The sequence below is a fragment of the Saimiri boliviensis genome, chromosome Y (genome assembly GCF_048565385.1).
Source record: "Saimiri boliviensis isolate mSaiBol1 chromosome Y, mSaiBol1.pri, whole genome shotgun sequence".
In the NCBI taxonomy this organism is placed as follows: Eukaryota; Metazoa; Chordata; class Mammalia; order Primates; family Cebidae; genus Saimiri; species Saimiri boliviensis.
In genome coordinates this window covers 11305944-11378032 of record NC_133471.1, presented here as the reverse complement: position 1 = coordinate 11378032, position 72089 = coordinate 11305944, and the positions used below count along the sequence as shown (strand labels likewise).

General features: G+C 44.3%; 1 non-coding gene and 1 pseudogene across 1 annotated transcript; both read right to left on the bottom strand.

The window, feature by feature from the left end:
- Window positions 1-30339: 30339 nt before the first annotated feature.
- LOC141583086 (U4 spliceosomal RNA) lies at window positions 30340-30480 on the bottom strand. Its single transcript, XR_012515839.1, has one exon. It is a non-coding gene; the product is annotated as a U4 spliceosomal RNA (small nuclear RNA).
- Window positions 30481-45461: 14981 nt separating this feature from the next.
- LOC141582907 (phospholipid phosphatase 2-like) lies at window positions 45462-56404 on the bottom strand (annotated as a pseudogene).
- Between the last annotated feature and the right edge of the window lie 15685 nt (window positions 56405-72089).

The following is a 72089-nucleotide window of genomic DNA, read 5'->3' as shown; positions in this document are numbered from 1 at the left end:
TGTTGCATAGGTACACACATGGTCATGTGATGTGCTGCTTTCCTCCCCTTCATCCGTATCTGGCATTTCTCCCCATGCTATCTCTTCCCAACTCCCCAGCCCCCACAGTCCCTCCGCTATTTCCCCCCAACAGACCCCAGTGTGTGATGCTCCCCTCCCTGTGTCCATGTGTTCTCTGTTCAACACCCATCTATGAGTGAGAAGAGTTTAAAGGGATATTCAAAGTCAATTTCCTCAATGATGCTTTAGAGAAATTGATGAAACTACATAAAAAAAGTGACAGGACATTCTATGGGTGATTTTAGATATTGCGATGTCTTGAGGAAAAATGTAATCTACCTTTTAGGGGATCACAAATAATTATTAGAAGCTCAAACTGTGACATAGTAAAAGCCCCATAAAACTGCATACCTAGACCATACCTCAGCTTTCTGTTAAAACTGCTCTCTGTAACCCTAATGTGGCAGGCAAGCAGTCCAAAACTAGGCCATCTTGGCACCTGTGACTTATAATAAGTAAAACTAACGCTTATCTTGACTTCTGTAAACCACTTAAGTAACAATCGGAATATCCAATGTCCCCTGGCCATCGGAATGTCTGAAGCCCCTCACCCCCACCTTGCCTCTCACCCTCACTCCCAAGGTGGTTTTAAGGGTATAAAGGGTCTTGACACCCTCCTTTCAGGGTCACAGGTTGGAGAGACATGAGTCCTCCATGGCTGCAGGCAATAAACACCCTGCAATTTGGCATACTTTTGTCTTGGTGTTGACCTTCTGTGCTCACTCCAGTACAACAAAACTTTGCAAGGTTTCAAAATTCAGTTGAAATGATGTCAATATATCTCGTAATGAAGGTAATGATAACATGGGATCTATGCCTTATTTGTGTAATAAAATCCCAAAAGAGTATTTAATGCTCCTAGGAAAACTTGTTAGTCTAGAAATACAGTTGATAATATTAAAAGCAAAATACACTTCTGTAAACCAAAAATAAAATTCTAAGCCCTCCCCCAACCTTCTAAATGGACTTCCTCCTCAGCCAGGGCTGTTTAAAATTTAATCTGTGAGACTGTTTCAGGCCATGACGGGAAGTGAGGGTCGGATATGCCTCATTATACCTCTCTGACATTAACATCAACACAGACTTTAGGTCTGATAAGAAACATTTTAAAACATATTCTCTGTGAAGCCTACTGCCTGAAGACTTCCTCTGCAAATAAGAATCTGGGTGTCCACAATCCTTTATCTTAATCCAGACATTGCTTTCTATTGATCCCAGGTCTCTAGATAAACTCAACTAATTGTTAGACAGAAAAATGTTAAACCTATCCATAAACTGGAAACCCCCACCCCACTTCAAGTTGTCCTGCCATTCTAGATCAAACCAACATATTTCTTAAATGTATGTGATTGAAGTGTCATGTCTCCCTAAAATGTGTAATACCAAGTTGCACCCTGACCACCTTGGGTAGATGTTCTCAGGACCTCCTGAGGGCTGTGTCTGAGCCATGGTCACTCATATTTGGCTCAGATTAAATCTCTTCAAAGATTTTACAGAGTCTGACTCTTCATTGACACTTCCTTACATTTGATTGTACAACAGAAGTAGCTCATCAGGAATAAATGTACCATGTTAAAGTATATTCATATTGTTAACCTAAAGGAAGAAGATGAGGCACAAAACAGAATTTCAGAGTTTACTTGAGCCAAGATAAAAACACCCACCCAGAAGACACAGAACTAAATGTCTGTAGATACAAGCTCCATTCAACTTCTGTTACAAGCAGGTTTTTAAAGCAAAAAGGACAAGGAATCGGCTGATACAAAGTTGTGTGCCAGGAATTCTCACTGGGTTCAGAAATATTATTGATTAGTGATTGACTACACACTGTTGAAGTATAGAGGATGCTTAAGAGACAAAATGGTGAAGTATGACCTTCTGGGGATACTCCATCAGAAAAGAGAAGAAAGTCTAAATGGGCATACTTACAACTTCCTAAACAGACTGTAAGTGCTCACTGCAAATGTGGGCAGCCCACACAAAGGGAAGAATTATGGGAAAGAGGTGAGCCTATAAAGTCCTAGGATCAAGGTTCAATGCTGTCTTTGACCTTCAGATGCCCTCTTAGGTCTCTTTCAAGAGAATTTTCCTTTCTTTCCTGTTCTAAAGCCTTTTAAAAATAAATTTGCACTCCTCCTCTAAAACTCGCTTGGCTTCTTCCACCTTATGTCCCTCAGTGCAATTCTTTCTCCTGAGGATACAAGAACCGAAGTTGCTGCAGATACATATGGATTCACCATTGGTAACTTAGGGTAACTCAGATAGCTGCCACTGGCAAGAATAATTGAAGAAAGTTTTAATGACTTTACTGAAATGACGTGTTGAGACCAGAAACCAAAATGATGGCAACTGAGAATACTACTAATGTGCAGCATTTGGGTCACACTCTCACCTAGGTGAGAACCTGACCAAAAGGGGAGAATTATCAAACAAATTATGGCAGGCCATTTTTCTGGACTGGGCTCCTGCAGTAGGCCACAACAGAGCAGGCCAAACCAGAATGGAGTCAGTGATACTAAATGCCAGGCAACCAAACTGAAGCTTTAAGGAAGCAGATAAATTTCTAAACAAGTCATTTTTTCTTGAAAAAGACTACATTCTAGTCTACATGAGTTAGCATAAGGAAGTCCCCTCTGCTTTAACCCTTATGAAAAAAGTAACCTGAAATAACCTGATATTAACTGTGAACCCAAAATATCTGAGACCGATCTCAGTCAAATTAGAAACTTTATTTTGGTAAGGTTAAGGACACATCCGTGACACAGCCTCGAGAGGTCCTGATAACACTTGCTCATGTTGGTCAGGGTACAGCTCGCTTTATACGTTTTAAGGAGACATAATACATCAATCAATACATGTAAGATTTATGCTGGTTTGATCTGGAAAGGTGGAAAAACTCAAGGGGTGTGAGCTTCCAGGTCACAGGTAGATTAAAACATTTTGGTATTGGCAATTAGTTTAAAGAGTTATCATCTGTAGAAAGGAATGTCTGGGTGTATAAAGGGTTGGGGGACACAGGTTTTACTATACAGATGAAGCCTTGAAGTAGCAGGCTTCAGAGAAAAAAAAGATTATAAACCTTTCTTAACAGACTTAGATCTGTGTTGATATTACTGATGGAGGAGTATAACGAGGCATGTCCAGCCCCCTCTTTCATAATGGCCTGAACTACATTTTCAGGTTAACTCTGGAATCCCCTTGGCTGAGGGAAGGTGGCTGGGGGCCTTAGAATTTTATTTTTGGTTTACATAACCAATCAGCTGTTATTTTCCATTGTTCTGTTTCCTTCTTCCCATCTTACAAAACTCACTGTTCTGCTATTGCACAGGGAGAACTGAGACCAAATAAGGACTTCTGAACTTTATACTGAGACCAAGTAAATCAATTTACAATGATGACAGAGAATAGTCTCATGGTATCAATGCCCAAAGTTTTGGTCAGTTTCTCAAAATTGAAAGCTGACCAAAAGTGGGGATTTGTTAAATTAAATTTGGGCTTATGAAGCCTTCCAAAGAGTTTTGTAGAGGACTACAACCTAACTTAGCATATAAACACACTGATAATCTGACTTAGAAATCTTGTCTTTTTAACAAATAGCTGAGGCCAACCAATCATAGCTGCCAAGCGTCAGCCAATGTTAGGCTGCCAACTGTTCAAATTAGGTTCCCTAAAGACAAATCCAGGCTGTAACCAATGGAGCTATCTGTGTATTCCACTTCTGTTTTCTCTATGTCACTTTCTTTTCTGTGGTTATAAACATAACCTACACATGTCATGTGACAGAGTTTTAACAGTTGGGTCCTGAAAAAGATAGCCTATTAAGCTGAGGTTAATTAACAATTATTTAAGATCATCATTGGGTCATGAGAAATTACCAACCAGGACAATTCTTCCATTAAGAAAAGCTAAAAAATATATTTTAAAAAATTGTTGCTCATAAAAAGAGAGTGCAAAAGTATATAGAATCAAGAATTCTGTATAAAACTAGTAAGAGAGGAGAAATCAAAAGTCAAATAAGAAATCAACTGTATCAAACTGGAAACCTAGAAGAAACAGGTGATTTCCTAGTAAAAATACACATTAACAAAATGGATTCTAAATTAAGGAAACAAAAATATTAGCATAGAACAGCTTGGAACAGTGCTTAAAGATCTCCCAGTGGAAAAGACCCAAGGACCATCTGAGTTCATAGCTTAATGTAAGCTGATCTTTTTAATTCATTCTGATGTTATGGTCACACACCACATACATAGGTGGTGGTCCTATGAGATTATATGGAGCTTAAAAATTTCTGCCTAGACATCATGTCATAACCTCATGGCTCAAAGCATTATTTTATATGTTTAAATAGATACACAAATACTTCCCATTGTAGTAAAAACTGCATATATTATTTGGTAAAGTACCATGTTACACAGGTTTGTACCCTAGGAGCAACAGGCTATATCATATAAGCTAGGTGTTGCTAGGTGTAGGCTATACCATCTGGGTTTGTGCAAGTACACTCCATAATGTTTGCACAATGATAAAAGCACTTAATGACACATTTCTCAGAAAGCAGCCTCTCCTCAAGTGACAGTTGAGTGTATTTTAAATGGTCAAAGCATAGGAGAAAAGTGAGAACTCAATTCGTGTTACAGTTTAATAACAAGCTTAATAGAGTTAAGATATTTCATCTAATCTAAGATAACAGTGATTGTAAGACACACATTCTTTTATGTAACATTACAAATATGCTGCCAATTAAACTGGCTTTGTGAATGACAACAAAAATGTTGTCAGTTTACTTCTATTAATGCCAGGAAAGTAAAATGAAAATGAATTATGGTTTTGGCATGTTAAAGCAAATAAGGAGGAGGTCATTACACTAAGGTCTTCCCTAAGCAAACACAAACTTAACCTGGATGCATTTCTAGTATCTCACTTTAAAAAAATTAACGAACCACCTGAAGTCAATCACAAAGAGCCAAGCAGTCAGTTGGCTATAGGGCTAGGGATACCCACAGAACCATTCGCCAAATCAGGCAGTCATCTAGCTGGAGCCAATCAGGCTATTTCTTCACTTAGCTTCTACCTCTAAAAGCTCTGCTCACTCTGCGAATGTGGAGCTCAAAACATGTTTTCTGTTTCGGAGCTTCTCAATTCACAAATCATTCTTTTGTACAAATAAAATGTGTTTAAATTTATTTTGCCTAAAATTCTTTTCACAGACATAAGTATACTATTTATACTTAAAATAATGTTGTGAGTTTTAAGACACATACTCTTCAATATTTTCAAGCAGTTTAATACTGTAAGAATAAGCCAATGAGACACAAATAAAAGCAAGTCTGCAGAGTGTGTGTCCTGGGGGCTGTGAGGTGACTGGCTGTGATGCTCTCAGGGTTTCCCTTTTCTCTGTACCAAGATTTCCCCCAGAAGCAAACTCAAATTTGGAAAAACACACTCGGGCGTGCTGTGATGATGAGTATCAAACCCTCAACGAAGGGACACTTTTGTAAAATAAAATAAACATAACATTGATGGCAGCATCAGGCTGTGCCCTGTGTCCTCTGTGCCCTGAGTCCCAGAGGCAGCCAAACGTGCTGCCCCCAACCTCTTGTGGCTGGGTGGGACCTTATTTCAGGTCCAGAGACTGCTGCTCCAGACCCTAGCCCTGTGTTGGGGCTCTCACCCAACACCACCGTGGAGAGCGTGTAGGGAGGAGGCGGAGCTGGCCTGGGGCAGTGCTGCACTCCATGGAGCCAGCAGGAGCCAGGGACAAGCTAGAGCCCCTTGGAGCCCACTGTCCTGGGAGCTGCCACAATGGGGCTGGGCTGAGTTGCCTGCTGTCAGGGGAGCAGGCCTGTTGGGCATGAAGGGCAGGCAAAGAGGGGCCCAGAGAGGACCTGTAGCCCCCACCCTAAGCTGCAAAGAGGTGCACCTGGGACTGCCTGTACGCTCCATGGAGTGAGTGGGAGCCAGACCCTACAAACACAGGACTTGGTCATCTCTGCATTCTGCACTCTCAGGGTCCTGGGAGGGGGGACTTACCTGCCCCCAGAGGCTTGGGGGTGTCTGCTCCCACTACTTGGCCTCTGGCTCTCAGCATCTGCTGTAATCTAATGGGGGTTTGGGGCTGAGTCCAGGTGCTATCAAAGCCTGCCTCGGTGTGCAAATGCTAGGGGCAGAGCTTACATGCCAGCCCTCTGCCACCTTGGCTCCCTCTGCACTTTGGGCACAGACAAGTGCTGGGGTGGGCTGAGGGTGGCTTGGTGCTGGCCTGTAGGTGACCCTTACCATAAGCAGGTTTCCACGGATGGCAGCAGGAGTCAGAAAGACTCCTGGGCAGAAGGGGTTAGGTCCCTGATGAGGCCCCACCTTCAGGCCACAGAGGGCCTGAAGGCTGTAGGCTGGGCTGCCAGTTATGCTGGGAACTTGTGGTGCCTTTTCCAGGCTTGCCCATGGCCACACGCAGACCAACTGGCATCCACTTCCACCCCTCAGAGGCCCATAAAAGCCCCAGGTTCAGCTAGAGCAGAGCAGACAACGGGATGACCAGCTGCAGAGAGGAGTTACCCTCTCAACTAGGAGCTTAACACTCTGCAAGATCCCCTAGCTATGGAAAGGAGTTACCTGCTGTGGGTCTCCTCTGAGCTGTTCTATCACTCATGAAAGCTTTTCTTTGTCTTGCTCACCCTCTTGTCTGTGTACTTCATTCTTCCTGATGGCAGAACAAGAACTTGGAATCCACCAGTGGTAAGGATAAAAGACCTATAACACAAACAGGGCTGAGACGTGCCCCTTGCTTGCCACATTGTGAGTGAAGAGAAGGAGAGAAGAGCTGCAATCCTTTGGGCAGCACCAACCTGGGAGCTACCCCAGCCAAGGCTGTGACTTCTTCTTTGGGGCCTTGCAGTTCCTGTCACCTCCAAGCTTCCGAGTGCCACCGTATTCCCCAGTGCCAGCTGTGGAAGCTGCCTGTAGTTTGGCTGGTCCAGCCACAGCCTTGCAGGGAGCCAGCACCCATGCTGGCACCTGGAACTGCCCACCCCACTGCAGCAGCCGGTGTGTCTGACTGTGCAGTAGCCAGACCCTACACTTGCTCACCCACCCCTCACCATTTCATGCCTGACTTGCCCTTGGCAGGCATGAACTCCCAGCACATAGAATGAGCCAAGTGCAGCCTACCAGGCTAAGTGAGCAGAACAAATTCAGCAGGTCAGAACAAACTCAGGCAAAGGTGCCAATAGCCAGAAAGATTTCCTGCCAGAAAAGTGACACCCCAAAAATCCTTAACAACATGAGAAAGTAAAACATGGCAGTGCTCCCTCCTCTGCACTCAGGGCATATACAGGAAGCTTTTACTTACCTTCTGGTGTCCTGAAGCTGCACCAGCATAGCCCCCAGGTGTTCCTTAGCCACAGAGGGTTCTCCCAGGTGTGTTCCGAAGAGAAGGAGATTTGTGTCCTACCTAGGCATGGTTCCCAGGTGTCCTGTAGCCATAGTGGCAACTTCTGGATGAAAACTGAGGAGAACAAAGCTTAATCCTCACTGTGGAGGTGCCAGATATCTGTGTGGGGAACATGGGGGGAAGGTCCAAAAAGGTGGGATTATTTTATTGCATTTTACATTTTGGGGTACATGTGAAGAACATGCAAGATTGTTTCATAGGTACATACATGGCAGTGTGATTTGCTGCCTTCCTCCCCATTACCTATATCTGGCATTTCTTCCCATGCCATCTCTCCCCAACTCTTCACCCCCCACTGTCCTTTCCCTGTTTCCCCCAAACAGGCCTTAGTGTGTAATGTTCCTCTCCCTGTGTCCATGTGTTCTCATTGTTCAACACCCCCCTATGAGTGAGAACATGCATTGTTTGATTTTCTCCTCTTGTGTCTGTTTGCTGAGAATGATGGCTTCCAGGTTCATCCATATCACTACAAAGGACGCAAACTCATCATTTATGATGGCTGCATAATATTCCATGGTGTATGTGTGCCACAATTTCCCTGTCCAGTCTATCATCAATGGTCATTTGGGTTGGTTCCAGGTCTTTACTATTGTAAACTGTGCTGCAATAAACATTTGTGTGCATATGTTCTTATAGTAGAATGATTTATAATCCTTTGGGAATTTGTGTGACCCCTACAGGCTGCCAGTTGGGGCAGCACAGGATGCTGAAGTGCTCTCTCTATAGTGGTGCCCATGGACCTCTCCTGTGGTCCCCGTGGATCTCTGAAGTCAATTGTTCTGATAATCTCATGCCATGATTTTGGAAGTTAAAACTGAAAGAGAACCTATCATCCCACGCCTTGAACAGAATAGACAGAGATAAAAGCAAAGTTGATTGCCGATGGACAAAAGTCAACTGATGTCCTACGTATCAGCAATTATATATGGATACAAGTGGAATTTTAAAACTGGTATATGGTATTTAAAAATATCTATATCATTTTTAAAGTGTCTGTTCATATCGTTTGCCCGCTTTTGAATGGGATTATTTGTTTTTTTTTCTTGTAAATCTGTTTTAGTTTTTGTAAATTCTGGATATCAGCCCTTCGTCAGATGGGTAAACTACAAAAACAAAACAAAACAGAACAAAACAAAATGAAACAAAGAAACAAAAAAACGATGAGTTCATGTTCTTTGTAGGGACATGGATGAACCTGGAAACCATCATTCTCAGCAAACTGACACAGAGCAGACAATCAAACACTGCATGTTCTCACTTATAGGTGAGGGTTGAACAATGAGAACACAGGGACGTAGGGAGGGGAGCACTACACACTGGGGTCTTCTGGGGGGAAATAGGGGAGGGACAGTGTGGGTGGGTAGTTGGGGTGGATAGCATGGGGAGAAATGCCAGATATAGGTGATGGGGAGGAAGGGAGCAAATCGCACTGCCATGTATGACCTATGCAACAATCTTGCATGTTCTTCACATGCACCCCCAAACCTAAAATGCGTTAAAAAATAATAATAAAGAAAAAAATCTATATCATTTACAACAAAAGGCCTAAAAATTAAAGTTCTTAAGTATACATTTTTTAAAAAGCTACACATATACATTCATACCACCTGGAAACACAGTTGAAAGAAACAATATATAAATAAATTGAGAGATACTCCTTATTCACCATTAGTAACTAGACATAGTTAAGATAACACTTCTTTCAAAGGTGATTTATACGTTGAGTTTAATCTCAATCAAATTCCCAGCAAACTGTTTCTAAACCTATAATAGACAACATTGAATAAACCAAAACTTAAAGACCTCACACATCTGTACCCCAACACTTATTACAAAGCTAAAGTAATGAGAAAAATGTGATAATGATCCTTATCCCAACACTTAACCAGAACCTAATCCTAACTACTAAACTTAACCCTATGTTGACACTGACCCTGATCAAACCCTGACCTCGATCCCAATCCAAACCCCAACCCAGACCCAGATGCCAACCCCAACCCACATTTCTAACCCCAACCCTGACCCTGACCCAATTTTCAATCCTGATCTTTAACATGACCCTGACCTCTGATTCTAACCCTAACCCAATATTCCCCAGTTCCACCCGAGTGTACCTCTTACCTTATTCTTAGCACTAGATAAGCCAAAGGCTAAATCCAAAAACAATCAAAACTCAATATTATCCTGAAATAAAACTCAACATCAATTTCACCCTAACCCTAGTGGTAACACCTACCATAAGTCCTAAACCAGAATTTGAGACTGTACCCTGAAATTTTAACTGACCCCTGGTTCAGCTGCTAGCTACTTGAGACAAAACTCAAGATACAGGAGTTGGTGAGCGGAAAAAGCACATTTATTGAGAAAGCCAGCAAACCTAGAAGGTGACATGCTAGCATCCTAAAGTACCATCTCAAGTGACCACAAATTTTAGGTTCCTTTTATGTTAAAGACAAAGTGCAGAGGAAAGAGTTGGGATCCAGAAGGGCTCAACAACTTCAGATATCCGGGTGCCAGTGAGGATCCAAGGAGTTTCGGAAATTCTTAGTCTTTGGTCAGGTCAAAATGCTCCTATATATCTTTAACAAAATAGTTAGTTGTTTACATGCATTTTCTTTAATTCCAGAGTTTGTTTTAAAAGCTACATGATTGCTGTTTTTCCATATTATCTCAGTGCTCTTAAATTATCCTAGCCTATGGGCCGGAATGCGTAAAGGTCCCTTAAACAAAAATAGAATTAGTTACATTAGTTTAATTTTATTATTATTATTATTATTATTATTATTATTATTTTGCCGTTTCACTCTTACAAAACCATCCTCATACCTGAACCCAAATCCAGAAATCTTGACACTTAATCTAAATGTAAACTAGGATCCAACTGTAACCACTAAAACCTATTCTGAGCCTAAGCCCAAGTCCCAACCACAATCCTAAACTCTTCGTGCGACTCGAATACAAAACCACAAATCCTATCCATATCTGAACCCTAGTCCTAAACACTAAACCCTAGCCCAATTGAGGCCAAAGTCCTATACCCTAAAAACCCAGCCCAAGTCAGAGTCTAATCCCAAACCCCAAACAGATTCCAATCAGACACTGACATCAAAACTGATCCCAACCATAACACCAATACCAACCTGAACTTGAACCAGAAAGTGAATAATGAACATGAAACAACATCCTGATTCAAACCCCTGAACTCAGAAGTCAAGCTTCAGTCAGAGCCTATGCAAAGGCCAGGACATAAACTGTAATCCAAATCTGAATGAAACTCCAATTCCAATTCCAACCCCAACCCTTATCATAAACCTTGATCCCAAACTTGAACTCAAACCCAAACTCTGAATTCCAAACACATTATGACCTGACCCATGACCCCTATACAAATCCAAAATCCTTAACCAGAATTGAACACAAACTCAAACTTTAAAACAAATGTAACCTGACCCAAAACCTAAGCTCTAAACCCAAGTTAAACCTGAAGCCAAACATTGAAGCTGATTAAAGCCCTAGTACAAACTCCTAGACTTTAAAACCAAGCTTAAGTCAGGACCCAAACCCAGTCATCTGAACCAAACCACACTCCAAACTCAAACCCAAACCCAGTCCTAACTCCAATTACAATCATTACTGTACCCCTAATCTTAACCGCAAACATGAATCCCAAACTAATGCAAAATCAAGCCCTTAACCATAAAAATGACATCTGGGCCTGTAGCTCTGCCCTCTGGGGAAATGGCTCCTTTTTTTGCTCCCAGCTTTACTCACTGCTCCTCTATCTAAGGATGAAACTCCGCACTCTGGGCCTGAAGTTCAGCCTTTGCCTATGCTCATGTGGCTCAGCCTTTTGTTTCCACAACCTTGCCATATGGGTCCAGGCTCTTTGCTGTAACTCCAGGGCAGCACCAGCCTTTAAGCTCAGGACCCCTGGCCCCTGTGCTCTGATGTCTGCCCTACTCTTGGCTAAATCTGTCCCCTACCACTGTGATCTTGCCTCTGGTATCTGAAACACTAAACCTGAACAAGCACACTAACTCTCTTCTGCACTGAAACTGAGCAGAAGTGAGAGACCAAGTTCAAGCCCAACCACGAGCCCCAATCAAACCCAAATGTGAACCCCATCAATATCCCAGAACACTACACTTACATATGAACCACAAAATGTACTTGAACCCATAAACCCTAAAACTTAGAAACCCAATTCTAACCTCGACTTGACAAACAAGCCAAACCCCTAGCCCGTCCTAATACTAACTCTAATTCCAAATCTCAACTAAAAGTCAAACACTGAATATAAGTCAGAACCTGAATCTAAACATTTGAACCCTAAAACCAAGCCAAAGTCAGAGCCCAAGCCTGAACCAGAACACCAGTCTATATCAAGGCCAATGCTCTTCCCAAGTTTGACCTCATGGTACCCTAATCCAACTGTAATCAGACCCCTTGAGATTTCAGCATCCCAAAATTCTAGTGATTGAAATAATGAAAATTCTGATCAGACTATTGCTTACACATGTTAACTATTCACTTTTTTGTCCATTATTTCTTTTTTTCCACATTATGATTATAAACTGATGATATATTACTGTAGCACAGGTAGCCTAAAGTTAGAATCTGAGCAATGACATTTTATAAAGGAAAAAGCTTTTTTTTTTTAAATAAATTGTAAAGGCTGTCCCATTCTCCTCACAATAACTGTGGGCCTTGGCCTCTGTAAATACAACTGCTAGTTTACTTTGCAAAATGCAAAAGGTAAAGCCGCCTATCAGTAACTGCCGGAGTTGATAGTCTTTGCTTACCAGTAATAACCAGAATAAGCATCCCCATCTAATTCCATCCCGGCTTCTGCAGCTTGTAATAATTGACTAAAATATGTTATTTCTACATTAACTCAGACAATGTGCAAACTAATGCTTATCTTGACTTCTGTAAGCCACTTAGGTAACAATCAAATTGACAACAAGTCTTCTAGTCCTCAGAATGTCTGGAGACCCGCACCCTCGTCCCTGCCCGGGAAGTGATTTATAGAATCACCTGGCCCTCAGAATTTCTGAATACCTTCACCTCTACACCCCGCCCCACACTCTCACCCCCCATTTCCAAGGTGGCTTTTTGGGTATAAAAAGTATTGGCACCCTCCTTTTCCCCAGCCAAGGGTTGGAGAGACGCGAGTCCTCTGTGGCCACATGCAACAATAAACCCTGCAATTTGGCATACTTTTGTCTTGGTGTTGACTCTCTATGCTCGGTCCAGTAAAACATTACTTCTTTGTCAAGCAGGAGGAGATAACTTCAGGGCCACATACACACACACACACACACACACACACACACACACACACACACACACAAAGGAGACTGAATGGATGTTTAGAAGGATATTAAGACCAGCTGTTGATGCCCAGAACTCTGGTTGTTCAAGGTGTTACCTGAGATTGAAGAAACATAGACTTCCCCTTCAGTTTTCTGAAACAACCCCTCCCTTATTCCCTAGGTGCATCAAAATCTCTTTGTTGCATCTTTTTGTTAAGGCAGATTTGACAGATCTTGCTCTCTCGTCTTATTGCTTTGGCAAAATCTAATAAACCTTCCTCTATCTCCAAGAACTGCTGTCTCAGTGTTTGGCCTCAGCTGTGCATTGGGTACATGTGTTTGAATTTGGGGTTCCAGGACATAATCACAATAATCCAAGGCAGCCCCAACTCAATTCTAGCCCAAGTTTCAGTCAAAACCAGCACCCCAACCCTAACCCTAACTGAACCCAAGCCAAGCCCTAGCCTTAGCCCTGGCATAAACCTGAGCCTGAACCTAGACATTACAACAAAAACAACCGTGATCACAAGACCAACCGTAAACTTTAAAATCATACTTGACTCCTAATCAGACTTCACATCTAAATCCTTAAGACAAATCCAGAAAAGAACACAAACATGAGCCTTAAACTATAAAGCCAACTCAAACCCATAGGCAAACTCAACCAGAATCTGAACCTGAAATTTAACCCTAAAACTTAATCCTAAACATGAACCAGGAGCCAAACTCTAAACTTGAACAAGAAGTCATACCCTTAAAAGCCAAAACCAAGCCTGAATCACAGCTTGAGCTCAATCCTGATCAATACTCCTGCTGGAATTCCAACCCCAAACTTTGCCCTCAAATACAACCCTAATCCAGCCACAATCAGAAACAAGACCCGACTCACAACCTGAACCCTATCCGAAATCCAGGCTAAGCTTTAGCACCAGTCCATTCACAGAACGGGCCAAGTCCCAGACCCGGCTCCAGCCCGTGCCAAGCCCTAGCCTGTGGACTGAGTCCAAACTCTTACCCCAATTCCTAAATCGATCCTGACTCAAACTCTGTAACCAACTGTTCCTAACCCTACCACATACCCAACCCTAAATTTTTAAAACCATAAACTCCAACCTCAATATCCGATCTAAACCCATAAACACAAACCTGTACTAGAACTGAACTCGACTTTCTAAAGCCTGAACTCAAGCTGGAATCCCTAAACCCTAAAACCAAGCCAAGTCAGAACTCAAGCCTGAGCATCATAACAAACCCAATTCAAATCCAACAATCCAAAGCCCAAACCTAATCCCAAACCTGACCCTCACACCCCACATCCACACTTGACATCAACCCCAGCCCCAACAACAGTCAGAGCTTCAGCCTCCAAGCTAGACATAAGCCTGAGCTTGAGCCAAAGCCAAATTCCAGAACCCATTCTGAACCAAACAACAACCTGAATCCCAACCGCAATGCTGACTTCAACCTGGGACCAAACCTGCCTGTTTTCCAAACCCTGTTCCCAACCACAACGACACCAAACTAAAGTCCTACACATGAAATATGACCTAAATCCAAACTGAACTTAAAGCATAACTTGCTCAAACTCTAAACGTTAAAGCCTAACTCAAACTTAAAGACAAAACCTGAACCCCAATCAAAATCCTAATCCAAAGCCCTTAGCCATAATATATAAATGGAGTCGGAGACCAAGTCTGGGCATGAATGTGAACTGCAATCCAAACTCTGAACCTGAAACTAAAATTGAACTCCTAAATCCTGAACCTAACTACACTCCAGTCCAAGCCTGAATCCTAAAACCAAACCAAAACCTAAACCCGATGCATGAACTACACCCTGATCTCAAAAGGTCCCCAAATGGCCTAAGCATGAACCCAAACTCAAACCGGTACTCTAAGCCTAAAGTCAAACTGAAAACCTAACTAGAACACTGCACCTGACCACTAACCTGAATTCAAAACCCAAACCCTGAAACCAGTACTGAGGCTAGATCCAGGTTGAGGGATCATATCCTGACTTTATTCCAAACCCGGACCTGATTCTTTACTCAAATCCTGATCCCAATGCTAACCTCAACTTCAACCTTTCCCATAGTCCCAAAATCAAACTCAGCCTCAACACTAGCCCAAACTTCATCCCCATCCATGGCATCAACTCCAGTCTAAGCAGAACACTAGAACAAACCTAAGCCCAAAACTCTAAGCTGAACCACATTCTAAACCCAGACACAACCCCACGCCCAAACCTGGAGCTCCAGTCCAATCATATGTCCAATACCTGACCCATGCCCTGAGTCTGATCTGGAGCCAAATAGAGACTCTAACCTGAATTCATACCCAAGCCTAAATCCCTAAACACATAACTGTTTCCAGAGTCCGAGTCCAAGCCCATGCCCAAACTGTAAATCCAATCTAATCTTAAACTGAAACCACAACTTAAACCCTGAACTCAACCCTTACACTAACTGTAATCTGAAACCAAACTCCAATCAAATTTGCACTTGAACTCTGATACTGAATGACAGCGAGACCACAGGCATAATATTTAAAACTTACCTGACTGACAGCTCATGCCCAAATGTGAATCACTCCAGCACTGACATCAAATCTAAATCATAATCCTGAACCCAAACCCTAAATTGTAAATCTGCATTCAGAACTGAACATTGAACCCAAACCACTAAACTTCAAACACAAGTCAGAGCCTGAACCTGAACAGGAAAACTCTAAATCCAAATCTGAACCTGAACTAGAATCCAAACCCAGCTAATCCCAATCCTATTACCATTTTCAGCCCACGCCTTAAGCTAGTATAAAGCAGGTTCCCTGTGCACTGCTTACCAGCTTGTCTGGGTCTGGTGACACAAGTTATATGAAGCATATTTATTAATTATAAATAGGCAGCAAGATAAAACAGAAGCCTAGAATTTACTGTGAGCCAGTCCCTCAAGGCTCAGGATAGCTCCTCATGACAGATAGATAGACTCCTGCCTGTGTATGCCTCACTTGCACTGCAACTGAAGGATCCTAGAAAGCTGTCTGCTCTGGAGTGTATACTCTGGGGAGTAAAGGAACCACTTGTTTGAAGTGTGATATGACATTCTGTTCTGGGTGAGGGACACTGGAACGGAGCCTGGGCTGTTCCAATTGGTTCTTCTTATCTCAGGGTGTTGCATTCCCAGACATTTTACAATTATTCTTGAGAATTACCAGAAAAGAGGAGAACTGGGATGGTCCAAGGATATCTGGAGAACTATCCTGCACCTAGCTCCATCCTAAGCCTCTGCCCTAACCTCAATCTCAGTCATAGCCCAATCTCTAGCCCAAAGTGAGATCTGGTCAGAGCCCTATCGTGAACTGGATTCAGAGCCCGAGCTTCAATACAGACCTCAAACTGAACCAACCCCCAACCTGAAATCCCAGCCTCAGGTCTAGCCCAGAACCAAACGTCATTTCAATCATGTCCTTTTGCCCAACCCCAAATAGTAAACTCAAATACAAATCCAAACTCTGAACCTGAACCAGAATGCAAGTGTGCATTCATAAACCCTAAAAATCAAGTCAGAGTACAAGCCTGAGCCCAAACCACATTTCTAATTAAGCCAAGAACTCACTCTCAACATCCACACTAACCCTAACCCAAACCTTATACCATAAACTCTGATCATAAATATAAACCTTAATTCCAAACTCAAAATCTAACCCAGACTTGAACCCAAATCCTTAAGCCATAAAACTGAGCTAGAGTCTTAACCTGAAATGGAATCCCTACACTCCAGGCCTAAACTCAAACCTGAGCTAGAATCTTACCAAAACCCCTAAACCTGAACACATGCCCGTAACCCAACCAATCCTAAACCTAACCTATACCCTGACTATGATTTCAATCCTAAATTTGAACTTGATTCCAATTCAAAACCTTTAATCTGGCTGGGTGTGGGGACTCATGCCTATAATTCTAGCACTTTGGAAGGTCAAGGCGGGTGGATCACTTGAGGTCAGGAGTTTGAGGCCAGCGTGGCCAAGATGGTGAAACCCCGACTCCACTAAAAATACAAAAATTAGCTGGGCATGGTGGTGCATGAGGCTGAGACAGAAGAAGTGCTTGAATCCAAGAGGTGGAGGTCGTTGTGAGTCAACATCATGCCACTGCACTCCAGCCTGGGCAACGGAGCTAGACTTCATCTAAAAACAAACAAACAAATAAAAACCTTCAATCTGAGTATGAATCCAAACCCCAACAATAATCCCAACCCGATCCCTGATGTCGGCACTAATTCTAAAACAGATGCTCAGGCTTAACTCGAACCCTCACCTGAACTCAATTTCCCAATCCCAAACCTGACACCTGAACCTGAACCTTAGGAAATAAAACACTATAATGGTTTTATGGCACTGAGCTTTGAGGTTAGGATTATTTTGCATTGGGGTTCAAGTTCTGGGCAAGATGGAGAAAGCATCTTGTCTCTCCCACAACTATAAATCCTAGAATGTATGGAGCAGCTGATTCGAAGACTAAAAATGTATGTTTAACAGGCAGACTGGAGATCAAAATCTGGAGTACCACCAAGCCTGAAGTATTTCATTTCTTTTTCTTCTGACACCATGTAGACTCCAGAGGAAGCCCAAAACTTAACTCCTAGATTCTCAACTGCGAATCCTAATCCCAAATTTTAAACCCTAAAGACCCTGACACCTGATGAATTTCCCATTTATCATTATGAAACAATCTTCTCGCTGGGTACAGTGGTTCACACCTGTAATCCCAGCATTTTGGGAGGCCGAGGCGGGCAAATCATGAGGTCAGGCGTTCAAACCAGCCTGGCCAATATGGTTAAACACTCTCTACTACAAACACAGAAAAAAATTAGCCAGGTGTGGTGGTGTGGGCCTGTACTCCCAGCTACTTGTGAGGCTGAGTCAGAAGAATCTCTTTAAACACGGAGGTAGAAGTTACAGTGAGCTGAGATCATGCCACTGCACTCCAGCCTCAGTGACAGAGTGAGATTCCATCTCCATCATATTCATGTCTAGCTATATACCGACTCTAACAGAGCCCACTATCATGTGTCTTTCCCAAAATAAGTGAAGAAACAATTCATTGGAAACCATAGGAAATAAAATGAATGTAGATGAAAACTTTGCAACTTATACAAATAATCACTCAAAATCATCCTTACACTAAAAATGAAAAACTATACAATTTCCAGAAGAAAACATAGAACAAAAGTTATCTGCTCTTGGGTTCAGTAATGAATTTTAACAAACCACACAAACTGTCAATACACACCAAAGAAAGAATTAGGTGGATTTTTTTTAATATTAAAAGTGTATACTCTGGAAAAGATCTTGTTAAGGGAATAAAAACACAAGCCACATATTGTAAGAAACTATTTGCAAAATACAGATCTAAGAATTTGTATTCAATATATAAAAATATCTTAAAACCAATAAAGCAGCCCAGTTAAAGATGCACAGAAATCTGAACAGACACCTAACCAAAGGATTTAAGAGAAACCAGCCCCTTCAAAAGACTCCGCCACTTATATCAACCATCTGCCTGAAGCTTCCTTTCCTTTCTTGCCTGATAAAAGATCACCCATTGTACATGGGACCCATGAGGAAGTAAGAAACTCAACTGCGATTGCACTCATTTCTCCTTTTATAAATATTCATGACTCCTTCTAGAGCTTATTAAATATTTGTATTTGACCACGCCACTCAGCATAAATTTCTGTTTTCTTTATCTCTCTCTTAAAGTGTCTGCTTCTGGCTTCTGGCTGGAGTCTATGCTTCTCATTTTGGGGAGCCAAAGTTGGTGAATCACCTGAGTTCAGGAGTTTGAGACCGGCCTGGCCAACATGGTGAAACCCTGCCTCTACTAAAAATACAAAAAATTAGTCAGGCTTGGTGACAGACATCTGTAATCCCAAATAATTGAGAGGCTGAGGAAGAACTGCTTGAACACGGGAGGTGGAGGTTGCAGTGAGCCAAGATCACACCATTGTACTCAAGCCTGGACGAGAGTGAAACACCTTCTCAAAAAAACAAAAATAAATACAAATGTAATCAATGAAATCACTTCTTTTCAAATTTATCAACCTCATCATTCTTCAGTTGACAGTATTACAAAGTTCAAAATTCCTTCCATACTCTCCTAGAGAAGTCCTAGAAATTGTTATTTTGTTAATTAGTTTTGATACGGGAGAACTTGTAATCAAATGAGTAGAAATATTGAAACTGTGGTTTACCAGTTATGTGTCTCTTAATCCAATCAACCAGATATCTAAAATTAACCATGAGAATACGTATGCCTGATTCATGGCTAAACTTTTAGAATGAAACCTATGAGATCTCTATTTGTGCTTTTTGCCTATTAATGTATGTTATGTATATGTGATATTTTCTTGACACCAGATAGCATTGCAAAATTCATTTATAAAATCCTCTAAAAATGCTCTATTCTAACTTAGCTTGGAAAAAAAAAATAAGCGTTTATACAAAAATATTTCCCAAACTCCTAGAAATGTAGAAACTGATATAAATGTTTTACAAGTTAACACAATTTACATAAAACATAGTTAAATAAGACCAATTTATATTGTTGGTGTAATAAAACAACTATGCCTTCAGAACTATCACTATTAAATATAAAACCAACATAAATTTCTATTCTTCTTCAGTTCTACTCAAATAAGCTAATATTATACTTATTAGATACTTAAAGTCTTAACGTTTATAGATTGATTCTAATTAAGTTGTCATTCTACAAAAATCATTATTTCAATAATAATTTTTTACAGCAAATCTGCCTAATAATAGTTTCCAAAGTACTAAAGTTAAGCTAATTAAAAGATTCACATTAAATATCTAGATCATTTATAAATAAGTTACAATACTAAAACATTAATTACCAAACATAAATAATTCAATTTTATATACACTCCTGACCCCCTATTTCTACAGCGAGAAAAAAGATATTTTGGTCTGTTAAACTTTTTTTTTTTTTTTTTTTTTTTCCACAACGCTGAGAAATTTTACTATGTGGAAATATCACTCTAGATGTTGGGAGATCATATACTCATACATTTTCTAATCTACTATAAAAATGTTAATATATGACAATTTAAAATTTTCTACTTCCTAGTTTACTGAGGAAAATAAAGATTACTAACTGTTAAAAATATCATCTATACATAAATAAAATTACTAGAACTGATAGAATATGTAGAAACTCTATGCAAATTATGCAGAAACTGTAGGGCAAGGTATGCAAATAAAGGACGTTGTAATTTTTATAAGAAAAACTGTACCAAATACAAAAGTAAAAAGAGATATCTAACCTTCCCTGTGTTATATTTGAATTAGCAAAATGTTATGTTGTAAGAAAATATATAAAATCCCTGGAATTTTGTCGGTGTCTTCCTTATCCATGGTATGTGGGGATATAGTATTATGAGTCATATTTTCAATTATTATTTTAAATGTCATATGCCACTGACAAAATTGAATATCCTTGTCAGTTGTGGTATAACGAACTCACATTAGATCTTTTGTCATAGCCATTTCATGCTCTTTGTCATTTAGATATTATTTAGGCCTGATGCTTTCCTAAAAGTTCCTGCAATCAGCTGTGGATCAGAATGTTGGTCTCCAACACAGGACTCCTTCAGAGACTCACAGAAAAGACTATGACCGGTACTCTGGTTACAGGCTTCTGATGATATTGCTCAAATAACTTCAAGATTATACACTTGACTCAGTGAAGCTTCCAGAAGTCTAGTTGAGAAACTGATGTGTTCATGGCACTGCTAACCCAAGATTCAGCAAGACTGGAATTGAGTACAGGGCACTGAATAAATTGATGAAAATTGATTATAATTTTATAGCTTCTTTTGAGCATTGCTGGTTCTTTAATGTTATAGTTTCTGGATTTAAGAAATCTCTCTTAAGCAAACTATAACTCACAACAATTTAGTAGATTACATTTATCTAAACAGAAATGAAGCATTTCTCTTTTTCCTTGATCAATTTCTCCAGAATTTTGAAATTCCTACTGAACACTCTTATTTTCATGACAATATAGTTGTTAGCAGAAGTCTAATAAGAATCTGTTAACCTTAAAACAGGATATAATTGGAAACTTTGTTTATATTATCAAGGCTTTTACTGGAATATTATATTTAGCAATATTGTACCTAAGATCAGTTATGACCAGCAATTTTAAGGAACTAAAGTTGATTTTTATGGACCCAATCCTTACAAAGCAGTCTCGGAAAAGCCAGCCTGATACCAAGATTACAGGATTCACATCCTTACAGGTTGTAAGAAAGGTTCTTTCTTGTAGGCCCAGAAATTTGGGGATAGTTTGGGAGCCTCAAGAAGAGAGGAATTCACTCAAAGCTATTAGGATGGCAGCTGAAATTTGATAGTATGTTCTTGGCTTGGCTTTTAGCCTAAATAGGCCTTTAAAACTTCAATCTGAGATTCTGTAGGAAAACTTGCAGCAAAGAAGATTGAAAGCATCTGTGTGGTCAACTCCTTTTCTTCCTGCACTTACACAAATAATCAGGCAAAATCTAACAAAGCTAGACTTATTTTAAAACAAGAATAATCTTTGATTATCTATGATCAAAAATGATGGTTACAACCGAGATAAATTTTGTGTTTCAATGAAAATCTATAACTCAACCAGGCATGGTGGCACATGCCTGCAATTCTAGCACTTTGGGAGGCCAAGAGTTCAAAACCAGCCTGAGCAACACGGCAAAACCGCATCTCTACTAAAAATAAAAAAATTAGCTGGGCATGATGGCGTGTGCCTGTGGTCCCAGCTGATCAGGAGGCTGAGGAGGGAGGCTTTCTTGTACCCAGGAGATAGAGGGTGAAGTGAGCTGAGCTTGCACAGCTGCACTCCAGCTTCGGCCATAGAGCCAGACCCTGTCTGAAATTTTTTTTTTTTAATAGGAAAACTATAGCCCTTGTGGGATATCATATTATAGTCTTGTTTCTTTTCTTTGGGTTATTTTTAACTCTTTGTAAACTGGATCCTGCCATCTGATGAATTTTGTCACACGATGATACATGTGGACCAAGCAGCCAAGCATTTTCTCCCTTATTAATGTATCTATTGTCAAATAACTTGAAGGCTTCCAACCCTGGAACAAAGAATAGGAAGGTTTGGTCCCTGAAATGCATAACCAAATTGCAATACATTCATGCAATGGAATAATATTTTGCCATAGAAAGGAACAAGCTATAAACTCACACGAAGACATGAGTGATCTTTCATGCACATAGCTAAGTGGAAGAAGACAGTGTGAGGAGAATTCACACAGTGTGACCTCATTTAATGAGATTCCAGAGAAGGGAAACTACACAGATGGGAAGCCATTGGCTGCGTGGGGTTGGGGTTTGAGGTGTTCCATATGATTCTTTAATAGTATATACTGGCCAGTATCCATTTGTCAAAAAATGAAGAATTTTACAGCTAAATGAATAAATCAAACTCCATTCAAATTAAATAATATTATTCAGGGTCAGGAGTATCCCAGCACAGAATCCATAATGTGAAAAATAATTTAACTATGTTACAAAATACAATGGTTTGGATGTTGTTTGTCCCTGAAAAAACTCATGTTGAAATTTGACCCCCAAGTTGGCAGTGTGGGGAGGTGGGGCCTAGTGGAAGGTGTTTGGATTATGGAGATCAATCCCTCCATAATCCATAATGAATAGATTAATGCCCTCCCATGAGGATGAGTTCTGTCTGCTCTCACAGGAATGGATTAATCCCTTCACAAGTAGATTGTCAAAAAGAGTCTTGCTTTTTTGCCTTCCCTTGTGCTTTCACTCTTGCTGTGATCTCTGCTACACCACTTGCTCCACTTCGATTTTCCACCATAAGGCAAAAAAGACTGATGCCCCACCAGATGCAACTGCCCAATCTCGGACATTCCAGCCAACAGCATTGTGAGCCAAATGAACCTTCTTTACTTACAAATTACCCTGCCTCAGGTATTGTGTTACAGAAGCACAAAATGGACTAAGACACAAATGTGGGAAACAACTCTCTGAAGGTGTAGGGAAAACGGTGCTGACCTAAGTCTCTTTAACAATTAATATAATCTGTAGTCTGAAGGAAAATAAACTATACTTCATCATTGGATTACATTTTATAAAGTTCTTTCCAACAGGGATAATGGTGAACAATTGTAAAACCACAGTATTGGTATCTGGAATCAAACAATGAGTTATATAAGTCACAGATAGTAGCAACCAGGTCCCTCAGTGTTGAAGTGGGAGGTTATAAATTAGCAAGTGGAGAAGGGTAGAAAGACTCATGTGATAGTAGATCAGAGTTGAAGACATCAACATAAACTTGTGTTTAGTTTAATACAGATACATACAGTTCCACATCAAAATCTTCCTAACTAGGTGTGTGTAGGTTGGTGATATACACATACATACTTCCTAGCATTACTAATGAGAGATAAGATACAATGTGCTCACTCAGCAGCCAGATATAAGTTTTCCTACCATTCTGAAAGAAATCAGGCTCTTTGAAGAAATGTCTGATATTAGAACACGAGACAGTAATTATAAGAGCCAGGAAAATCTTGATGTATCAGAAAGTAAGTAAGTACTTAAAAAAAAAAAAAAGAAATAAAGAAAGAAAAGGAAAAAAACGAAATACGTCAAAGGAAAATTGGAGTCAATAAAAAGAGCTACGCTGGCCAACGCAAGAATGAACTGTTCAACATAATGCTGCAGTGTTTAATACTAACTAATGCTTCAAGTAATTAACTAGGTGTCTCCATTTGTATGTGTAGGTGAATAAGCAAATGGAGTTGAATAGAAATCTCCTTTGCAAAAGAATTCCAAATACTTAATGTAGACAGTCAGTCATCAAGAAGGTGAAGCTAACACCTCATTCCACGAGTATGGACTTTACATATGTGTAACCTTATTTTTCACATTTTTTTATCTTGTGCTGTGGTTGTGTCCTGGTTTCATTCTCTAAAATGGTGTTCACCTTAGACCAGGAAAAAAAATAACCTTACAGATTCTATTTCAATTCATGGATAAATATTTTAACAAGAGTGACTTTGTATATGTTCCAATGGCTGATTGACTCATTGTGGCTGGATCACTTATTTCAAATACTTCTTGTCTGTATTTTTTTCCAGTGTCTACCTTTTAGCCATGATACACCAGAATCAAATATTGGCCACTGGGGAAAAATATTTAAAGAAAAAAAGAATGTGAACCGAACTGTGACCATGGTAATTCATTGTTTCACCACAACACTTCCTAAAACAGAAAAGTTTAAAAGGATATTCAAAGTCAATTTCCTCAATAAGGCTTTGCAGAAAATGAGAAAACTAGAGAAAAAAAAAAATGGCAGGACATCCTATGAGTGATTTTAGATGTTTCTATGTTTTATGGAGAAAAATACTTTACCCTTAAAATAAACACAAAGACTTATTGGAAACCCGAACTCTGGAATGTTTCCAAATTTAGTTGAACTTCTATGTAATTCTGTCCATTTAGCTAGTCATGAAGTTGATAGTTTTTTTTTTTTTTTTTTATCTCTACCTTATTTGTGTAATAAAATACACAATGAATAATTGATGCTCATAGGAAAACATGTTTGACCTGGTGAAAAGAAAATAAATCCTGGGGATTCAAAATCACTAAGCTAAAGGGAAAAGTCAAGCAGGGAACTGCTTAGGGCAAACCTGCCTCCCATTCTATCCAAAGCCACCCATTTGCTCACTGAGATAAATGCATATCTGATTGCCTCATTTGAAAAGGGTAATCAGCAAACTCAAAAGAATAAAACCATTCATCTGTATCTACCTATGATCTGGAAGCCCCCCATTTGGCCTTTTCTTCAAGTTTTCTCACCTTTTTGGACTGAACCAATGTACATATTGCACATACTGATTGGTTTCATGTCTCCCTGAAATGTATAAAACCAAGCTGTGCTCATACCACTTGGGGCACATGTTGTCGGGACCTCATGAGGATACATCATGGGTGTGTGGCTCCTCAAACTTGGCAAAATAAACTCCCTAAAAAATCTAAGTCCTGTGTCAGATTTTTGGAGTTCATACGTGTAATGTAGGATGTTAATGTTTGTACAACACACATTTTTATATCTACTATTAAAACTATACTGCCAATTAACCTTAGACTTTCTCAACAAAATAAAAATATCGATGTACAAATAATGTATTTGAATTTAAATAATTTTGCAAGTTTTAATATGCCTACTTTTTATTTTTTAATATGCCTTTTTTGACTACTTTAACACTGTAAGAAAAATGAGTAACTAAAACATGAATAAAAATGTTTACAAGGGGTGGTCATATTTCCTCCAGCCTCAGGATTAGGGTGACTTGAAAGGCACCTGCCCATCCCCAGCTTTCATCCCAGCTGTCCTGATGGTGGCTCTAAGTATTTCTCCTTTCTCTATATGAAGACCTCACCCCAAAAACAAACCCAAGTCTTACAATTTTTGTTGTAGGGCACACTACGATGATGAGCAGCCAAAGCCTCAAGCAAGGGATGCTTCTGAAAACAAGCCTTGTAGAATATAATGTGTGAAAGTAAAGCCAGTGTCCGAGTTCCTTCCTCTGCACATGGGGAGCAGGCAGGAAGCTTTTGCCTCACTTTCTTCATGTGGCCTGCAGTCACATCTCCCCAGGTCAGACTTGAGGAGAATAAAACTTTGGTCTTCACTGTGGACACACAGTGGACACACAGCTGCTCCAAAGCCATAGCCTCTCCTCAGGTGGGTCCTGAGGAGAACAAAGCTCTGCTTCTAATCCTAACACCATCCCTAGACTTTGACCCTGACCCTAAATCCTGATCCATACCCTGGTCTATAATTCTGACCCTGACTTTGACCTTGACTTTTATCTTGACCCTGACCATGATCCCACCTTAACCATACTTCCAGCCCTGACCCTGATCCAGACCACAATTCTCATACCCTATCATTATCACTACAATCTATCTCTAATCTTGCCTTCTAGTGCTAAACAGCTGTACCCAAAAGCACTTTTTGATTATTTAACTTCTTTTCCTTGAATTCTCTAAGGACATCCTAAAGCAGATGTCATGTATTCTGCAATCCCTCTGAGTGGTATGGCTTCAGATAAGAAGTTCTAATACTTTGCAAGACAGAAGAAGTGTGAAGGACAGCAGCACTGGGTTGTCAGGAATGCATGTTGGCATTCACGATAGTAATTGATGCTGTTCTCCACATATTTTCAGTTCATTTTTTATGAACGCATTCTGAGTGTTCCATCCCACCTGCTTAAATTTTTGCATGGCCACATGACATTGTGTGTGTGTGTGTGTGTGTGTGTGTGTGTGTGTGTGTGTGTGTCTATTTGCCATTGCAGTTGATAAGAGATAATATGTGACCTTTTTCAGGAGAAATCTCCAAGAAACAGAGTTCTATCCAACATCTTTTGTCTTTTCTATAGCAACGGGGACCTTATTGATGGTACCTCCTTTAGCCTCGATTCCTGTGTTAGGGCGACACAGCACAGAGCGACCACTCACACATGATGAGATGCAAATAAATGAGGAAGAAGATTTTTGAGCCACTGAAACTTGGAGGTTGTCTGTCACCATGATTTAATCTAGACCCACTGACTAATGCAGGGTTGAAGAATGAGTCAGAACTGGGTCTGGACGTGTGAAGTGCACTCCTCCGGGCTAAGTAAAATTCAAGTCTTATTGCAAAGGTAACAGTGAGCACGATGTGTTATTAGTATGCGTGTGGGATACATAAAGTATGTCAAGTGAGAATAATGAGAGACTCAACGTTATAAGACAGTGCTAATTTGGACTGTGGAGAGATTCCAAGTCCTACTTAGCATTTGAGACTGTGATGGCTGAACAAACTCATTAAGAACCCTAAATGGAGCCTTGGGATAAATATTTGAGGGTGTCTAATATACCAATTATTCATCCGAGAATGGGCAGAGTCCTTGACCCCATTCTATGGAGACTTCCAAAAGAAAAAAAGAACTGCATTTCTTCAACAACCCACATTGAGAGACTTTTCTGCACTTCTGAGCTGTGGCTAACACTTCCCTCCTTTCATTCTGTCCTCAGTGTTTTGGGGAAACACCTTTAACTCTCTATGACTTACAGGTTAATAAGTGGCCCTCATAATTCCCTCTAGAAAAAGAAAAGACTAATGGTGAGGGAATCTGAGCTCACAGCAGCAAGCCAGCATGTGTGCTCAGCAGCCACGTGGCTCATCTGCTGGATTACTACATATGATGTTCTTCAATGTTGCTTAACAAAATGGGACTCTCTCCTGACTCAGAAGGTTTAATTGCTCACCTACTTCTTTTTTCTGCCCTCTTGGGCTTCTAACATGAAAAGAACTCTAGGGTGATACAGGGAGTCAAAGGAGTGCCAACCATATCATAGAAAAATAAAAATCCCTAGGTGGTCAAAGTGTTCACATTAAAGAACTTCCACACAGACTACAGGAAAAGAGGGAGGAATGGAGATGGCAGCATGAGTTCTTAAAATAAAAGCAGATGTTTTGAGATCAGTTATATTCTTTCTGACAAAAATTAGAGACAGAAACCAAAGTTTAGCCTGAAGTGACAATTAACTGGGCAATAAGCCAGAGGCCCATGTGACATACACATATTTAAACATTTATATTAATATAAATGCAAAATTAATATCATATAAATATAAACATATGGGTCTGCAGTAATTTTAAAGGAGATCTCTCAAACGGGGTTGGCTTTTGAAGGTTAGCACTGATGGTCCCGAGAATTCATTTTGGTCCAGAGAGAGAAAGAGAGAAATTTCTTGGGTCCCTTCAGGAAGGCATCTGGCTTTGCCTCGCATTGTATTCTTGAACTATGCATACAGCAAAAGAAGACAGAATTTCACAGATTTAAGGTGTGAAAAGTCACTGGCTGGTTTAAGAAGCCTGGGATTCTTCTTGGAAAAATAAGTTTGTGGAGACAAAATGAGTTGGAGAAGGTTGTTATTGAAGTGAAGCAGAATTACTTTTAGTAATCTACTTATTACCCTCACCCCCACTGCCTTAACCTCTAACCCTAAACACTAACCCCGTGACCCTACCCCTACCCCTACCCCAATCCCTCATCCTACTCTTTAGCCCTGACCCTTGACCCTTGAACCTTGACCCCAACCCCCAAACCACAACACCAACCCTAAACTTAACCTATAACCCTACCACTAACCTTAACCCATTACATCTGCCCAGATTCTCCAGCAGAAGCAGGGATCCTTGGCTTCCAGCTGTGCACCACTGCATCTGGCAAAGGACTCCATAGCAGTCCCCAAATAGGCACCTGCATGCATGCCCATTGTGTCAGCCATGCAGTGGGAGCCGTCACTATATTCTCACCTTCAGAACCAGGGCCCAGCACCTGCATCAAGCTACTCAGGGCTGAAGTGAGCTGGGACACCCAAGGTCTTCATAAGACCAAGGCTATCTCATGCCTCCTTTCACAGAGTGAGATGCAGACCCAGCAGTATCGCACGGCCCCTCCTTCCCTCCACAGCAGCTCAGCAACCTTCCAAATCAGGGACCCTTCCCTGATGACACTCCAAGCACAAATCACTGGACTTTAACACAGTGAGACTACACACATTATTCTGTGTAGATGCCCACTTAGGCCGCTGGGAGAAAGGGTGGTAGAAGGACCCTCATGTTGCCCTGTGGTATACATGCTCTGGTTTATACGACTGCAAGCCATTTATGAGAAACTCAAGCTGAAACACTATTTGTCTCCAACGTTTTTGGGAGAGGATTTACAATGCATGCTCCCTCACAAGCCATCCACAGAGCACAGTGACTACTTTCCTTCTCAAGTCACTCTGAGGGCCTCTGCATCTGTCCTAGAATTGGAAGACTGGTGGAGAAGAACTGGGATGTTCAGGGGTACTGGATACTTGACATTTTAACACACATAGCTCTTGATAGCAGGACTTACAGATGCAAAAATCTAAGGCAAAGTATTGTCTCAACTCATTCACGTTTCAAGGAGCTAAAACACTGCCTGGCACAGGGGCACCATCAACCTTGTAAATAAATACGCCTCTATATTTTATTCATCTTTGATTGTGGAAGTGATGTGATAAACACAGTGGACTAATGACCTTTGAGATCTCTTCACAGAATCCTATCTGGTGGACCCCCAGATCTACCAACACAGAGAAGTCAGGCTTTCAGCTTGAGGCACCCCACTGCACCTTCAAAACAAAGTTGTGACTAGCAGAAAAGAATCAGTCAGCCTACTCTCCCTAATGAAAGATTCTCCCTGGAGCCTGACAGCTTGGAGGTAACTCTTCCCTCCTCAGGCTTGGTCCCAAGGTACAAGACCACATGCACCAGCAGCGAGGGTCAGCAAGAGATCAGAAGCCAGAAAAGGGCAGGCCGGAAGACAAGGACCCCCTGAAGATCAGGAGAGAGGCCGTCTAGGTTCCATGGAGCAGCTACATCAAAATGGAACATGTCCCATTTACAGGAGACTAGAAAACCCCAGCCTCACCTTCACTTGCGGCCGACACCATCTTAGGCCTCAACCCATCTGCACCCAGGCACTCATGAAAACAGCATGTTGCTCCACACAAACTCAAGCTGTTTGCTGGCACTTTCAGGGTTCGAACCAATAATAGAGCCTTGCACCTAATATCCCAGGTGGTAATCCAAGAGTGATATTGGCATGACGCCCCTCCTCCTCCATCCTCCAAGCGATCACCAAGAATACAAGCTGGCCAGACAAGGTAACTCACGCCTGTAACCCCAGTACTTGAGGCAGCTGAGACGTGTGGATCACCTGAGTTCAGGAGTTTGAGACTGGTCTGGCCAACATTGGAAATCTCTGTCTGTATTAGAAATTCAAAAATTAGTCAGGCGTGGTGGCAGGTGCTTGTAATCCCAGCTACTCTGAAAGCTGAGGCAGGAGAATCTCTTGAACCTGGGAGGCACAGGTTGCAGTGAGCTGAGATCATGCCATTTCACTGCAGCCTGGGCAACAGAGCAAGACTCTGTCTAAAAAAAAAAAAAAAAAAAAGAAAAAAAGAAAAGAAAAGAATTAGTATAATGTCTCCAGAAGAGGGGTCTAGTCCCTGGTCACAACAACAGGATTTTGTATCTCACACAAAATGGAATTTATGGCAAGTCACACAGCTTAATGATGTTAAAATAGTTTATTAGCCACTACTAAGTGACAGACCAAGGAGTCCTCAGAAAGCAAGAGGAGGAACGCACCTGTTATAAAGAAAAAAAAAAAAAATTGAGATGGAGTTTTACTCTTGTTGCAATGACAAGATCTCAGCTTACTAAAACCCTGCTTCCTGGGTTTAAGGATTCTCCTGCCTCAACCTTCCAAGTAGGTGGGATTGCAGGTGTGCACCACCATATCCAGCTAATCTTTTTTTTGTATTTCTTTTCCATTTTTATTTTTTTATTTACTTTTTAAAAATTCTATCTCTATAGAGATTTCCAAAAATTGCCAATGCTGACTGTATTTCCAGTCATCATGGCAGGGTACTGGGAAAAGTTTTCAATTAGCAATAATCTCACTTCAGATAAATCTCGTTGGCTATGATACTGCCACTGTGCAAAGCTATTTTTTTTTATTTGCAGTAGAGACTGGGTTTCACCACGTTGGCCATGCTGGTGTCCAACTCCTGGCCTCAGTTTACCTTCCCTCCTTGGCCTCCCAAAGTACGGGGATTGCAGGTGTGATTACTTCATGTTTACATTAAAGTTTACATTAATGTAAACATTAAGTAATCACACCTGCAATCCCAGCACATTAAGGTACAAACAGAATTACTTAATATTTGTTTATATAGTTTATTAAGAATAGTGTTGTATCTTATGAAGAATTGTAATCAGTTTGTGTCAGGCTATTAGTATTGCTAGTTTTCTTTGTTATTATTGATTTTAACAATAATTTATGAGTGTACTATTATCTTTAAAACGTATTTTTAAATTAAGAATGCTTTTTGCTTAAAGTACTGGTATATTTTTATAAGTTTTGGGTCTTTATTTAGTTATTAACTTGTTCCTGCAACTATAAATATTTTATAAACAAAAGATATAATTCAGCAGATTTAAACTGTATGTGTGTGTGTGTGTGTGTGTGTGTGTGAGAGAGAGAGAGAGAGAGAGAGAGAGAGAGAGAGAGAGAAAAATAGAGAGAGAAAGAGAGAGAGAGAAAGAGAGAGAGTGAATCTCACTCTGTCTCCTAGGCTTGAGTGCAGTGGTGTGATCATGGCTGGCTCACTGTGGCCTCAAACTCCTGGGCTCAAGCAGTCCTCCAACCTCAGCCTCCTGGGTAGCTGGGACCACAGGCATGAGCCACCATGCCAGCTAATTTTTATATTTTTTGTAGACATGAGGATCTCGATATCTTACCAGGCTGGTATTGAACTCCTGATCTCAAGTGATCCTCCAATCTTGGCCTTCCAGAGTGCTGGGATTACACTCGTGAGCCCTGCACCATGCCCAGATTCAGCTTTTTCTACATTCCTATGGTTTTCAATTAATTGTCCCTTCTTCCTTTTTGGAAACACACGAGCTAGTGGGCTCCGTGTCAGTTTGCATTTCCAGAACGATGGCGCTGAACACTCTGTGCCCCGACTTCAAGTGGTGCAGAGGGAGGGCCACCAGTGGGCGTGCATCCTCTGCCAGCGCTGTGAGTGCGAGGGCCCTGCAGTGCCCCCAAGCACCTGCAGAGGGTGCTCTGGTGCAAGGCTGCATAACTACCTAAGGGCCAAGCTCCTCTAACAATCAGAAGCCCGGCTTTACACAGGCTTGCAACTCCAGATATGACACGTGAAAGGGTCTTGGGTTTACAGTTCTAGAAAATACATGAGAAAGGGTCTTGGTCCATGAAGTAGGTGTGAGGTGGGGGCTTGAACTCATGTCAGTTAAAACGTCTTCCAGAAAGATTACCCCACGCCATGCCTGCAATCTATAAGGTGGCACCTGGTCAACCAGCCTTTACTTCTATTGAAATACAGTGTAGAAGTCAAGGGGGAGGTGACCTTAGATGCTTGAGTCTCCTTCCCCACTGGGTCACCTCCTCCCTGCACATGGCCACTCTCCCATCTGGGCTACTTTCCAGTCTCACTCATAATCACTCTGAGCAACGGTGGAAAGAGGACAGCTGTGTAGCCTCTCCTTTGTCCAATTCACTCCGCTAAGAGACCTGATAACTCGTCTGACTGGACGGTGGATGGCCCTGGGAAGAATACCTCTGCCTCTGTATTTCAGATAAAGACTATGAGGTGGTCAGACACGGTGGCTCACATCTGTAATCCTAGCACTTTGGGAGACCGAGGCAGTGGATCACGAGGTCAGGAGTTCAAGACCAGCCTGACCAAGATGGAGAAACCCCGTCTCTACTAAAAGTACAAAAATTAGCCAGGCATGGTGGTGAGTACCTATAATCCCAGCTATTCGTGAGACTGAGGCAGAAAATTGCTTGAACCCGGGGTCAGGTCTCCATATGTAAACCTGGAACCTGAAAGCCTGAAGTCTTGCTTGCTCCTGATCATCTCCCACTCGCCCCCAACCCCCACGTTCGCCACTGTCCCTGAGCACCCAGCAGAGCTGGCCTGGAAAAGCCCCTCACCCAAGCCTGCCATCTCAACTCTTCTTATGAATGTGAATACCCCTCACCCATCCTGTCAACTTAACTGCTCTTCTGCCTCACCCCAGCCACCACTGTAACTGAACTTGTGGTCATGTATACTCCTTGCCCCTACCCACCACTATAACTGATCTTACTCTGTAATTTTCCACTGCCCACCCCAAACCTATAAAACCAACTCCTATCCCACTACCCTTTGCTAATGCCCTTTTTGGCCTTAGCCGACCTGCACCTAAGTGAATAAGCAGCCACGTTTCCCACACAAAGCCTGTCTGGGTGGTATCTTCATTCAAAGCACGAATTTTAAACATTTTGGTACCAAAACCCGGGATGGTGGAATTCCTTCAGTAGACCAAACCCCTGTTTCTGCTCTTGTGCTCCCTCCAAGAGGAGATCGACCTACCGACCCGGGTCATCAGACCAGCCCATGCACACACCACCGACTGTTTTGGTAAGCAGTCTCACTTTTTTGCTTTCTCATTCTTTTATCTTTTCCTTTCCACTTCCTCCCCCTTTTGGTTTCATCATTTTTTCACACAAACACAAGGAAAATCAGGTAAACCAGGTTTTCTCCTGAGGTTCGGGACCCGAGAAACCCTATATAGGTCATGGATCTGGAGACCTAGGTTCTCCAAGGGTTCGGCTATCATGGAGACATTCACCCTAGTCACTCGCCCACCAGGCTCAGGGCTGATATTGGTGGCAGGTCATACAGGATGTTCTCTTTGACCACTCACTAATGATGAGGTTCAACCCAGGCTCACCAAGAGATGCCTGTTGAGCGGCTGGGTTGTGTGCCTGTTCTTCTTGTCTCTGCTGTCTTTCCAGAATCATTGGCAATTGTCCATCTTCTATCCCTCCGCCCTCTCCGCTGGCCTGTGTTCTAAAGAACCTCAATCCTCTCCAACTGTTCCCTAATCTAAAACCCAAACGTCTCTGAACATTGTGTTCTCTTTACTGCGCTACTGCATGGTCGCAATGTAAGTTAAACCATGGCTCCAATTAGCCAAAAATTGGCACCTTTCACCTGTATTTTATGAAATTAAGACAATTTTCGTCACAACATGGACAAATGTTCTGAAATTCCCTACGTCCAGGCATTTTTTTTATACACCAATCCCTCCCTAATCTCTACTCCTTCTCTTTGCTTCTGTCTGCCCCTCCTTCCTCTGCTGGTTAGCCAGAATCCTCCCTGTCCATCAAACTTCTGACCTTTCTCCTTCTTGCCTGTGAACCAGGTCCTAACCCAAGACCTAACCCCACCCCACAGCCTTCCTCCTCTTCCTATGCCCACAACCTGCCTCTTCGTGCCCCTCCTGTCACCTCCCCACCTTGTACATGACCTGGCTTACAGTTAGTCTTGCAGCTGCCTCCTACACCCCTACCTGACAATCCCGCTTCCAGAAGTGGTTGGAGCCAAAGGCACAGTTAGGGTGATGTTCCTTCCCTTTATCCAACGTTTCCCACATCGGCCACCGGTTAGACTCCTTTTCATCAGAACCTCGAATACTTCACCCAGTCCTATAATCTCACCTGGAGTGACTTAAATATCACCCTTACTTCGACTTTCACCCCTAAAAATTGCTTAATATGCATTTTATCCCCCAGTCAACCCCAACATTACAAAAAGGTACAAAAATTAAAATCTGGCCCTCAAACCCCACCAAGGGAATTAGGCAACCTTACCTTCAAGGTGTTCAATAATGGGGAGGAATCTGCCCGGCTGCACATCTCAGAACTGTAGATGCTGCCTCCTCTGTAAGACAAACCACAGCAATGCCACCGGCTGACAGAGACTTCAGAGCACCCAGATTGTAACTCGTCCAGCTGACCCCCAGACCTTGCTTCAAGTGTCAGAAACCTGGCCACTGGGCCAAGGAATGCCCACAGCCCAGGACTCTTCCTGAGCCCTGCACCATTTGTGAAGGGGCCCCCAAAGAAAGTCAACTGTCTGAATCAGGTTGCTGCTCGCAGAGCTCCTGAAGCTCCAACCCTCAGCTTGGTAGCTAAAGACTAACTCTGCCCGAGCATCTTGGAAGCCCCCTGGACCATCACAGATGCCAAACTTCAGGTAACTCTTATGTGGAGGGCAAGTCCATCCCCTTCTTAATCAGCACGGAGGCACCCACCCGATGCTGACTTCTTTTCAAGGACCTGTGTCCTTGGCCGTCATGCTCTTGTGGGAATTGATGGCCAGGCCTCCAGGCCTCTCAAAACTGCCCTCGTCTGGTGTCAATCAGTCCAGCACTCCCTTCCACGTTCTTTCCTGATCATCCCCATCTGCCCAGTTCCCCTGTTAAGCTGGGATATCCTAGGGAAATTGTCTGTCTCATTGACTGTTCCTGGGCTACAGCCACATCTCATTGCCGCCCTCATCCCCAAACCCGTACCTCCCTCAATAGCTCTCCTTACATCCCCCAACCTTAAGCTTAGTGTGTAAAACACCACCTTCCAATCCGTTGCAACAAGTCACTCACCCCTCCTCAACCCCTTAGAACCTAACCACCCTTACCCTTCCCAGCCCCGTACCCCATCCCACAACTGCCTTTAAAAGTAAAGCTTGTTATCACCTGTATATTGAAACATGGCCTTTTAATTCACCCTACTGCTTCTTCGGCATCTATACTCAAAGGGAAATCCCATTCTGAAGCCCAAATTTCTTCCCATCTGTTATAATCCTTCGCCAGCATACATGTGCTTTCCCTGTCAACCACATCAAGTAAATTTCCCAAACCCCAACCCCCTCTACCAAACAACAGCTTATCTCCTGCCTAGGTATGGTTGCTACTTCACCTCAGGAAACCAGGTTTTGCTATTCTAACTAAGCCATTGTATAAACTCACTAAAGAAAACTTATCCAACTCTGTTAATTCTAAATCCTTTCCTCACTCCTCCTTTTGCTCCTTAAAAAAACAGCTCTAAAAGCAGCTCCTTTCCTAGCTCTAGCTAACCTGTCTCAACACTTTGTCATTCTATGCTTCTAAAGTCCAGGGCTGTGCAGTCAGGATTCTCACATAGGAGCCAGGACCATGGCTTGCAGCCTTTTTATCCAAACAATGTAACCTCATAGCCCTGGGCAGGCCCTCATGACAACTTGGCAGCAGCAGCTGATGCACTGATACTCTTAGAATCCATCAAAATCACAGGCTCCACCCCACTTACCCTTTAGCTCTCACTGTCTCCAAAGTTTTGTCTTTACACCTCACACACTTACCTTCAGCCCCTCGCCTTCTCCAGCTTTAAGCAGTCACCCCTACTGCTTATACCACACCTGAAAGAGTCTGTTTCTGTTATTCCTAACTCTGCCCAAATTCACTGCACTCATTTACTTTTACATGCCCTGCTTTTCTTCAAGTTGCCGGTTTACACATTTCCTCCAGGCAGTTACAGCTGACATTTCACTCTTCATCTGGCTTCCTTTCTCTGCTCAAAAACAATCTTGTTAATGAAAGTGAGTGGTTGCTTAAAGATACTGCATGCTTCCTCACACACCATAAAAACAAAAGCTCTCCCTCTACACAGTAACCCCATCAAGCCCTGTAATGGCAGCAACCCTTGCTGGTTCCCTTGTCTTTTGGGTCCAAAGCTCCAGAAAAAAATGTTGTCTTTATATAAAGCAGCCTGGCCTCATATATAATGCCATCAATAAATTAAGAGAACCCAAAAGCACATGAATCAGGCAAATGGTTATTCTGGATCTGGCTGGATGAGCTAGATGCTGTCTAACTGGAGTCACAGCTCCTCCCAATCCTTACTCCTTTAAACTCATCTTTCTTCTTCTCCTGTTCTGACCATATATCTTCTGTTTGGTCTCCCAATTCATATAAAACCACATCCAGGCCATCACAAGTCGGCAGATGCTGCTCTGGATGACCCATAGTACCGTGCAGTGCCTCTAAGTACCGCTTTAGCTTAAGCATTTGTAAGGCAGAACCTATAGTCCAGACCTTCCTTATTAGCACACGTGTCCTGTTCTGATTTCCACCCCGTCTTCCTCACTCAAAAAAAAAAAAAAATATATATATATATATATATATATATATATATATATATATATATATGTGTGTGTGTGTGTGTGTGTGTGTGTGTGTGTATATATATGTGTGTGTGTGTGTGTGTGTGTATATATATATATATATATGTTTTTTTTTATAAAAACGTATTTTATTTTAAAACAAGTCTATAAAAGTAGAAATCACATACAAAAATACAGATTACTCTGACATGTTGACAAAATAGCTTATGGCTGGACTTGAGTTTGGAAGTTCTGTATGTTTGAGGGCATCTGGATGTCAGAGTCCAACTGAATCCTAACCCCAGCTCTTGTCACTAATCTGTAAATAATAATTTCAAGTAGTATTTAGCACTGTTTACTAAGAAATTTAAACATAATCATTTCCTGTGTAACCCAACTTTAAAATCTTCCTTAGGTCTAAGCAGATAAAGGCACTTCATACTATGTTTCTAACGTTAACAATTCTTGATTAAAAAAAAGTTAATACAAATGACAGGTTTTGGCTTTTCTTGGTGTTACATTTTGAACATACGAAGAAGTCCATTTAAACTAGTTTTTTGTGATTTTTAAGAAATAGAATTTAATCTTTTTGCTTCTAAGTATATCAGTTTTAAAAAAATATCACTGATGGTATCAAAAGCTCCTACATCTGAATTGTAACTCTTATGTAGGTATAAGTAGTGCATACTACTGAAACTGCATGAAACATATACCTGCTTCTATTGTATATTTCTGATTGAAGGGAGTGCAGTTCCTTGGAATATATATATATATATATATATATATATATATATATATATATATATATATATATATATATATATATATATTAGGTGCCCCCACAGTCCCCTGTCCAGCCAGAAGTAACCTTAAGAAAATTCACACTCTCCCCCAGAAATCTGTGCTCACTCCCTCTTCTCTAATTCTTTCTCCGTATATATAAAAAGACAGGTATGTCAGGTCTCCATATGCCAGCCTGAAGTCCTTCCTGCCTGGGCTGATTGTCTCCCAACCCACCACTTGCATTCGCCATTGTCTCTTAGCACCCAGTGGAGCTTCCCCAGACAAGACCCTCACCCAAACTTGCCATCTCAACTGTTCTTATGATAATATGAATGCCTCTCACCCATCCTGTCATCTTAACTTCTCTTCTGCCTCACCCCCAGCTGCCACTGTAACTGAACTTGTGGTCATGTACACTCCTTGCCCCTACCCGACCACAGTAACTGATCTTACTCTGTGACTTTCCACTGCCCGCCCCAAACCTGTAAAACTAACTCTCATCCCACTGCCCTTTGTTAATGCCCTTTTCCGCCATAGCTGACCTGCACCCAGATGAATAAACAGCCAGGTTTCTCACACAAAGCCTGTCTGGGTAGTCTCTTCATGAACAAGCACATGACCCGAGGTTTGTCAGCAGTAGCTGAATTGGAACCAGGTTCTCATTTTCACAGGGTGCGATGACGGCCTCCTGATTACAAGATCCAAAGTGTGACTGGCACTTCCATTAACATGTACATATATTTGCCTGTAATGTATGTATGAGCATTTTCATGCATCAAATTTTGCCAGGAGTCTCTCATATATTTTATTATAGTCACAAAATTCTGTGCTCTTCAGTATAAATATTTGTCTTTTCATAGTTGAACTCTGAGGATGCAGGTGATTTTCCACACAGCCAGCAGCTAAAATATTCCAAATGTGGTTTTCACAGTGAGTTGAGATTTACTCAGGGTGGCTGGCAAAATAGGAGGCAAATATTAGAGAAGGTTAGAAATGTATAGTCTCAAACCTTTTGGAAAGCCAAAAGGTTTTAATGGAATGGGCTAAAGGCAACCAGTTCTTTACCTTAAAATTTTAAGTTGTAGGGTGAAAGACAGGGACAAGCAAGCTTCCCCAGTGGCCTGTTTTCCCACATCCCTTTGTCTCTGTTCCACCTGTTCACTCATGTAAACCCTATGCTGAACAGCCCTCTCAGCAGGAGGTCAAAGGGGAATGACACGTGAAGGGCATATTCTCTGGGTCCAAAAACAAAAGTTTTTATCATTCAAACCCACTCTTTCAACCATGTTAATTATGCAAAAGTGTGTTAACTTAAAGCTTCTATTATTTAATCTATACCAAATAAGTGTAAGAATGTACAAGGAGTCATGGCCGAATTTGCTAAAACCGCTCTCTAAAAGCAGTTAACAAACATCCCCACCCATTCAAAATCACTGTACTGGTTGTGAGTGCATTCATTCATTTGTACCTAAGTCGGGGTCTGCAAAACAAACCTCCACAGGTGGTGTGGCTGTTTTATTGTTTGAATCGTGTTGCATGGCGTGAACATATACCTCTCCCAGTTGCACTCCCACCTGAGAGGCAGCCGAGCTTACAATACTGCTGGGAGCAAATCTCGGAGGAGAAGAAAACATCTGGCAGGATGCGACATTCTGAAGTGCGATGACTTTTTGGGGATTAAAGCTTCTGAAGGTGGCAGTGTGTGTCTCCATCTCCATGGGGTCCAGAATTTGCTGCACAGCAGGAGGTGACAAGGAGTCGCTGGATTCTTGAGTAACGTTAACACTGAACATGTGCCTTCTCTAAGCTCTGAATGTCACACCCCCCTGGGAATTTTTTTTAAGATGGAGTCTTGCTCTGTTGCCCAGGCTGAAGTGCAGTGGTACGGTCTCAACTCACTGCAACCTCCACCACCTGGGTTCAAATGATTCTACTACGTCAACCCCCTGAGTAGCTGCGACTACAGGGACATACCACCGCATCAGCTAATTTTTGTATTTTTAGTAGAGATGGGGTTTCACCATGTTGACCAGGCTGGTCTTGAACTCCTGACCTGGTGATCCACCCACCTCAGCCTCCCAAAGTGCTGGGAATACAGGTGTGAGCCACCATGACAGACTTTTTTTTTTTTTTTTTTTTTTTTTTTTAAGATAGAGTCTTGCTATGTCACCCAGGCTGGAGTGCAGTGGCATGATCTCAGGTCAATGCTGCAACCTTTTCCTCTTGTGTTCAAGCTATTATCCTGCCTCAGCCTCCTGAGTAGCTGGGACTACATATGCCACTATTACTGGCTAATTTTGGTTTTTATAGGGCTGGTCTCAAATTCCTGACCTCAGGTAAACCACCTACCTCAACCTCCCAAGGTACTGGGATTACAGGCATGAGCCAGCATGTCTGGCCCTTCCCTGCATCTCAACGTCCACAAATATTATACATCACCTGCTTAACTATCTAGAATTTTCAACTAACTGTCCAATGTCTAGATGAAGGTGCCTTCAAATATTCATAATAGGTTAGAAGGTGGACTAGGATGCTTTATCAATTAATTGGTTGATTCCAAAAATGTAAATATTTGAATCTGAAATAGAGCTGGAGAACTTAGCAAGGTAATGTCAATTCCACATGAGCCTTTGAAGATCAATTGTGCCATCTGCCTCATAGGAAACATTGGCACGTGACATTTCCTTACTAACATGGATTTTAATTTCATTTAGCTACTGTTCTTTTGATTCATGATTTGTAAACCATTTTGTCTTTTGAAAAACCATACTAGCCAGGTGCGGTGGCTGACACCTGTAATCCCAGCACTTTGGGAGGCCAAGGCAGGTGGATCACGAAGTCTGGAATTCGACACCAGCCCAACCAACATGGTGAAATCCTGTCTCTACTACAAATACAAAAAATAGCTCGATGCGGTGGTGGTTGTCTGTAATCCCAGCTACTCAGGAGGTTGAGGCAGGAGAATCACTTGAACCCAGGAGGCAGAGGATGCAGTGAGCCAAGATTGTGCCACTGCACTCCAGCAGCCTGGGTGACAGAGCAAGACTCTGTCTCAAAAAACAAAAAAGAAAAAAGAGAATAACCCATACTATTGGCGAGGTGCAGGTGCTCACGCTTGTAATTCCAGCCCTCTGGGAGGCTGGCAGGAGGATTCCTTGAGACCAGGAATTCGACACCAGCCTGGGAAACATGGCAGAACCCCTGTCTCTACAAGAAAAACAAAACTGAGCCGGATGCGGTGACACACATCTGTACTTCCAGCTACTCAGGAGCTTGAGGCGGGAGGATTGCTTGAGCCTGGGAGTTCGAGGTTACAGTGAGCGACGATTGCACCACTGCACTCCAGCCTGGGCAGCAGAGCGAGACCCTGTCTCAAAAAAGGAAAACACCCAAACCTTTCCAAAAGCATAGAACTGGCTTTCCTGTTACATACCTCCACTGCTGTACATATTGCTCAGTTGTGACAACACATTCCTCATGTTCCATATTGGATTCCCTGAGGTGTGGCTTAGGGTGTGGCCATGGACTCAGGAAGCCCCTGAAGGAGGGAAGTGCATCAGCTGCTGTAGCTGCATTGCTTGTCCACACCGGGTTTCCAGCCAGACAGGTGAGCACCTGCAGCGACACCCTCCCATCCACACCTGCCATCCTTCCTGCCCTGACTCCAGGTGAGGGCAGAGGGCCTCAGAATTACAGATAAGTGTTTTTTTATTTTTTTATTTTTTTATTTATTTTTTATTTTTTATTTTTTATTTTTTTTGAGATGGAGTTTTGCTCCTGTCACCCAGGCAGGAGTACAATGGTGTAACCTTGGCTCACTGAAACCTGCGCCTTTCAGGTTTAAGTGATTCTCCTGCCTCAGCCTCCCGAGTAGCTGGGATCACAGGAATATACCACCATGCCTGGCTAATTTGGTAGTTTTTCTTTTATTAGTAGAGACGGGATTTCTCCACGTTGGGTCAGGCTGGTGTTGAACATCTGATCGCAGGTGCTCCACCCACCTCAGCCTCCAAAAGTGCTGGGATTACAGGTGTGAGTCACCGCAGCTGGCCTCAGGTAAGTTTTCTTTACCCAGTCATTTATTCACTCACTCGGCTAATTCATTCATAAATTTCATTGCTGTAACTTAGTAATCCCAAATAACCTAAACTTCAACCTGCTATGCAATGCCCTCACCACACACCTTCACTGGTTGGCTAATTCTTCCCAGGGATTTCCCATCCCTGTAATGCCATTAAAATGTCTAAACTAGGATGCCTGCTTATAAAACAGCAAGTCAGAGTAAAAACAAAACTGGGCCTAGATCCAACAAATCACATCTGTCACAAAAGAGGCTCAGCTGGGTGCAGTGGCTCATGCATGTAATCCTAGCAGTTTGGGAGGCTGATGTGTGGATCACTTGAGGTCAGGAGTTTGAAATCAGTCTGACCAACATGGTAAAGCCCCATCTCTATAAAAATACAAAAATCTTAGCTGGGCATGGTTACAGGTGCCTGTAATCTCAGTTATTTGGGAGGCTGAGGGAGGAGAATTCCTTGAAACTGGAAGGCAGAGGTTGCAGTGAGCTGAGGTCGTGTCACTGCACTCCAGCCTGGGCAAGAAGATGGAACTCTATCTCAAAACAAACAAAGGACAACAACAAAACAAGTTAACAAAATGCTGCTGCAGGGTATGATTTGAGAAGTCATTTCTGAGACAAGGGATGAAATCTGGGAGCTGTCCAGCTCCTGAAAATATGCAGCAGGACACAGAAGAACTAAGATTCTCTACACAGCAGGACAATGTGCCTCTCACTATTGAGGAGACTGGAGGTGGACAATCAGACTTGGGGCTAAGAAGCCTCTGGGAGAAGGCACAGACCCCACTGCTGAGCCAGCCCGGGGATTCACACCTCCCCAAATACCCACCCCCAATGCTGTCCAGAAGGCCACGGGCCACACCACTGCCGGGTGAGGTTGAGGAAACACTGCTTTCTAGCATCGTGTTCTAGCAACTAATGTAAACAATGGAAATACTGTTATCGAAATTAGGATTTTATGTTGTTTCAATTCAAACAGAAATTCAGTTGAGGAATAAATAGCCAGATGTAGTGGCTCACACCTGTAATTCCAGCTCTTTGGGAGGCTGAGGAGGGTGAATCACCTGAGGTCAGGAGTTCGAGACAAGCCTGGCCAACATGGGGAAACGCTGTCTCTACTAAAAATACAAAAATTAGCTGGGCATGGTGGAGAGCGCCTGTAATCCCAGTTACTTGCAAGGCTGAGGTAGGAGAATTGATTGAACCCAGGAGGCAGTTGTTATAATGAGCCAAGATCACACCACTGTGCTCTAGGCTGGGAAACAGGGCAAGACTTCTCAAAAAAAAAAAAAAAAAAAAAAAGGAAAGAAAAAGATATATTATCTCACTAAAAGTAAAGGTAATCATATTTTGAACTTAGAAAAACTTTCTCAGGCAGAATTTTTCTTTTTTAACTTAAAATTTTTCCAAATGCAGTACAGAGCATGGCATAATGACACCCACATACACAAAACAGATTTAACAGTTACTAATATGTTGCCATGTTTGCTTCATGTTTTTTATTATGAAATATTGTAATTTGCACATCTCACAAAATTTCACTCCTAAAGACTTCAGTATGCACCTATAAAAAAAATAAACATTAAAGTGGGGTGTGGTGGTGGGCAACTGTCATCCTAGCTACTCAGGAGGCTGAGGCACGAACATCGCTTGAGCCTGGCAGCTCGAGCCTGTGGTGAGCAGTAGTTGCACCACTGGACACCAGACTGGGCAACAGAATGAGACCCTGTGTCTAAAAAACAAAATATGTATGGTTTCCTACAAAATCAGGATAACATATGGTAGCTGACACACTCAAAAACAAAACAAAACAAAACAAACAAACAAACAAAAAACCCTGAATATCATCAAATACTCAGGAGGAGTTTTCTTTTTCTTTCTTTCTTTCTTTCTTTTTTTTTTTTTTTTTTTTTTTTGAGACCTAGTCTTGCTCTGTCACTAGGCCGTAGAGCAGTGGTGCAATCTCGGCTCACTGCAACCTCTGTCTCCTGGGTTTGAGTGATTATTTTGCCTCAGCCTCCCGAATAACTGGGATTACAGGCATCTGCCACCATGCTCGGTAAAGTTTTGCATTTTTAGTACAGATGGGGTTTCATCCTGTTGGCCAGGATGGTCTCAATCTCCCGACCTTGTGATCCACCCACCTCGGCCTCCCAATGTGCTGGGATTACAGGTGTGAGCTACTCTGCCCACCCAGAAGGAAGTCTTCAGAAACCAATTAACATCAGAAGGTGGGAGAAATGCCAGGCCACGAGGACGACGCCATGGGAAATGATATTTACATGGCTAAGAATCTCAGTTTCCTGTGAGAAACTAAAGAAAAAATATCCTCCTTGTATAAAGAGAAAAAATACTATTTTTTTCCATGAAATCATAAGGGTGTGGAGAGTGTAAACCCAAAATTATGCATGAGAGCTTCCCCTGAGCTCTTTGAGGGTGGAGAAATGTGTCCTAACTGTTGCCCTGCCTGCCATCTTGGTACTGGGAACCTGTGAGAATTTCTGAGCCTGACACCCTGCATCCCAGCATTTCTCAAGAGATGCAGAGCAGTGCATGCATAGCCAAGCTGGGCAGCACCCAAACCAGCTCCCACAGCTGGGCAGCACCCAAACCAGCTCCCACAGCTGGGCCCTCCTGGGTTGTGAGGACCCTCTGGGGATGGCTCTGGTCAGTACAGTCCTTTCTTTCTCTGCTCTCCCAGCTCTGAGGTGCACATGCTCTTTCTGAAGCACTGAGACTCTCCCAGCTGAGGCCAGGAGCCAGACTCAGCCATGTCCTCTCCCTTACTCCAAACTTCCTCCATTTCTCAGTCTTCATTGCTCATCCCAACATGGCCACCTGTCCCCAGCAGACCACACCAGAGTCCTGTGCACTGCAGCTGCTCCCACAGACTCATGCTCAACCCTCACTGTGGTCCTGGCTTTCAAGGCCATTATGCCTGGGAGGAGATGGAGGTGTTGGCTGCTGTCAGGGCACCTGGGTCATTCTCATTTACTGCTGATGCAGTGACTCTCCCTGTGAGATCTGGCTGGGAACCTCTCTCCCATTCACTGCCAGAGACTCACATTCTGAGCCCAGACACAGCCGCCTCAGTCCTCAGGCATCACTGCCTGCTGCAGCACCCTAGAATACCTGGGAGGCTTCATTGTGACTTTCCTGGCCAGGATCCCGTCTGACACATGCATGGAGGCAAGTTCCTGATGTTCAGCTGGCGTTCTGCAGGGTCTGGGTCACCTTCCTTCCCAACTGCCAAGGGCAGATCTCCATCACGACCCCATGGGTGTGGCTTCCGGGCGGCAATTTTGTCTTCCAGGGCTACATCAGCCTTTCCGAAGGCTAACATTTGATAGGAACACCCTGCAGGGTGAGGGACTAAGAGAGATTTCAGGTGCAAACAAAACATCAGCAGACATTTAAGTTACCGCCTGTATAAAAAACAAATGTTCCCTTTACCCTCCTGTTGAAAATGTAAGCTCTGTGTGTTCTGTCATCACTTCAGGGAAACCAGCCCCTGAATTACTTATTTCAGAAGTGCAGCCCCCAGCTGCACAGGGTGTACATGAGCAGAGTGGAAGGGTGTGCTGACCCATCTGTCCCTTGACCCCAGCACCAGGCAGTGAGAAACACAAGGGGATGGCTTGGCTGCTGTCCTTCACTGTCACAGTGGCTGAGCCTGCCTGACGCCTGAGCTCCACGGAGCCCTCTGACAGGAGGAACACCGTCCCTGAACGGCCATAAGGAACAGAGGCACTGAGACCACTTGTCACACCAATGCCTCATTTTACCAAAAACCACGTGTACACTACATTTTACAAAACAGTCGCTTTCTTAGCCCCATAAAAGAATGGGAATATTTGGGGAGCTACAGAAACAGGTCCCCCTCCAAATGCTCATGACTACCTAGGCCTCCCCAGATCCTTGGTCCAGTGCAGGGCAGGGGCAGCAGAGTCTGCTCAGGGTTTGTGGAGCCCGTTCGGAGCCTTCACTGCCTACCCAGCGCCAGAGGGAAAACCGGGGGGGCCAGTCTCAGCTAGACTCACAGCCACTCTCTGCCTGGGTGGGGTCTAGCCTCAGGAGGAGCAGTGTGGTTACCCATAGTGGTTGTGGTCAGCCTCCCTCAGTGTCACTGTCAGTGACAGGCTGGGCTTCCGTTACTGCTCCTCCTCCTTCAGGCAGTACTGTGGGGGTTGGGCTTTGAAGAAGTCTGAGATATAGCCGACTTGGCAGAGTGGAGGAAGGTGAGACTTGGCAGGGGCTGGGCAGGCACCAGGGACATGGGCATGAGCAGGAGGAGGAGAAACAGGGTCCCAGGTGGGCAATGAGAGGAAAAGTGCCTGTGGAGGGAAGAGAGCCCTCTTAGTAGAGGAGCAGTGGAGAGCACTGGTGAGCTGACGAGCCCAGAGAAGGACTGCTGGGTGCAGGCAGGAGACCTAGGGAAGGAACTGGGAGGAGACGGTGTCCAGGGATGAACTGGGGTTAGGGGAAGGTGTCCCAGGGGAGGATCTGGGGGGCAGGAGGGGTCCAGGGAAAGACTGGAGTTTGGGATAGAGGTCCCAGGGCAGAAACTGGGGGAAGGAGGGGTCCCAAGGAATGACCACATTTGGAGGAACGGGTCCCAAGGGAGGACTCTATGGGGCAAGAGTACACAGGGAAATACCAGGGTTGGGCAGTGAGTGGCCTCCGAACAGCACAGGGGGTGAGTCAGGGTCAGTAGCTCACAGTGATACCAGCCACCAACACCCCCTGCAGGAGGCCAGCAAGGATGTCGCTCCAGTGGTGTTTGTGATCAGACAGGTGGGCGTAGCCCACATAGAGGGCAAAGGCCACCAGGAAGAACCTCACCCACTTCTAGCAGAGCCGTGCCAGCATGTAGAGCTGGAATGGGAGAGGGAGCCTCAGCCTGTGCTCTGCTAGGCCCTCCCACACCCACTGCAGAGATGGTAGCTCTGAGGCTGTGGGCAAAAAACTGGCCAACCCAGGGCCTCCTGTTTTCACAAACAAGTCAGTGAGCACCCCCATCACCACCACAACCCATTTTACAGCTGGAAAAACCGAGGTCCAGGGAAGGGAGTGATTTGATGGGCGAGCCCCAGAAAAACGGACTCACCACCAGGAACACCACGCAGTACATAGCAAAGGAGGTGTGTCCTGAGTAGAAAGACAACCTGGGGAAGGAGAGGCAGCAGGTCAGAGGGCGGCTGGCTCATTCGGCATCTTCCAACCTCCCCTTGCCCCCACCCCTCCCACAGAAGGGAGGGTTCAACACCGGAGCTGCAAATGTTACAGGCCACCAAATCCCAGGAGCAGAGGCTGCTCCCTCTGTCCTTTCCAGTTATCTGATGATGGAATCAGAGTCTCCAATTGGGGCTGTGACATGAGACGCCTCACCCATGAAGACTCTGAGGCCTGAACCCAACACCCAGGGCAGACGATAGTGTCCAGCAAGCAGGCAACACCGGTTATTTTCACGGCATTTCTTTTCAGGATTTTCTCCCATCAATGGAACTGAGGGAATATTTCTTTTCATATAAATTTGAGATCTCGTGAAGGACATGAATGAAACACGGAACATAGGAAGCAACAAAAAAACTGGTAAAAAAAGTCACAATTAAATTTTTTGGAACTAATCAAAAGCTTGCGGGAACCAGAGGATCACTTGCTTAATATAATTCAGTTGAGGCAGGGTGCAGTGGCTCATGCCTGTAATCCCTGCACTTTGGGGAGCTGAGGGAGGTGGATAATGAGGTCAAGAGATTGAGATCAGCCTGAACAACATAGTGAAACCCCGTCTCTACTAAAAATACAAAAATTAGCCAGGTGTGGTGTCACATGCCTATAATCCCAGCTATTTGGGAGGCTGAGACAAGAGAATCACTTGAAAACCTAGGAGGTGGAGGTTGGTGTGAGCCAAGATCATGCCACTGTCTGGGTGACAGAATGAGACTCCATCTCAAAACAAAACAAAAAAAAAAGATAATTCTTTTGGAAAACCAATAGCTTTGTGGTGGTTTAACTCATCCTGGTCCCTCTCCCATGGCCTAGCTGTGGTGGCCTGAGGGTAACAGACCACACGACCAGCACAATTTCTGAGAAGGGGCCTTTTTTGCAACTGTGGACTAGGGTATGGCTCCAGGGCTGATCTTGATCTCACCTGACTGGACATTCTCCCAGTGCTGAGGTGCTACCTGGAGGACATTTGTAGGAAATGTTTACAACAAATTTCTTTATCTCTGCGGCCTAGGGCCACGAGAGCAGATGAGGCAAAAATAGATGAGGCAAAAATAGCATAGGAGGAAAGGCCAGGGAATAAAATGCTCTGGGGAATGAAGGCTTGGAACCTACAAGACTAGAGCAGTGCAGGAGCTTGGAAGAGGCCTCCAAGGGCCCCATGCTCACATTGGGCTGGCCTTCCAGCTCTGCACAAGCAGGAAGTGAAAGTGAAGGCAGAAAAAACATGTTTCACTGTGGAAGGGCTGACCCCACAGGCACACAGACCCCTTCTACTGACTCCGGAGGGTGTTGTGAGTTTTTTGTTTTTGTTTTTGTTTTTTTTCTTTTGGTTCCAGATGTTTAAAGAAATCTCTGTCCTATCACAAACTAACCACCAGCCTAAAAGAACAGAAGAAAATGGCTACCCATAACAAAAGATAGAGACTTCACAATCAGAAAAGTCATTAAACAAATAACCACTGCAACAAAGAGCAAGAACACACCCCAAGGAGTAGGGAAACTCCTATTTCCAGAGTGGCCACATTATAATATTCTAAACACACAGTTTAAAACAAAATAAAACAGGTCGGGTGTGGTGGCTTATGCCTGTGATCCCAGCACTTAGGGAGGCTGAGGCAGGCAGCTGGCCTGAGGCCAGGAGCTCGAGACCAGCCTGGCCAACATGGTGAAACCCTGTCTCTACTAAAAGTATAAAACTTGTCTAGGTGTGATGGTGCATGCCTGTGACCCCAGCACTCAGAAAAAAAAAAAAAAAAAAAAAAAAAAAATCACAAGAAGTGTTTAAACCCAGGAGGCGGAGGTCACAGTGAGCAAAGATCGCACCACTGCACTCCAGCCTGGGTGACAGAGTGAGACTCTGTCTCAAAAAAAAAAAAAAAAAAAAAGATAAAGAAAATAGATCAGTTAAGATTATTCAGTTGGGCCAGGCACAGTGGCTTACATCTGTAATCTCAGCACTTTGGGAGGCTAAGGTGGGTGGGTAATCTGAGATCAGGAGTTTGAGACCAGCCTGGCCAACATGACAAAACCCCATCTCTATTTAAAAAAAAAAAAAAAAAAAAAAAAAAAAAAAAAAAAATAGCAGGATGTGGTGGTACATGCCCATAGTCCCAGCTCCTCGGGAGGCTGAGGCAGGAGAATTACTTGAACCCAGGACGTAGAGGCTGCATTGGGCCAAGATCATGCCACTCTACACTGCACTCCAGCCTGAGTAACAGAGTGAGATTTTGTCTCAAAAAATAAAATAAATAAAAATAATAAAAATGAAAATAAAAAAAAATAGCCAGGTGCCGTGGAACACACCTGTAATTCCTGTAGTCCCAGCTACTTGGAAGGCAGAGATGGTTTGAGCCCAGAAGTTCAAGTCCTGGGCAAGGTAGCAAGACTCTCATCACTAAAAGAAAAAAAAAAAAAAAAAAAAAAAAAAAAAAAGACAGTGACAAGGAACTGAAAAAGGAAGACATAACCTAGGCAACCCTAAAGAAACTAACAGAGGGCCTTTCTTACCATTAATTACACTGACTATAAATAGGTTAAACACTCCAACTGAAAGTCAGCGATTTGTTAAATGTCTTAATTCAATAAAAAGATTAACATATGCTGGAAATAAAATAAAATAAAATAAAATAAAATAAAATAAAATGAAGTAAAATAAAATAAAAAGTCAGAGATCTGGCTGGGCATGGTGGCATACACCTGTAATCACAGCAGTTTGGGAGGCCACAGAGGGTGGATCCCTTGAGCTGAGGAGTTCAAGACCAGCCTGGGAAACATGGCAAAACCCTGTTTCCACAAAAAACATAAATAAACAGCATCTGAATGTGGTGACCAGTCCTAGCCACTCGAGAGGCTGAGGCTGGAAGATGGCTCGGCCTGAGAGTGCAAAGCTTCAGTGAGCTGAGATCACTGTCTTCTGTCTGGGCAACAAAGTGAGCCTCTGTCTCAAAAAAATCAGATACTGGAAAACACATAAAAAATACAGCCCAACCAGGCTCGGTGGCTCAGGCCTGTAATCCAGCACTTTGAAAGACCGAGGCAGGTGGATCACGAGGTCAAGAGATCGAGACCATCCTGGTCAACATGGTGAAAACCCCTTCTCTACTAAAAATACAAAAAATTAGCTGGACATGGTTGCACATGACTGTAATCCCAGCTACTCAGGAGGCTGAAGCAGGAGAATCGCCTGAACCGAGGAGGTGGAGGTAGCGGTGACCCGAGATTCTGCCATTGCACTACAGCCTGGGTAACAAGAGCAAAACTCCATCGAAAAAAAAAAAAAAACAAACAAACAAAAAAAAAAAACGCGGCTCAATTTTATGCTAGGTATAAGAGACTTACTTTATTTAGAGCAGAGACATAAATAGGTTTAAAGTACAAGATTGGAAAAAAAAAATATATTCCGTGCCAACAGTAACAAAAAGAGAGCCACAATAGCTGTACTAATATCAGGCAAAATGGACATCAAGACAAAAATTGTTGAGACAAAACTCATATGTATTATTTTACGATGATGAACGGGTAGTCTATCAAAAATATATAGAAATTATAAAGGTAAATGTAGTAAACCACAGAACTCCAAAATACATAAAGCAAAAATGGACAGAACATTACAACATGAACTTCCAAAACACAAGATTGCACTGTGTTCAAACAGTAAAAACATACACAAATAATTTTTGTTTTTATTCTATTCACTTATCTTCTTTTTGCTTTTTATTTATCTTTTTCCTGTAGCTTTGAGCAAAACAAAAATAACTTTTTTTTTGAGACAGAGTCTCATGTCTCCCCGGCTGGAGCACAGTCAGCTCACTGCAACCTCCACCTCCCAGGTTCAAGCAATTCTCACACCTCAGCCTCCTGAGTAGCTCAGATTACAGGCATCCATCACCAGGCCAGGATAATTTTTGTGTTTTTAGTAGAGATGGGATTTCTCCATGTTGATCAGGTTGGTCTCGAACTCGCCTCAAGCGATCTGATCACATTAGCCTCCCAAAATGCTGGGATTACAAGTGTGATCCACTATGTCTGACCAATTTTTTTTTTTTTTCTTTTTAAGTCAGAGTCTCACACTCTCACTCAGGCTGAAGTGCAATGGTACCATCTTGGCTCACTGCAGTCTCTGCCTCCCAGGTTCGGTTCAATCAATTCTCTGCCTCGGCTTCCTTAGCATCTGGTATTATAGGCATACACCACTACACCTGGCTAATTTTTGTATTTTAAGTAGAGATGGGTTTTCACCATGTTGGCCAGGCTGGTCTGGAACTCCTGACCTCAGCTGATCTGCCCACCTCAGCCTCCCAAAGTGCTGGGATTACAGGTGTGAGCCATCTTGCACAACCCTCCAAAATTTTTTTAATTAGGAAAGGAATCTGGGCACCATGGCTCATGCCTCTAATCCCAGCACTTAAGAGGCCGAGGTGGGCAGATCACCTGAGATTAGTAGTTCGAGACCAGCCTGGCCAACATGGAGAAACCCCGTCTCTAATAAAAAATACAAAATCAGCCAGGGGTGTTGGTGGGTACCTGTAGTCCCAGCTACTCAGGATGCAGAGGCAGGAGAATTGATTGAACCCACAAGGCAGGAGTTATGGTAAGCAAAGATCACAGCATTGCACTCCAGTCTGGGCAACAAGAGTGAAACTGCATCTAAAATAAAGAAAATTAGAAAAAGAGAAGGCAGAAATAAAAGAAAACATAGGGTATGATTCTGTTTATATGAAACATTGAGAACATGCAAATCTACAGATAGAAAATAGGATAGTGGTTGTTGCCAGGGGCTGGGGGAGGAATGACAGCTTACGGGTACAAGGGATCTTTGTTTCCTTTCTTTTCCTTTTCTTTGAGACAGGTTCTCACTCTGAGACCCTGCCTGGGGTAGGCACAATCTTGGCTCACTGAAATCTCTACCTCCGTAGTTCAAGTGATGCTCCCACCACAGCCTCCCCAGTAGCTGGAACTGCAGGTGCCCACCACCAGGCTTGGCTATTTTTTTTTTTTTCTTTGAGATGGAGTTTCACTCTCATTGCCCAGGCTGGACCACAATGACACAATCTCAGCTCACCATAACCTCCACCTCCCGGGTTCAAGAGATTCTCCTGCCTCAGCCTCCCGAGTGTCTGGGATTACAAGCGTGTGCCACCATGCCTGGTTTATTTGGTATTTTTAGTAGAGAAGATTTCTCCATGTTGGCCAGGCTGGTTTCGAACTCCCAACCTCAGGTGATCTGCCCGCCTCAGCCTCCCAAAGTGCGGGGATTTTAGGCGTGAGCCACCTAACCCAGCCTAATTTTTTGATTTGTCATAGAGATGGGGTTTTGCCATGTTACGCATGCTGTGGGTTTCCTTCTGATGAGATTAATATATTCTGGAATTAGGTAGAGGAGATGGTTGTACAGCATTGTGAATGTACTAAAAATGAACTGTACACATTAAAATTGATGAAACGGTGACTTTTTTTTTTTTTTTTTTTTCAGTCTGGCATTACCCTAGGCTTGTCAGTCAATATTTTGATTTTTTAAAAGGACAACGATGAGTTGACACATTTAAGGACCTATCAGTAGAGATGGTAAGAAGACAGCAGAGAGCAGGGCAGGGGTGATACTCAGGGGAGACAGAACACGCTCCCACTGGCCTCCTGCTGTCTGCGGGGTGCTGGGAGCCCTGAGGCCTCCCTGCTGCCTGACCACCTGCATGCTGGATCCTCACTATCTGGCTTCTGCGACATCTTCAGCTCCCACTGCCCCCCCCAGCAAGCTCCCACAAGCTCCCACTGTGAATGATGCTTGTCCACACTCAGCTGGCCTTGGTGGCATCAGCAGCATTTCCCGTGCACACCGTCTCCAGCTCCATGTAGACCGAGCAGTTGACCCGGCTCTACGTGTGGTCACAGACGGCCAGGAAGTTGGGGCACAGGTGACCGATTGTGTACTTGGCCAAGTCCATCAGAAACTGGCTCACAGCCACCCTGAACAGGAAGGTCACCAACACCTTGTACATGACAGCCACATAGTTGTTGAAGTCAGAGTGGGAATAGAGCTGGTCTTTGTGCACCAGGTAGGTTTCTCCTGCTGAGATTTGTGCGTCAGGCAGTCACAGTGACCAGTGGGGGTTGTGGTCAGCCCGTGGGCCCTCACTGGGCCTCAGTCCTCCCCACAGGCCTCCGCAAGGCTGCTGCAGAGCTGGGAACTCTAAAGGTGCCCTAGCCAGGCTCAGTGGCTCATGCCTGCCATCCTAGCACTTTGGAAGGCTGAGGCAGGCAGATTACCTGAGGTCGGGCATTGAAGATCAGCCTCACCAACACTGTGAAAACCATCTCTACTAAAAATACAAAATAAGCCGGGTGTGATGGTGCATGCCTGTAGTCCCAGCTACTGGGGAGACTGAGGCAAGAGAATCACTTGAATCCAGGAGATGGAGGTTACAGTGAGCGGAGATCCTGCCATCACACTCTGGCCTGAGCAACAAGAGTGAATCTCCATCTCAAAAAACAAAAGTGAGTTCCTATTACCCCCAATACCACTCGGGGCAAGGCTGTGTCCCCCAGCCCACCACAGACCTCCAGGCCACCCCCATCAGGAACCCAGGGTTAGGCTGTACCCCAACCTGTCACCCTCCCTGTCCCTCTGAACCCCTCCTGCCTTACAAGGATGACAGTGGTCATGATGGTGACCCCAGCCATGAGCCCATGGGTGATGGTGTCTGCCTGGTAGGGGTACTGGATGAAGTCATACCCGCAGCAAAATCCTCACTTATACGGGGCATTTACCAATGACAGGACAGCAAAGGGCAGGGAGGCTGGAGGGGGAGAAGATCCAGGGAGCTGTGAGTTTCTCCAACCAGCTGGGCTGTGGGGCCGCCACAACTGCCCTGCCTCGAGGCCTCTCACTGCTACTGCCACCGACAGCAAAGAAGAGCTCTTCCCACAGAACGTGAGAGGCCCAAGTGACACCCCTTTCCCATCATCTTCAGATGAGCACAAAATCCCCAGGCCTTCTCCTCCTCACAACCTTCCTCTGCTCCTTGAACAAACCGGGCAAACGCTCACCTCAGGGCCTTTGCACAGGCACTTCTCTGCCCAAAATATCTTATTTTTATTTTTAAAAGTAGAGACATGAGTCTCATGTTGACCAGGCTGGTCACAAACTCCCAGGCTAGATTGACCCCCCAGCCTCAGCCTCCCAAAGTGCTGAGATTACAGGTGTGAGACAAGGTGCCAGGCACCAAAGTGACTCACTTCCACTCAGTTTCATCTCCCCTCCCGGCTGCCCACATGGGTGTCCCTCTCACAAGAGGAAAAGTCTGTTTAGCCAGATGTGGCGGCCCATGCATGTAATCTAGCTACTTGGGAGGCTGAGGCAGGAGAATTGCTTAAAGGCAGAAGATGGAAGTTGCAGTGAGCCGGGATCGTGCCACTGCACTCCAGTCTGGTGACAGAGCGAGACTCTGTCTCAGTTTATAAAAAGCAAATAAATAAACAATTAAAAATAAAAGGGAAGTTCTGCTCTTTTTCCTTCTTGTCCCATGTCACCTATGGGACACTGGACTTAATCTCCCCCGCTCAGCCTGCCCACACCAGGAGGGGCCTATTGTATTCAGAGCAGAGACCCTGGAGGCTGCTCAGAGCCTGGCCAGGGCGGATGTTTAATAAACATCTGTTAAAACAGGCAGGACTTATTGCAACCTAAGAGCTGCACAGAGAAGTCAGGAAAGCACCAAAGCACAGGCATAACAGAGGTGACTTCATGCTCACCCCTGCCTGTCGCTGACCCTCACGCCAGGGCACATGCCAGCTAGGCAGTGACTCAGGGATCAAAGGCACATTCTCCTGAATTCCACAGTTGCAGAAGGTGTCACATGGCACTGGGTCTCCTGGGGCCCTGCTGAGCCCAGGGTGGCCAGGGAAGCAGGAGTCAGCTACAGAGAGCAGGGGCGGGGGGCGCTCCCTGTTCCATATGGCAGGTGCAGAGCAAAAGCGTGGGGTGTCTACCCCAGAGAGAAAATAAGGCAGGGGCGTCCTTTGGCCCAGCACGGCAAAGACAAAAAATTGTGACTCTTCTGAACTCTGAGAGTCTGAGGAGGGGCAGGGAGCCTCACATTCCTTCTGCATGCCAGCTGCAAGGGTCCTAGAACATGGCACACCTTCGATGCTGGCTGAGTCTGGGAAAACAAAGCAGTGAAGACAGAAGATGTCTGCCTCACAGGGCAGAAAAGGCAGAGGGAATGCAGAACAGAACCGGCAGTGCACGGACCCAGAGCCAGGACAGTGCTTGGAGAGGTGAGCGCCGGGGCAGAGGGGGCTGTCATGTAAGACCCCAGCTTCTGCTGGGGGACAGGGGTGGCTGGCGACGCTGTTGAGGGCAGAGATCAAGGAGGAGACTCCTGCAATTGCCGCACTGTGGAAGATTAGGATCACAGGACTGCAGCTGCTCCCCGCAGCTCTCAGCAGGCAGAGGCTCACACCGGTTGGCCTCCATTTCTGACCTCCCTGCCCCAGTAACTCCAGCTAGAGACAGACATCCCCATGACAACCGACCCCAGGCTTCCCTCTGCCTGAAAAGCTCGCCCTGGGGTCCCCGAAACAGGCACCTTCTCTTCATTTGACCCCCGGGAAACTTTCTGCCCTCACAATGCCCCCAAAGCCCCATCTGGAACCTGTGCACTGCAGTGTGACGGGCCAGAGCTTCCAGATGGAGGTGCCCTCGGCCTGGCCGCCACCCCCGGCACACAGCAGCCACACCTAACCCCACCGCCGCAGCACCTCTCGGCTGTGTGGTCTCCAGCAGGCGACTCCATGAGGCTGCACCTCCCTCACAGGCCTTTTAAGGGAACCCTTTTGGTTATCTGCATGCTGCTGAGCGCCTGGCAGCCAGAAAGTGCCACACACATGTGTAAGTAACTGACAGCACAGCTGCTCAGGACATGGCACCCAGGGCTGGCAGACACCCCACAGGGACCTGGTGCTGTCCCCTGGATCCCCGTAACGACGGTCTACTTCAGAGGTCAGAGGGCTTGGTCAGAGAACCAGGAAAGGGCTCTGGGTAGGAGCACACCCCCGCCCCCCGCAGTGACCGAAGTGCGGAGCCATTGTCCCTTCATTCACTAGAGGAAACACGCGGCCTTTGTTCCTGGGACCCTGGTGGCGGGGACCTCGGGGCGCTACTTCCCTCATCCGTCCCAAAAACCTGCAGGACAGGTTTGGGTCTCCTGAGGCCCCGAAGTCTGGGACCCAGCTTTTCTCTCCAAGTGTCTCTCCCGCCCTAGGCCCAGGGGTTCATATCCCATCCACGCGCTGAGTGCCAAGGCCAGGTCAGCCCCTCCGTGAGCACCTAGAGCGCCCACCCAGGGGTGGAGGCGCGAACGTCCTGGGAGATCCGAAGCCGCTCCCACCCCCGAGGCCCGCCATCTGCGTGAATCACTGCCCAGGCCAGGCGCAGTGAGAGAGAGGTGCACGGCTCCTGCAAGGCCACTTCCTGCTGCCGACCGTAGAGGCAGCCCCGGCGTCCCGGGTGCTTCCAGACCCTTTAGCCCCCTGGGCCCGAGACGCGGGGAACCCGGGACCCCAGGACCCCAAGGAATGGCAGGTGAGCGCAGCGCGGCGCCTGGAGAGAGGTGCGGCCTCCAAGGTCCGCGGAGGGACCAGGGCAAGCAGCCTCCAGGTCGCTGAGAACTTGCTTGGAGCCGGGGCAGTGTCCGTCCTGGGAGGGTCCCCACACCTGGGGCCCCGCGGCTCTTACTGACCAGCAAGACAGCACGTCCAGCAGCACGAAGACCCACCTCAGCTGCATGCCCGCGGTCCCCGACACTGCGCCCTGAGCGTCCCTGCCTGGCCGCGGGTCACGTGGCCGTGGATCCCGCCTGGCGCGGGGTGGGGAAGTGGAGTGGGAGAGGAGAGGAGATGTGGGGAGGGGAGGGACGTAGAGGGTGAGGAGGAGGAAGGGGGTGCTCAGGTTGACAGGATTTGAGGGGATTTGGGGTTCCTCTGGATGAAAGGATTTGGGATCTTTGAGTCTTGGAAAGGTTAAGGGGATTTGGAGTTTCTCCGCATGAAAGAATTTGGGATGTTTGAGGCTGAGGAAATTCTGGCTGTCAGGTAAAGGAGATTTGGGTTTCTCATTAAGGGGCTTTAGGGTCTTTGACATTGAGATCATTCAGTCATTGAAGCTGAAGGGATTGGGTTTTTCAGTCTGAGTATTTAGGTTATCTGAGTTTGGAGAAATTTGGTCTCTCTGTGGGTGAGATATTTAGGGTTCCTCAGGCTGAGGGGTTTGGGGTGCTTTAGGGTGAGGCAAATTATGGCTCCTCAGGCTCCGAATATTTGCGGATCTAATATAATATAATTAATATAATATAATATAATTTGCGGACTTGGTGTTCCTCTGGGTAAAGGGATTTGGGGTCTCTGAAGCTGAGGTACTTTGGGAGTTTTATGCTGAGGGGATTTAAAGTCCCTCAAGGTGTTGCAGTGAGCCAGGATTGTGCCACCACACTCCAGCCTGGCGACAGGGTGAGACTCCATCTAAAAAGAAAAATGTCCCTCAAGGTGACAGGATTTGGTGTCTCTGGAGGCTGAGAGGATTTGGAACTTTTCAGGGTGAGAGGATTGGGGGTCTTCCAGGCTAAAATATGAAGGTCTCGGGTGGAGGGTTTACACGGTTTCACGCTGCAAGACAAAGGCTCCCCGTGCTCTTCACAGTCACTCGCGCTCTCCTGCTGCAGTGTCCACTGTGGCTAGGCGTCCTCTCGGCACCCCTCAGGGTGTGAGATGTGGTGGAGGGCGAAGCGCCAGCCCGTAGCCGGCTCTCCATTGACACAAGCTGCCAATCAGTGCTGAGACCAAGGCGATCCCTCCAATCGGCAGTCAAGAGGTGCTAAAGGGGCGGGGAGTAGGGCGGAGCTTTGCCTGTCAGTCACGGGCACAACCCGGTTCCGGGCTCAGGAGGTGGGGGAGAGGCCTGGCTTTTATGTGTAAGACTGGAATTGTCCAGCGCGCAGACGAAGCTTCGCGGTTTTCGTCACTCCGTTTTCCCCAGCCCAGGTGTATGCGACTGAGCTGTATCCTGGCTGCTAGGCTAATCCCTGGCAGCAAGGCTAAGCCCCTGCTGCATGGCTTTTTTTGTACTACGCGTTTTCATGCTTGCTTTGTGGTGATACCAGAGAGCGATGGACCCTCACCAGGTCCTGGACCTTGGGGAAGCCTACTGTGATCACTGTCGCCTGCCTGCATTTCTTTCCTTAGTTGTTCTTGGCTGCAGGGCTCCCTTGGGCAGAGGCTGAATAGATCGCTCCCTTTCTGAACTGGCCCTCCGGTGGGAGGCATGCCTCATTCCTCCACGTGTCTCATTCCTCTCAGTGCTCTGAGAGTGGTGTCTCCATCCCCATTAAAGTGCTGGCTGCCAGATCTCCCCCTAGGTATCCCTAACTTTGTGCCACAGTCCTGGAAACACTGGGAATTCCTGTGGCTTGAGAATGGGCTATCGCTGTGCTGGGGAGTCCACTGTTCTCCTAGGTCATGGGGAAGATACTCAGGTGGGGTAGTGCACTCAGGCTGGGCTGCAGAGGCTCCAGGGTGCACCTGCTCTTGCACAATGACTTGGCGAGGGCCCTGGGAGGGGCCAGTGGGCAGGAGGACTTGCAGAACAGAGGCACCCAAGTTCCACAAGGAAGCTGCCCCTGCTCTCTCCTGGCTCACAGGTCAGCTGCGGCCAGAGCCTCCTGCAAGGAGATAAGGGAGCCTTGGGGAATTGGCATCTGTATTAGTTCATTCTCACACTGCTATAAAGAAACACCTGAGACTGGGTAATATTTAATGAACATAGATGTAATTGGCTCATTGTTCCGCAGGCTGTACAGGAAGCATGATGCTGGCACCTGCTTGGCTTCCTGGGAATCTTACCCTCATGGTGGAAGGAGAAAGGGGAATCAGCACTCACGTGGTGAGAGGAGGAAGACCAGAGAAAGATGCTGGGGGCAGGACTGCACACTTTTAACCATATCCCGGTACACATTACCAAAGAGGGTTGCTGCTAAACCGCTCATAACAGGTTTGCTCCATGATCCAGTCACCCCCACCAGACCCCGCTTCCAACACTGGGGTTTATATTTCAACCTAAGATTTGGACAGGGACACAGATCCAAACCATATAATTCCATTATATGGAATGCTACTGCATAATGCATTATCTATTATCATTAACTCAGATTAAAGACTGAAATTTACGACCTAAAAGTACAGAACTCCAAGAAAAAAAAAATTAATAAACTGTTTATAGCATTGGAATGAGAAATGACTTCTTGGATATGCCACCAAATGCACAAGCAATCAAAGCAAAATTAGGTGGGAGCACATCAAACTTAAAAACTTCTGTGTAGCAAAGGAGACCATCCACAGAGTGACAAGGCAATCTACGGAATGGGAGAAAATATTTGCCAGTCATATAACTGAGTTAATATCCAGAAACGTATAAAACAAGTCACATAACTCAACAATAAAAAATAACTTGATTAAAAAATCAGGTGGGGTGCAGTGGCTCATGCCTGTAATCCCAACACTTTTCGAGGCCAAGTGGGGAGGATTGCCTGAGGCCAGGAGTTTGAGATAAGTCTGGGCAACATATTGGGGCCCGTCTTTATCATTTTCTAAAAAAATTAGTTGGATGTAGTGGTCCATGCCCTCAGTGCCAGCTACATGGGAGACTGAGCTGGGAGGTTCAACTGAGTGCAGGAGTTCAAGACTAGCCTGGGGAACATAGGGAGATCCTGTCTCAAAAAAAAAAAAAAAAAAAAAAAAAGGAGAGGAAAAAAAAAAATAACTGGATGTGGCAGCACTTGCCTGGATTCCTAGCTACTTGGGAGGCTGAGGTGGGAGGATTGCTTGAGCCCAGAGTCTGAGCCTGCAACAAGGCATGGTTGCAGTTTTCCAGTATGTCACAGAAATGGGGATAATACCTTATGTGATCTTTTCAGGCTGGTGGCTGCTTCTGCTTCTCCTTCTTCTCCTTCTCCTTCTCCTTCCTTCTCCTTCTCCTCCTTCCTTCTCCTTTTCCTTCTCCTTCTCCTTCCTTCTCTTTTTCCTTCTCCTTCTCCTTCTCCTTTCTTTATCTTCTGAGATGGAAAAAGAAAAGAAGCAGCAGCACTATATTGCACAGGCTGGAGTGCAATGTTGTGATCTCGGCTCACTGCCACCTTTGCCTTCAGAGTTTGGTGATTCTCCTGCCTCAGCCTCCTGAGTAACTGAGATTACAGGCACCTGCCACCATGCCCAGCTATTTTTTGTACTTTTTAGTAGAGACAGGGTTTCACCATGTTGGTCAGGCTTGTCTACAACTCCTGACCTCAGGTGATTCACCCACCCCGGCCTCAAAGTGCTGGATTAAAGGCGTGAGCCACCACATCCCACCCAGACTGGCTTCTTTTACTTAGTAATATGTATATCAGATTCATCTATGTTTTTTCATGGCTTTGTGGGTCACTCCTTTTTCTTGATGAAAAGCATTTCATTGCATGGTTGTACTTTTTTTTTTTTCTTTTCTTTTCTTTCTTTCTTTTTTTTTTTTTTAATTGCATTTTAGGTTTTGGGATACATGTGAAGAACATGCAAGATTTTTCCATAGATACACACATGGCAGTGTGATTTACTGCCTTCTTCCCCATCACCTATATCTGGCATTTCTCTCCATGTTATCTCTCCCCAACTCCCCAACCCCTGCTGTTCCTGCCCTATTTCTCCCCAACTGACACCAGGGTGTGATGCTCCCCTCCCTGTGTCCATGTGTTCTCATTGTTCAACACCTGCCTATGAGTGAGAACATAGGATGTTAGATTTTTCGTTCTTTTGTCAGTTTGCTGAGAAGGATGGTTTCCAGGTTCATCCATGTCCCTACAAAGGTCACGAACTCATCGTTTTTGATGGCTGCATAATATTTATGGTGTATACGTGCCACATTTCCCCTTTCCGGTATATCATCGATAGACATTTGGATTCATTCCAGGTCTTTGCTATTGTAAACTGTGCTGCAGTGAACATTCGTGTGCAGGTATCCTTATAGTAGAACGATTTATAATACTTTGGATATATACTCCATAATGGGTAGCTGGGTCAGTGGAATTTCTCTATCTAGGTCCTTGAGGAATTGCCACACTATCTGCCACAATGGCTGAACAATTTACACTCCCATCCACATTGTAAAAATGTTCCTATTTCTCCACATCCTCTCCAGCATCTGTTGTCTCCAGATTTTTTAATGATTGCCATTCTAACTGGCATGAGATGGTATCTCAACATAGTTTTGATTTGCATTTCTCTAATGACCAGTGATGATGAGCATTTTTTCATGTTTGTTGGTCTCCTGTGTGTCTTCTTTCATAAAGTGTATGTTCATATCCTACACCCACTTTTGAATGAGCTTTTTTTTTTTTTTTTTTTTTTTTTTTCTTGTAAATCTGTTTCAGTTCTTTGTAAATTCTGGATATCAGCCCTTTGTCAGATGGGTAGGCTGCAAAAATTTTTTCCCATTCTGTTGGTTGCTGATTCACTCTAATGACTGTTTCTTTTGCTGTGCAGAAGCTGTGGAGTTTGATTAGGTCTCATTTGCCTATTTTGATTTTTGTTGCCAATGCTTTTGGTGTTTCGATCATGAAGTCCTTGTGTACACCTATGTCCTGAATGGTTTTGCCTAGATTTTCTTCTTAGGGTTTTTATGGTGTTAGGTCTTATGCCTAATTATTTAACCCATCTGGAGTTAATTTTAGTGTAAGATGTCAGGAAGTGGTCCAGTTTCTGCTTTCTGCACATGGCTAGCCAGTTTATTAAACAGGGAGTCCTTTCCCCATTGCTTGTGTTTTTCAGGTTTGTCAAAGATCGGATGGTTGTAGATAAGTTGTGTTACCTTTGAGGTCTTTTTTCTGTTCCATTGGTGTATATCTCTGTTTTGGTGCCAGTACCATGCTGTTTTAATTACTGTAGTTTGTAGTTTAGTTTGAAGTCTGGTAGTGTGATGCTTCTCACATTGTTCTTTTTGATTAGAGTCGACTTGGCTATGTGGGCTATTTTTTGGTTCCACATGAAGTTTAAGGTGGATTTTCCAGTTCTGTGAAGAAGGTCATTGGTAGCTTCATGGGGATAGTGTTGAATCTGTAAATTACTTTGGGCAGTATAGCCATTTTCATGATATTGATTCTTCCTAACTATGAACATGGAATATTTCTCCATCTGTTTCTGTCTTCTCTTATTTCGTTGAGCAGTGGTTTGTAGTTCTCCTTGAAGAGGTCCTTGTTAGTTATATTTCTAGGTACTTTATTATCTTTGTAGCAATTGTGAATGGCAGTTTGTTCTTGATTTGGCTCTCTTTAAGTCTGTTAGTGCTGTATAGGAATGCTTGTAATTTTTGCACGTTGATTTTGCATCCTTTAGACGTTGCTGAAGTTGCTTATTAGTTTCAGGATATTTTGGGCTGAGATGATGGGGTCTTCTAGAAATTCAATCATATCATCTGCAAATAGAGACAATTAGACTTCCTCCTTTCCTATTTGAATACCCTTTATTTCTTTTTCTTTCCTGATTGCTCTGGCTAGAACTTCCAGTACTATATTGAATAGAAGTGGTGGGAGAGGGCATCCCTGTCTAGTGCCGGATTTTGAAGGGAATGCTTCAAGTTTTTGCCCATTCAGTATATTGGCAGCTGGTTTGTCATAAATAACTTTCATTGTTTTGAGATATGTTCTGTCAATACCTAGTTTATTGAGAGTTTTTGGCATAAAGGGCTGTTGAATTTTGTCAAAGGCCTTCTCTGCATAAATTGAGATAATCATGTGGTTTTTGTCTTTTGCTTCTGTTTATGTGGTAAATTATGTTTATAGGCTTGCATATGTTGAACCAGACGTGCATCCCCGGGATGAATCCTACTTGATCATGGCGAATAAGCTTTTCAATGTGCTCTTGCAATCGACTTGCCAGTATTTTATTGAAGAATTTTGCATCTCTGTTCATCACGGATATTGGCCTGAAATTTTCTTTTCTTGCTGAGTCTCTGATGGGTTTTTGTATCAGGATGATATTGGTCTCATAAAATGATTTGGAAATGATTCCCTCATTTTGGATTATTTGGAATACTTTCAGAAGGAATGGTACCAGTTCCTCTTTGTATGTCTGGTAGAATTTTGGCTGTGAACCTATCTGGACCTGGGCTTTTTTGGGGTGGTAGGCTCTTAATTGCTGCCTCAACTTCAGACATTGCTTTTGGTCTATCCAGGGTTTTGACTTCTTCCTGGTTTAGGCTTGGAAGGATGCAAGTGTCCAGGAATTTATCCATTTCTTCCATGTTTAGTAGTTTCTGTGCATAGAGTTGTTTGTAATAATCTCTGATGATTCTTTGAATTTCTATGTAATCTGGGGGTGATATCCCCTTTATCATTTTTTATTGTATCTATTGGATTATTCTCTTTTCTTTTTAATAGAGACAGGGTTTCACCATGTTGGTCAGGCTGGTCTTGAACTCCTTATCTCAGGTGATCCACCTGCCTTGGTCTCCCATAGTGTTGGGATTACAGGTGTGAGCCCCCGTGCCTGGCTTCCTTACCAATCTTGTTTCCTTTATTTCATGTTGTTGCACTGACTGCATCCTGCAACTCTCCGTGGCACATCAGAGGTGAGAGTATGTTGTTGTACGTGTGGTGGCTTAGAGAGTGCATCCAGCCTTTCACCATTATGGGTAGTGCTGAGTATGATTTTCCCTAGATGCTCTTTGTCAGGTTGAGACGTTCCCTTCTGTTCTGAGTTCATTGGGTATTTTTCATTATGAAAGAGTGTTGGATTTTGTTGATTGTGACATGTTGAGATGATCCCATATTTTGGTTTTCTTATTTTATTGATGTGGTATATTATAGTAATGGAGTTTTGGTTTTGAATTAATCTTGCATCCCTGTGATAAATCTTACTGGTTCATGGCATATGATCATCTTTATACATTGCTGGATCCAGTTTACCAGTATTTTATTGAGGGTTTTTTATGTACATGAGCAATGTTGTGGGTTCCTGTGGCAGTTCACGCAACAATTTGGGAGGCTGAGGCAGGAGGATCACTTGAGGTCAACAGTTCAAGACCAGCCTGGGACAACTTGGTAAAACCCCATCTGTAGACCAGGTGCAGTGGCTCACACCTGGAATCCCAGCACTTTGGGAGGCTGAGGTGGGTGGATCACGAGATTAAGAGATCAAGACTATCCCGGTCAACATGGTGAAACCCCTTCTCTACTAAAAATACAAAAATTAGCTGGGCTTGGTGACACGTGACTGTAATCCCAGCTACTCAGGAGGCTGAGGCTGGAGAATTGTCTGAACCCAGGAAACAGAGGTTGCATTGAGCCGAGATCGCACCATTGCACTCCACCCTGGGTAACAAGAGTGAAACTCCATCTCGAAAAAAAAGAAAAGAAAAGAAAAAGAAAAAATAAATAAATAAAACAACAACTAAATAAACTCCATCTGTACTGAAAATACAGAAATTACCCAGGCATGATGGTGCATACTTGTAGTCCTAACTACTTGGGAGGCTGAGGCAGGAGAATCACTTGAACCTGGGAAGCAGAGGTTGAAGTGAGCCGAGATTGTGACACTGCACTCCAGCCTGCGTGACAGAGCAAGGCTCTGCCTGAGAGAGAGAGAGAGAGAGAGAGAGAGAGAGAGAGAGAGAGAGAGAGAGAGAGAGAGAGAAAGAGAGAAGAGAGAGAGAGAAAGAGAGAGAGAAAGAGAGAGAGATTGAGAGATTGAATGAACATTGTAATAATGATAACTTAAGGTTTTGTTTGCCTTTTTATTTTAAAAAATTGAAGTAATTTATAAAACAAAAAATACACCTACTTTAAAGTTTATAATTCATTGATTTTTAGTGTATCCATGGTCACACAGGTTTTGACTTTAATCGAAAACATCCTGTCATCCTCATTAGCTGTCACTCTCCCACTGTCCCTTTTCCTGGCTCCTGGCCCCCATGAGCCTCTTTCTGTCTGTGGAATGGTCTGTTCTGAACCTTATGTATCAGTGGACCCTTGGCCATGGCCATTGGTGTCTGGCTTCCCCACCAGTGCTTGCTGTTCTTGAGTTTCATCAGGTTGCAGCAGGGGTCAGGACAGAGGTTTGTTTGTGGGCGGTTTTCAGTGTCACACAATGCATGTCCTGCCTGTGGTGAAACAACCTTCACCCTGCAAGCAATCCTGGGTGGCAGGTGGCACCTGTGGCAGCCTCACACATGTGCTGCACCCAGTGCTCTGCAGCCTTCAGAGGCAGAGACAAAGCCTCGTCCCTGTTCACTGAGCAGACTCTGACCAGTGTTTGCTCTTGGCTGCCACCCTGTGATGTCCAGCAGCAGGACTTGGAAAGGCCAAGCTAACCCTGCTTCTCTTCCTCTGCAGGCCTCCTCACTTGGGAGGCAGAGCCCTCACGTGGTCTTCTGCCTTGCACACAGCCTGTGCCCTGAAGAGCCTGGCTTGCAGACAACAGTAGGTACCTTCTTCTATCCTCCCCACCACCCAGGTCTGCCAAGGCCTTTGTGGCTGTGAGAAACAGAATGCCCACGGGGCCTGGCTGAGTTGTGACCAGCACATTGGCTTCCAGAGTCCAGGGTGTTCCAGCTCCCATCTGCCCAGATGGAGCCATGGGGAGCATGATCAGAACTCCATCTTCCTGTTCTCTAGCAGAGGCAGGGAGCCCAAGCAACCCAAGACCATCCTCAGATCCCGGACCCCCAGCAGAGGACCCCAGCACAGGCCTGCACCAAGCTGAGGGCCACCTCATCTTGCTGGGGTGCTGGGGTTTGGTGTTTGCTGAGGGATGCAGGCTGGAGAAGGTGGAGCAGGGGAGAAAGGCAGACCCTGGTTCCTGTTGGCCACCTGCGCTGGGCCCACAGGGCAGAATGTGGGTGTGTAAGCATCTCGGTGACTGCTCCTTCTTCCTCTTGCTGTGCTCCCATGGGCCAAGTGTAGGGCTTCATGTCTTCACGGTGTAAAACTCGTCCACATCTCGGTCTCCAAAGAAGGAATTACTATCCCTATTTTTCCTACATGGCTCCTCCAGGGATATCCTGGTCACTGAGGGTCCAGGTGCACCCAGGCAGCTCCAGGTTATTCCCCCACTCTAGCAAGGTGCTGGCCACCAGGAGTCTTCCACATTCTGCAGCTGCCTGGTCTGTGCATGGTGTGCCCCTGCGTGTCCAGCCATGTAGGCTCTGTGGCTGCCCCCCTAGAGGCATTCTGACCTGGACCCCAGGCCCTCAGGCCCCCAGCCTTAGGCTATACTTCTCCCTGTCTGAATTGATTGAACCCTGGCTATCTCTTCTTGTTTGTTTTAAAGCCTGACTAATTGGAGACTAAACGTGGAGAGAAATGGTGACACACCCCAGTTCTTTCCAGGAAACCCTGGGTCTGATGCCAGCTGCCATCTGTTGGGCATTGTGTATCGCATGACGGCTTCATGTGGCCATGCAGGTGGAGTGTGAGAGGCTGGCATTGTCCAGATCCCACCGGCACTGCCCCAGTGTGGTTCTTGATGCTGTGCTAACTCATTCAGTTTAGTGTTTGGCATCACCCATTTCAGGAGCTGTGCTGAAATGGGTGATGCCAAATAAGTCAGCTCTAATGAATCCTGCTGCCCCCTCCACCACCCCAATGAGATGGGTGTCTGTCTCCTTCTAGTCTGCACTCTCCAAATCCTCAGACTTTCCTGTTCAGGAAGATAAGCAGTCCCTCAGAAAGACCTCCCTGTCCCCCTCACCCCCGCAAAAAACCTTGAAGTTAGTGTGTGCAGTTCACCAGCTGTTGTGTGGTGCTTGAGTTGTGGGGTGTCCTGGCAGAGACCAAGGTGGGAGGCTGGTCCTGTGGTGCCGAGGGCCTCACCCCTAGGGCTTCCCCTGCCCCATGCATCCCCAGTCTCTGCAGGGTGGTTGGGACAGGCAGGCAAGGTGCTCACCTGCTCTGCTGTATTCTCCCCAGTGGTGTCCATGGGCTCTGGAGACCATCAGTTCAACCTCACAGATATCCTGTCACAGAACTACAGTGTTGACAGGGAGTGCGAGGAGGCTTTGAGGTGCTCAGACAAGCCAAAGGAGGAGCTGGAGAAGGACTTCATCTCCCAGGTACTTGGGGGAGGTGATCCCGTCCCCGTGTTGGGTGGAGCCCTCTGGGGTCAGCCTCACAGTTTCTGTGCAGTTGGATTTATGTTGACAAGTGTTAAATTGTGCATCTTTCTACAAAATGCCAAGCACCATCCTAGGAGCTGAATTCAGTGATGACCGGGTCTTTCATGGGGCTCTCCGAGCAGCATGGTGGCTGGGAATTAAGTCAGCTGCTCTCAAACTCTCTGGTCTCAGAATCCAATCTGTACTCTTAAAAATTATTGAGTGTTCCAAGTCAGTGTAGACTGAGGAAAAAAATTATTGAGAGTTTTGGCCAGGTACGGTTGCTCACACCTCTAATCTCAGCATTTAGCGGGGCTGAGGCGGGCAGATCACCTGAGGTCAGGAATTTGAGACCAACCTGGCCAAGAGGGTAAAACCCCACCGCTACTAAAAATGCAAAAATTAGCTGGGCGTGTCACACATGCCTATAGTCCCAGCTCTTCAGGGGGCTGAGGCAGGAGAATCACTTGAACCTAAGAGGTGGAGGTTGCAGTGAGCTGAGATGGCACCATTACCCTGGAGCCTGGGTTGACAGAGTGAGACCCTGTCTCAAAGAAAAAAAAAAAAAAAAAAATTAGAGTTTTAAGGAGCTTTGTTAATGGGTTTTATCTATTGCTTTTTTACTACATTAAAAGTTAAAATTGACATGTAGGAATATTATTTCCTAACTCATTTAAAATGACGTGAATAGGCTGGGTGTGGTGGCTCATGCCTGTAATTCCAGCACTTTGGGAGGACAAGGTGGGAGAATCACGAGGTCAGGAGTTCGAGACCAGCGTGACCAACATGGCAAAACCCTGTCTCTACTAAAAATGCAAAAAAAAAAAAAAAAAAAAAAAAAGACTGTGAATCGTGGTGGTGCATTACTGTAATCCCAGCTACTTGGGAGGCTGAGGCAGGAGAATTGTTTGAATCTAGGAGGTGGAGGTTGCAGTGAGCCATGATTGCACCATTGCACTCCAGCCTGGGTAACAGAGCAGGACTCCATCTCAAAAAATAAAAATAGGTCTGGGTGCTGTGGCTCAATCCTGTAATCCCAGCACTTTGGGAGGCTGTTGCGGGTGGATCACAAGGTCAAGAGTTAGAAACCATCCGGGCCAACATGGTGAAACCCAGAGTCTACTACAAATACAAAAATTAGCTTGGCATGGTGGCATTCGCCTGTAGTCCCAGCTGCTTGGCAGGCTGAGGCAGGAGGATTGCTTGAACCCAGGAGGCAGAGGTTGCAGTGAGCCAAGATTGTGCCACTGCACTCCAGCTTGGTACCTGGCGACAGAGTGGTGTCAAAAAAAAAAAAAAATTAATAAAATTAAATAAATAAATAAAATAGCTTGAACAAGTCAGTTACATGTTAATATAAATACTTTTTTAAAAACTTCTGTGTTCCAAAAGAAAACACAATTAGTACAAAGAATGAATTTTTAGTTTTCCAAATCTCTTTGAATATAGAAGCATATATGAAAATCCAGATGCTGGGAAGATGGCTGCCTAAGAACAGCTCAGGACTTCAGCTCCCAGTGAAAGTGCAGAGGGCGAGTGGACACCGCATTTCCAGACGAACTCTTATTGCCCATAGACCAGGAGATACCCAGGCAGAGGGGTTGCCAGCATCGCAGTCCCAGCGGGTGCTGCTGTTTTGGCCCCCTCCGGGCTGATTCCTCCCACTCAGCTGCTGTGACCACTCCCTGTTGCTGCGGTTCTCCATACAAAAGCCACTGGTCTGGGAGCCCTCTTAGCTGGCGAGCAGAGCCCTGAGACGGCAGAGTTTTCCATTCATCTGAAATAGCGAGTCGGGCCAGGAGATTCCTAGGGAAAAAATCCACCAGGAGCCGGCGCCGCAGTTTGAGCCGACTCCGTGAGTTGCAGCACGGGAGATCTCGGCGCGTTTTCAACAAGCGAGGAATGCGGGGTCATTCAACTTAAAAGAAAAGACTCTGAGTCAGGGAGCCAGGTGATCAGGCTCGGTTGGTCCCACCCCTCCACTCCCAACAACAAGGAAAACAAAAACAGTAATTGGAAACCCTCTGGGTTGAGCCCTTCAAACCAAGCACAGCTGAACCAGGACAGTCCAGCTCCACGGGGGAGGGGCTTCCGACATTACTGAGACTCTCCACCGCTACAGAGGCAGGCTGCCGTTGCCGAGGCAACCCGCCATTGCCAAGGCAACCTGCCACAACAGAGAGAGTCCCCCATAACAGAGGCGGGGCCACCATTGCGGAGACAGTTCTAACTATGCCCATATAAAAAGGACTACAGGGAAGAGCTCAGGGCAGCTGGGCAGAGCCCACAGCAGCTCAGCAAAGCTCCTGCCAGGCAGGCAGTGGATAGGCATGCTGCTAGCTGGGCGGGTCAGACCTGAAAGAAAAATAAAAAAAGGCAGTAGGGCAATGGAAACCCATAAAGCTCCAACTCCCTGGGACAGAGACAGACAACAGGTGGATAAACCCACAAAAATGGGAAGAAACCATCGCAAAAAAGATGAAAACTCCTGAAACCAGAACAGCTCTCCTCCTAAAAGGGATCACAACTCCTCACCAGAAAGGGAACCAGACCGGATGGAGAAGGAGGGTGAAGAAATGATAGAATCAGACTTCAGAAGGTGGGTAGTAAGAAACTACAGTGAGCTAAAAGAACATGTTCTAACCGAACGCAAAGAAAATTGGAACCTTGAAAAAAGATTGGACGAACTGCTGACAAGAATGGACAGCATAGAGAGGAGTATATGTGAATTGATGGAGCTGAAAAACGCAACACGAGAACTTTGTGAAGCATGCACAAGCTTCAACAGCCAAATTGACCAAGCAGAAGAAAGGATATCAGAGGTCGAAGATCAACTCAATGAAATAAAAAGAGAAGGCAAGAACAGAGAAAAAAGCGCAAAAAGAAATGAAAAAAATCTTCAAGAAATGTGGGACTATGTGAAAAGACCTAATCTACATCTGATAGGTGTACCTGAATGTGATGAAGAGAATGGATCCAAGCTGGAAAATACTCTTCAGGATATTATCCAGGAAAACTTACCCAACCTAGCAAGGCAGACCAATATTCAAATCCAGGAAATACAGAGAACACCACAAAGATATTCCTCAAGAAAAGCAACTCCAAGGCACATAATCGCCAGATTCACCAGGGTTGAAATGAAAGAGAAAATGCTAAGGGCAGCCAGAGAGAAAGGTCGAGTTACCCACAAAGGGAAGCCCATTAGACTCGCAATAGATCTCTCAGAAGAAACCCTACAAGCCAGAAGAGATTGGGGGCCAATATTCAACATCTTTAAAGAAAAGAACTTTCAACCCAGAATCTCCTATCCAGCCAAACTATGCTTCATAAGTGAAGGAAAAATAAAATCCTTTGTGAACAGGCAAGCACTCAGAGATTTCATCACCACCAAACCTGCTCTACAAGAACTCCTGAAAGAGGCTCTACACATATAAAGGAACAACCAGTACCAGCCACTCCAAAAACACACCAAATGGTAAAAGAGCATCAACACAATCAAGAATCTGCATCAACTAACCAACAAAACAGCCAGTTACCATCAAAATGACAGCATCAAATTCACACATAACAATACTATCCCTAAATGTCAATGGACTAAATGCCCCAATCAAAAGACACCGACTGGCAAATTGGATAAAAAGCCAAAACCCATCTTGTGCTGTATTCAGGAAACACATCTTACATACAAGGATACACAAAGGCTCAAAATAAAGGGATGGAGGAAGATCTACCAAGCAAATGGAGAGCAAAAAAAGGCAGGAGTTGCAATTCTCATCTCTGATAAAATAGACTTTAAAGCAACAAAGATCAAAAGAGACAAAGAAGGACATTACGTAATGGTAAAAGGATCACTGCAACAAGAAGAGCTAACGATCCTAAATATATATGCACCCAATACAGGAGCACCCAGATACATAAGGCAAGTTCTTAATGACTTACAAAGAGACTTAGACTCCCACACAATAATAGTGGGAGACTTCAACATCCCATTGTCAATATTAGACAGATCAACCAGACAGAAAATCAACAAGGATATCCAGGACCTGAATACAGACCTGGAACACGCAAACCTAATAGACATTTACAGAACTCTCCACCCCAAATCCACAGAATATACATTCTTCTTAGCACCACATCACACCTACTCTAAAATTGACCACATAATTGGCAATAAATCACTCCTCAGCAAATGCAAAAGAACAGAAATCATAACAAACAGTCTCTCAGACCACAGTGCAATCGAGTTAGAACTCAGAATGCAGAAACTAACTCAGAACCACACAGCTTCATGGAAACTGAACAACTTGCTCTTGAATGTTGACTGGATAAACAATGGAATGAAGGCAGAAATAAAGATGTTCTTTGAAACCAATGAGAACGAAGACACAACATACCAGAATCTCCGGGACACATTTAAAGCAGTCTCTAGAGGAAAATATATAGCAATGAGTGCCCACATGAGAAGAAAGGAGAGATCGAAAATTGACACCCTATCATCAAAATTGAAAGAGCTAGAGGAGCAAGATCAAAAAAACTCAAAACCTAGCAGAAGACAGGAAATAACTAAGATCAGAGCAGAACTGAAAGAAATAGAGACACAAAAAACTCTTCAAAAAATCAATGAATCCAGGAGCTGGTTTTTTGAAAAGATCAACAAAATAGACAGACCACTAGCCAGATTAATAAAAAAGAAGAGACAGAATAACAAAATTGATGCAATAAAAAACGATAAAGGGGATATTCCCACAGATTCCACAGAAATCCAAACCATCTTCAGAGATTATTACAAACAACTCTATGCACATAAACTAGTAAACCTGGAAAAAATGGATAAATTCCTGGACACCTGCATTCTCCCAATCCTAAACCTGGAAGAAGCCGAAACCCTGAATAGACCAATAACATGGTCTGAAGTCGAGGCAGCAATAAAGAGACTACCACCCAAAAAAAGCACAGTTCCAGATGGGTTCACAGCTGAATTCTACCAGACATACAAGGAGGAGCTGATACCATTCCTCTGAAACTATTCCAGACAATCCAAAAAGAGGGAATCCTTCCCAAATCATTTTACGAGACAAACATCATCCTGATACCAAAACCCGGCAGAGACTCAACAAGAAAAGAAAATTTCAGGCCAATATCCATGATGATCACAGATGCAAAAATCTTCAATACTGGCAAACGGATTGCAACAGCATATAAAAAAGCTCATCCACCATTATCAAGTAGGATTCATCCCGGGGATGCAAGCCTGGTTCAACATACGCAAGTCCATAAACGTAATTCACCACATAAACAGAACCAA